Raw genomic sequence first — 72,089 nt, 5'->3', positions numbered from 1 at the left:
TTACAGCTTTTGGACGGTTACTTTGATTTCTTGGCATTCAATGGTGTTGGTGACTCACCTGGATTAGGTGTCATCCAAGTGGTGACGTGGCTCTGGAAAGCTTCCCATCGGTGTCGCTGCACTGGGGAGATGGATACAAAGGAACCTGTAAATGCTAAACCTACACAGGAGAGGGGAGGCTTCAAAGACATTTGGCAGCCATGTCTGATTATGGACTTTGGAGTTAGCGCAAGCCTTGCATAATGGCTGGGGCAGAGCAGCTTGAGGCCGTTCAAAGGAATGCTCCCACTAGAAGCCGAGAATGCAAAGACGAGTAGTTGCTGAGGGCAGATAGTAACAGAAGGGGCTACTTAGAGGGGGATTTCTGGACAGGGAAGGAAGCAGAAGATCCAATGACTGATACAGAAGTGCCCAATCCTGCAAGGTTCAGAATCTCCACTGCAAGATGCTGAATGCCCTCAACTGCCAGAGAACTCAGTCAGAGCTGAGGGCACAGAGGTGTCTGGCTCCCCTTGAAATCAGCAGGAATCAGGGCCTAAACAGTCTTGTGGATCTGGGCTCCAGCATCTTGCAGGATCAGACACAGTATGTTAGGGTCAGAAGCATCAGGTTAGAAAAGGTAGAAATAAGAGAAGGCAATGGAAGTGAACAGGGAAAGCCTGGCTAGAGAGAGCCTCAGAGAGAATTAACTGTGTGGGGATTAGCTAAATCAAGGGGAGAAGATCTTTGAGAAGCTTATTGTAAACACTAAACATGGAATCAATGTGGTAGATGGTATTTTATCAGTAGCATTAAGCTGAAGAGTTGAAGCACAGTTAGATCATACCACAGCTCATTAGTGGTCAGATTTGACTCCCACAGACAGTTGTAGTATTGAACTCCCATTGACTTAAGTGGTGCTGGATCGAGTCCCAGAACAAGTTCTAACAGCATTGTTGGCTCAATACTTTTTCTTTTAACCTGGTCAGGATAGGTGCTCACTTTGCCCTTATCCTAACTGTGAGGCTCCATCAAAGAGCATCGTGCCTGGGAGCAAACAGATCTATGCTGAAGACATGCAAGGAAGAAGCATCCCACAACATTGCATTAGTCTGAACGGACGCTGCTGCTGAGAAGCGGGTGATGGTCAGATAGTAGATATAGTTTGAGACCAGCAAGAACACATGGAATGTTCCCTCTTATCTTTATTAAATAAGATCTGATCATATTTACCAATCTCTAAGTCCAGCCTGGTCCAGGTCTCTGTACTTCCTGATCAGTTTTTACCTGTAGGTGATGATTTAGTACATCCATCCAAAACCACCTCCTCCCACCATCGTTACAAAACAACTGCTTTAAATTCTGACCTAATGTTGATAAATCAAAATGTATTTATATAGGGTAAATATATGTGTCAGTTGATGACCACGAGGCTGCCTTTACGACAAGGCTGTGATGATATCTTAGTGAACTTCCAGAGACCCCCGTATATTCAAAGACGTCTATTTTCTCTTCAACTATGGGATCATGACATATGGCTACATAGAATATATGAATTTTTAGTGAGAATTAATTTTGTCAGTGGAAACTCGGCTTGATAGGATTTATACTGTACACTAAGGGCCAGATTATTAAAAAGTCAGACATTTAGGCCCATGTGCAAGAGTGAGTGTGCACATGTATCTCATTGGTATGCAGATGCAAATACCAGTTAGGTACTTGACTGCATTCACATTTTTACATTAGTCTTCTACCTTTTGAAAATCTCTCTCTGAGTTTGACCTTATATAGTTAATATATGTCCACAGTCTGACTTGGTCACTGATTTAACAAAAGACGACAGTCAGGGAAGGTATGCAGCTTTTCTCATATGGTATCAAATAATTCTTCTGTAATGGGCTATATATAAAATGTATTATCCCAACAAACTTAGATTGCATGGATTCAGTCCTCTCACAGATGTAATAGATTGTGGAGTTAAAGGCTCTATTCTTTCATAGGGTTGATCAGGTCAGGAGATGCCCATATTTAGAAAATCACCTTGGACATCTACGTTGGATTCCTCGCTTTGCTGTTATTTTTTTCCAGGAGTTGATTCAACACTGATTCTTCACAGAGCAATGTCTCAGCGCCATCACTAGTAAGAAACAGATACTGTTTCCTGACCTGGGAATAGGGAGCATTTTACAGCTGAACCTCTATTGTCACTTCAAATTACACCCCATCTGTGGAATCTCCAAGTAACCAATCCTTGCCCAATTTTGATTATACCAAGCTCTCAATATCTCCACATTCTAGGTGATCCCTGCGCTCGGTAATCATGTATTTGCTCTGATAAAGCAACATCTGTTTTCTCTTCCTTTGTCTGATTCCTATTGTAAATGAAATCTCTATAGTTTTTCTCAATTAAAAATATGACAAAGAAGAGCAAAGTTGAAAAGCAGCAGTTAAAACTGACTAGTGGCAACTTCAATTTATTGGCTATTAACTATATTACAGTAATTACCAAGAGGCCACCACCCATTGTGCTAGGTACCGTACAAACACTTAGTGAAACCCCCTGCACTCTTATTTTAAAGAGCCTTCAATCTAAATAGATCAGAGTAGGAGGGAATACACAGTCACAGAGGGCTGAAATGACTTACCTAAACTCATACAGCAGGTCACTGGTAGAACCAGGAAAGAAGCCTACCTTGCCTGACTCCTGCTTCAGTGCTCTGTTCCTGGACCACCTTAAATTCCAGGCTCACACAAGTTTTCTCCATTACACAACCTAAAGTTTGATTTGATTTCAGCTGAATGTTCTTTTATATCTGAACCAGTTTACCCATCCCTTGCTGGAGATGGCATGATCCAGAGGATGAGGTGGAAGTCTGGAACTATGCTTCCCAAGCATGTTCTCTTGGAAATCCAGAGCCACTGTGTGGTCTTGGTCAAGTTGCTTTCTCTACCTGCCTGTTTCTTTGCCCATCTGTAAAATGGGGATAGCACTACTGATCTGCCTTACAGCAGTATTGTGAGGATGCATTCGATAATGTTTGTACACAGGAGAGTGCTGTAGAAATGCTAAATATTATGGAGCTGTGTGCAGCTGCTGGGCTCATACTTGGTCACTGCATAAATTCCAAAGGAATGATGTGGTGTTGTGAAGAAATAGGAGGATTTCCAGCTACTTCCTCCATAGGAGCAGAGGCGTGTTTCACAGCCAAGTTTTAACTTGAGTGGCTGCCTTTTAAAATCCCACTCATTTGTTTGAGGAAGGGGCAAGCAGCCCTGTGCTCAGCTTAGCAAGCTCCAGCCCTCTCTACATGCATCCCCACTGCCGGCTGGAAGATGACTAACTCTTCTTATGGAGCTGCAGAGGGCCCAAAGATGAGCCCTGTTTGGGAAATAGAGCAACACTTTTTGATGTAACATAAGCAATTATGGCCTGGCCATGGAAAAATCCACTTGGAAATGCCTCCTAGTGACTCCTGCAGAGTTTTTGTCCATGCCCCTGTCCCAGCACAGGGGACTTTGGCTCATTGGGCAGCAAGGTGTGGGGAGGAGGTGGTCTGGAGTTCCCCTACAGCGTATTTTTGCTGATTCCCCCCACACAATAGATCTAATGTGTTAGGACAGAAATACTGTTCTGTTTGAGGGTAACAACGCAAACGTCCCCACACAACCTGAACGCAGTGGGATTTGACACACACACACACCCCACACCCCCGTGCAGCATAGAGCCAGGCTCCATATAGACTCTCTGCATAGGAGCGTGGAGAGTCAGGAGCAGGGCAGTGATTTGGCCCACAAGAAGGTGTCCCCATGCGGCTCCACTGGCTCAAAATCCAATGCAGGGGGAGAAGCGCTGTGCAGCCAGTACTCCTGCCTATTAGCTACAATAGTAGCTCAGCGGCATGTCTGTCTAAGGTTCTTATATGGCCCTTATTACCATAGTAACTAAGCACCTCACAAACAATTAATAGATTACAAAGCTGGATCAGACCGCTCTAATCACCCTACTCTGGCCTCCTGTACAACATAGGCCATAGGACTTCCCTGAATTAATCCTTGTTTGAACTAGAGTATATCTTTAAAAAAAACAAACCCATCTTGTTTTAAAAATTTCCAGTGATGGAGCATCCACCACAAGCCTTGCTAAATGGTTCCCATGGTTATTTACCCTCCTTGGTCACCTTATTTCTAGTCTGAATTTGTCTAGCTTCAACTTCCAGCCATTGGCTTTTGTTATCCCTTTATCAGCTAGATTGTAAAGTCGTTTACTATCAAACTTCTGTTCCCCATGTCAGTACTTGCAGAGTGTGCTCGGGTCTCCCTTAACCTTCTCTTTAATCAGGTCTGTAGACTGAGCTCCTTGCGACTTTCACTCTATAGCATTTTTTTTTTCATTCTCATAGCTCTTCTCTGACCCCGCTCCAATTTATCAACAACCTTCTTGTAGAGTGGACACCAGAACGAGGCCTAGTAGTCCAGCAGAGGTTGCACCGGTTCCAAATACAGAGATAATGTAACTTCTCTACTCCCGATAGAGAATCCCCTATTTACACATCCAAGGCTGTCATTAGTTCTTGTGGATACAGCATTGCACTGGGAGCTCATGTTCAGTTGATTACATATACTATATCCTTTTCAGAGTCACTGCTTCCCAGGATAGAGTCCCCCACCCTCTAAATATGACCTATATCCTGTATTCCTAGGTGTATGACTTTAGATTTGGTCATTATTAAACACATTGTTTGCCATCAGTTTACAAAGCGATTCAATCAATCTGTAGCAGTGACCTATCTTCTTCATTATTCACCACTCCCCTGCATTATTGTACTATTTGCAAAGTTTATCAGTGATGATTTTATGTTTTCTTACGTGTCACTGATAAAAATGTTAAGTAACGTAGAGGAAGGACCTGATCCCTGCAGGACCCCACTGGAAACACGCCTGCTGGATAATACTTCCCCATTTATAATTACATTTTGAGACCTAGCCAGAGTTAACCAGTTTTTGATCCATTTAATATATGCCATGCTGATTTTTGTAACATTCTAGTTTCTTAATCAAAATGCCTTACAAAAGCCTACTCAAATGCCTTACAAAAGCTTAATTCTTACATCAACCCTGTTACCTTTATCATTCAAACTTATAACCTCTTCCAAAAAAATATCAAGTCAGTTAGAGACAAGATCTATTTTCCATAAACCCTCCATATTAGCTTTTCCATTATTTTGCCCAGGATTTATATCAGGCCAATAAGCCTATAATTACCTGTGTCATCCTGTTTACACTTTTTAAATACTGCCACAGCATTAGCTGTCTTCCAGTCTGTTGGACCTTCCTCAATGTTCCAAGACTCACTGAAAAACAGTATTATTCCAGAGAGTTTCTTGGCCAGATCTTTTGCATCTCTTGGATACAAGTTAGATGAACTTGGTGATTTTAACATGTCTGTCTTGAGTAGCTGCTGTTTAACATCTTCCTTAGTTACTCTTGGAATGGAAAGTATTTCATCATCATGTTATCTAAGTATGTCATCTGGCTTTTCCCAAATACAGAACAGAAATATTTATTGAACACTTCTGCCTTTTCTGCACTATTATTGACAATTCTACAGAGCTGGTCAGAATTCAGTTTTATTAAAACAGCTTTTTTTGTGAAATCATTTTGATTTTAATTATTTTAATTTCCCCACAGAAAACCTGTTTTAGAAATGAAAAAAAAGTTTTGGAAAATGTTCATTTTGGAAAATTTTGAAATTTGGGTTTGAAAGCAGCTATGAAAAAAGTTAAAACATATAGAACAAATGGAAGGAAGGGGAAGTTGATAGTAAGGAACACAGTCAGAAGCTAGGAATTGCAGAAAGAAAGATAAGATGCTTCAATCAGCAATGAATAGTAGCTGCCCTTAATGACTAAGGCTACCTTTTAGTCATGGGTATTTTTAGTAAAAGTCATGAACAGGTCACAGGCAGTAAATAAAAATTCATAGCCTGTGACCTGTCCATGACTTGTACTATACCCTTGGCTAAATCTTGGGGGGGGATGGCCTGGGGGTGCTGCTGGTGCTGCGGGGGGCAGCAGTACACGGCTTGGAACCCCTGCTGGTGCTGGGGGGCAGTTGGCAGGCTCCCTACCTGGCTCCGCACCTCCCTGGAAGTGGCGATGTCCCCCCTCCCTCAGCTCCTAGGCAGAGCCATGGCCAGGCAGCTCTGTTTACTGCCTCCGCCCCGAGTGCTGGCTCCACAATTCCTACTGGCCGGTAACCAAATGCTGTAGGGGCAGTGCTTGCAAGTGGAGGTGCACGCAGAGCTGCCTGGCCATGTTTCCGCCTAGGAGCTGAGAGATGTCAACACTTCTGGGGAGCCCGCCTGAGCCCCAGCCCTGAGCCCCCTCCCACATCCAAACTCCTGCTGCTGTAGGAGACGGGCACGCAGTGGCGCGAGATTGCCCCAGCAGCAGTCGGTGCAACTGGCTCATGAGCCAACGAGTTACTCAGGTGTCCCCTGGGCCAGCTGCACTGGCTGCTGCAGAAGTCACAGGGGTCTCAGAAAGTCACAGAATCCATGACTTCCATGACAGACTCGCAGCCTTATTAATGACTGCAAAAATAAAATGAATAGACTATTTCAGTTATTATATTGTGTCATTATGACATGGCAGTAATAGTGTCTCAGGCTGACATATGCACTCACAATGAATTCAAGATGCAACAACAAAACAAAATACTAACTACAGGAAACTTTTGCAAGAGGAAAAATACACTTCCCCACACAGGTGGAGAAGGTGCAATGGAATCATTAGTCTATTTAGAAAATACAAATAGTCAAAACATAGGCCATTTACACATTAAAGTTATGTATTTTATTGGCCTGAATCTTGTAATTCAAATGTTCCCTGTACAGTCAATTAATCTTCTATTTTAAAAAATCTGTTTAATTGATTATGTTTGAAAATCCCCCATTGTTTCAATTATAAAAGGGTTAGATTTCAACTGAACCTGGTGAATTCCAGTTCAGCAATCCATAAATATAGCACTTAAGGGCTTGGCTTTGCAAGGTGTTCAGTGTCATCCACTCCTGTTAAACTCAGCTCTTCATCTGTGTGAGTGTTCACGGACTATATTTGCATTCTTATTATCTTACATCTAGTGCCACCAGCCAGAGCTGATTTCCATGATTGGGTTTTTGTTCTTTACTTTCGAAATGTTAATCTTGCACAATGCAAAGAGGTACAGAATACTGTCGTGTTACTATAAACGTACACCAGAGGATGCTCTTGGGTCACCATGAAGAGAAAAACTGCCTCTTCTTGCTTCTTAAATGTGCCGTTTTAACAGGAAACCAGAGATTTACAGTTGAGAGATTAGAATAATCTGTTTTAATGGACAAATATATAATATGAGAATAGGGAAGGATACTGATAAACCACATTTTTTTTCTTTTTGCAGCTGTATAATGCTATTAAATATGTTGATTTTTTAAAGATTCAGGGTTTAGATAATTCCTGGAGTTTCATGTTTTTAAAATAAATATTTATAATGGGGAAAAGAGAGGGGCTTTAATCAAATCATAATGCCGAGAAGACATTTGGTGAAAAGGTTTGGTAAAGGCTTGTAAGGGACATTCCCAGGGCCCCAGTGTGATGTACAGTTTGAAGAATATTTAAGTCAATAATGAGAACAAGTCGTACCTTGCAGAAAAAGAGATTTGGGACACATTTCTGAATTCCTTTTACATCCAAAATTCCCAGTGAATTGAGTGTGTTTCACCTGGGGTTTTACCGCAGTATAAGGGCGCTAAGTGCCTATTTCTCAGGCTTCTCTGAAAAGATCACATCTAGTTCAATGAGAATTTTCAAGCCCCAGCCTGCAAGCTGCTCTGTGTGGGTGGATGCAACCAAGTCCCTTTGAAATCACTGGTGTTCCAGGTGGGCACAAGGTGCCCATATAGAATAGCTTGCAGGATCCGGGAGCTTGGTCTCTGTCAAGCATGTGCTTAAATGCTTTGCTGAAGTTTAAATACACAAATAATCACATTGATTAAATGTCATGTGCATAAAGTTAAGCGTATGCATGTGTTTGCAGGATTGATGCCTTTGGGTGTGTCTGTTTGCACTGCAAGCAGAGGTCTGGCTGCAGCAGGTGTAGACATACCCAAGCTAGATTTAGACTAGCTAGAGCAGGTACTATAACAGTGGAGCTGTGACAGCATGGACTGTGCAAGCCTGACTGGGACCCTGGGTACCTACTCGGAAGGCTAGCCTATGCGGCCACAGCTTCACTGCTATTGGTACTTATGCTAACGAGATCAAAGCTAGCTCAAGCATGCCTGCAAATGGTGCAATCATATCTCCAGTTGCAGTGTAGGGATACCCTTAATTTGCAGACATCTGACCCAAATCTCAGGGTAGATAAAGTGGTTTTTTAGTTGTGTATTTGTACATACATAATAAATAATAGCACTAATATAGCACTTTTCATCTGAACTATTTTTGGTGGTTGGTTTGAAAGGTACATTCATTTAAAATGCATTTTTCAGCAAGGCACTCTTCCATAGCTCTGTGAAAGCTGTTGCAGCACATTGTAACCAGTCCAGTAAAATGGACTTAAGTGCATCATAAGTGTCAGGAGACACCAGAAGATCAAAAAATAAATTTGCTGTAAACTAGGGGTTATACTCAAAATTATTCCAACTAAATATTTATATAAGTATTTGCTAATGAACTATTTTAAAATACAGTTAAAGTATCCATTGGCAGGGGGAACCCCCTTCCTCAATCAGGTTAACTGAATCTGTGCCACGGTTGTTATTATGGACCCCATGCTCCAGCTCCTGATCACATAGGTGGTCTTTAATGGGTCTATTCACATGGCTAAGGTTTCTCAGGAGCATGCTCCTGGCTATGCGATTTTTGACTTTGGCAAATCCCTATACAATACCTCTTGTTTCATACAAGAGGCTTTCTTTTAATAGTTCTCTATACCTATAAACCCATCTAAAAGTAAAGGTATGTTTTGAGAGACACCCAAAGCAACATGCAGGGATAAATATACTAGATAATTTAAAAAGCAGCAATGGTATATTCGGCACAGGGCTCCAGTCTTGTCACTTTTTCTGTTCAACGTGTGTTTGAGGCTGCTGAGGATGAAATCAAGGCAATATGGAATTCACTCCATTCAGGATGAAGTAAGGTACTGAGTTTTACACCCTCCAATTAAGATATGACTAAATCTTCTCTCACACCAGCAGAAAATCAGTGTCAATCCAGTGGCCTCAATGAGCAATTCAATGTAAATTATTTTTGGTCAGACACTATTCAAATGTGGCCCAAGTGGGAGAGGAAAAGAAAAGAAGCAGAGTCAGGCACAGTTTTTGCATTCAGGAGTAAAATTATTTAAAATACTTTGAAGGGAGGTATTGTTTGCATGTTGCTATAGTATGCAGGCAAAAACAAGGGTCCACTAAATAGTACAGAAGAGTCGACATAATGGATTGGACCACTGGTCCATATTGTCCATTATCTTGGCTCCAGTAGTAGCCAGTACCAGCTGTTTCAGAGGAAGGTGCAAGGAACCTTACAACAGACAGCTACGGTATAACCTGCACACAAGGTAACTTTGCTTCCTAGCCCCTATTAATAAGTGGTTGGTTGGGGGCTGAAAAAAGAGGGTTTATAGCCATTCCAAAAATAAATATTATATTATATATTTTTCCTCTTGTAACTCTGGATGCTCTTGTTCTGCTTGTCTCAGGGATACCATGTAGCAATGACATCTCATGGGCTAACTATGTGAAAAGACCTTTCCTTTCATCAATTTTAATTTTAATTTTTTTTTTTTTGCCTTTAATACCATTGAATGCCCCCTTGTTCTTGCATCACGTGAAAGTAACGTTCAAGGCAGGGAACTGGAACTGACCCAAGACCAACAATTCATTGCACAGAGGCCACTGAACTGCTGACAGCTTATAACAACTGTTGCTCACTATCTACCAAAGGTGCAAAACACACACACACAAAGCATTCCTTGGGAAATTGTGCTGCGGAGAACAACTCTACTCCAGGAAAACACTTGAGAAGATATTCACTTCATTCGACTGTCCTTAAATCCGCCGGACGGGTGCTTCAGCCTGTGTGCAGCTTGGGGACAGAACCACGCCTGGCAGGCTCTGGCAGTAGGGGAATCCCAACTTCCTGAAGTTCCATCCAGTTTTTTTGTCTCCCTACTGAGTGGCAGCTCAGCCAGCCCTCCCAGCTGCATAGCTTTTCGAAGGGAAATTCCAAACCTGATTTCAAATTCTCTGACTAACAGTTTAGATCAGTACACGTTTGTCTAATTCCCAGCAGCTTCTCAGAACAGTCATTGTCTATCAGGGAAGATTGTCTCCTCAGCTCTACTTCCCCATTTGAGGAATATGCAGCTGCTGGTGCCTCTGCAGGTTTCAGTGAGTAAGCCAAGCAAAGCCAGAGGCAGAAGGAAAAGTGCATCTATTCTGCTTCACTTCCTTATGAGTGTCTCGTTGAGGAGCCTGACTAGATCTGTGGGAGAGTGCAGTTTGCCTCCCTCTGTCCAGGCAAGGTGGCCTGACATCCTCTCTTCCTGACAGGAATGGATAAGAATTAGGTCCAGAAACAGGCAGCACCCTGCCCCTCCACGAGGGAGTGAAGGCAGAAGGGTGGACGATGACACCTGAGTCCTTAGAGCTCACACGAACAGCCATACCTCTAACTACAGAGCTGAGCTGCCTCCTTCCCCACAGGTCACGGATGGAGGGCACTGGAAGTCTCCAGCAGCCACTGTGGCTCACTGTGCCCTAACCATTGGGCTACCATTCCCAGCCGTTTCTATGGGTCACCATGCTCTAGTGTCCAGATTATTGTTCCCAGTTTCTGCTGCAGCTTGCCATGCCTTGCCCCTGCCTCCACCTCTGCCCCCAGCAGCTGTGTCTGGAGTGGTGAGAGGGAGAGCAGCCACACCACAAGAACAACAGTAAGGGACCCTTTGGCCCACCATATATTCCCCTCATACCTCCATTTTATAAGGTGAGCAGATTCCTCAGACATCTGACGAAGTGGGTATTCACCCATGAAAGCTTATGCTCCAATACATTTGTTAGTCTATAAGGTGCCACAGGACTCTGTTGTTTTTTTACAGATCCAGACTAGCACGGCTACCCCTCTGATACCAAATTCCTCAGGGTGCACTAGTCCAAATGTAACCTGTATCACTACCAGTGTATATGTGGCTATTTCACCTGATGATCAGGGGCTCAGCAGTTTTAACTGGGGGAGATTTTTACATGAACGAGTAGCCTCTTCACTACACAGTCCCTTCACAAGCAGCCACGTCCAGGCAAGCACTGCCTTAGCCACCTCCTTTGGACATGAAAGCTACCAGGTCCCAAAGGAACAAAATAAATATTAACAATTTTGTTCCAATGGGACCTGGTAGCTTTCATGCCCAAAGGAGGGGACTAAGGCATTCACAGTCCTGCGCTGAGGATTAATACGATTAGGTAGAAGGTCTCATCTTGGAACATTAACAGAGGATGAAGATGGCCCTAATGGAAAACAAGTGGTGTCACTGAAACAAAAATCCAATTCTTATTGGGGCCTCTTGGGAATTCTGATCTCCCATAGGCATGCTTCAGAGTTCACTGGAGACCCATTTAATAATTCCTGTTATCTCCTCTGCACTTCACCCTTCCTGTCCACTGCAGAGCTCTAGGGCCAATTGTATATGCTCTGCTCATGAACGTGGATTTAGGTGTTTTTATTTTTAAGGAATCCTTACAGTTCAGGGAATGGGCACCAGAAAGAGAAAGCCCAACTTCCACCAGCTGGAATACCTTTCATTGGGTTCATTGAGATCCTGGAGCACTCTTCCTTTCCTAGGGAACAGGTTTGTTCTCGTCATGACAGTCAACATATCTGATGGGGTTTTCAATAACAAACTAGGAATTACATGATCAACCCTACTCTGGAGAGAAATTTTCTTGGCCTAGGTGGAGCAAAGTTCTCTATCTCTATGCACTGCCCATCTGGGGAAGATGAATGCCAAGACTTACATGGCAGAAGTTGGATTAGAAGACTAGAATCTGCAACCAAAAGTATCCTCACATGCTCTAAGTCAGTTTGATGGGCTGGTGTTTGACCTCTCTGCATCCGGGAAAAGCAAAGAGAGAGTCTTGTGGCCTCATTGTATATCAGGGCCTGGGCTGCGAGGTGCTGAATGCCCACTCACAAAGCTGGGCAAGGTTACTGCTATGTTTTCCCATCTCTTCTACTGCTCCCCAGGACAATATGAAAATAAGAAGGAGAGGGCAGCAGCGATATGATTTATGCCTTCCTTGCGGAGGAAGCTGTGGCTCTTGGGTCAGATTAATCTAGCATTGGACCTTCTGATGTCTCTCTCATAGCAGAGGTCTGCTAGTGCAAAAGCAATCCTCTGGATAGGACCAACCAAATTCAAAATGAGGACTTTGATAAAGTCATGGTCATATAACGAGTCAATAAATAGAAGATATTCTGCTCAGTGGTGTGAAGTTCATAGTTTAACGTCCATGATGAACAAGTGAAATAGCTCCGAGTTCCACCAGCAGGGATTTAATTTAGGAAAGCAAAAGAGAAGTATGCTGGCTGTGGAAGTTTTCTTGACTGGCCAGAACTTCAGGGGAAGGAAATTTTCAGGTAAGCACGATACATTTTCTTATTTCCCTCCTCATCTCACACGATAGTTTGACCTATTCCACCTGAGACTAAATTTGAACTAGCACCCTTGAAACAAGAGCTTCTGCATTCCGTTACTGAATACCTAAACTAACCAGTTCCCTTCCACGCTTGTTTTATTGTCGCAGTCAAAAGTCATCCATTAGCACAACTCTCACTTGCAGAGGACTATTAATAAACAGGACTCATGAGGTACTGTATGAAGATAATATAACTAAATAGCAAACTGTGTTTTAAAACTTAAAAACCTATGGTGAAATGGGTTCATCGGAAGTATTTTATAGGTGTGACTGCACAAAATGATGGGGAAACAAAGGGATATCAAAATGCTACAAGAAGTTGTCTACAATGATATTAATGTTTATAATTAGCACCGTAGGTGTCCATGGTGCATTGCAGAGAGAATAAAATCATCGTCTCTGCCTTAGAAAATTTATAGTGGATGCCATTTACACACGCACACACAAAATTACACTGCTCAACTTTCATCACTGAGAGCTATTACTGACAAGTAGGAAGTGAATATTTGATAAGCCTAATAAAAGTGTATTTGAAAAATTAAGAGAAGCATTAACAAGCATACTCTGTGCTATAACAAGGTACAGTATGTTCTATGATAGATTAGATGCTGGTCCACATTTATTTGGGGATATTATCTAAAGGATGCACCGTATGTAAGAAAAAGAGGCTCTGACCTGCTACCAGTAAAGTCAATAAATATCAACATCAGATACATTATTTCATAATAATTTCTTCACTAATCCATTATTTAAACACTCTCTGGCTGAAAGAAAAAAATGTACAATTTTTTTAAAGTTTAAGGCAAAGGTGAAATCAAACAGGTTACTACAGTGGAAACACTGTCGCTTGTAGCTCTGTTATAATATCGCAATAACACTACTCAAGTTGCATTTGAGATAGCACTTCCAGTGTGAAGGGGTTTGTTTTGGAGAGGGTGGTAATAAAGGGAAAAAGACATTTGTTTGACTTCTTAAAATATAACTGAACATGCAAATAAAAGCATTTTATAAGCCATAACATTTGTCTTGTGTTCTTTTTTTGCTATAAAAGTTTAAAAATTCTTTATTTGTGGTTAAGGCTAAAACGTGGTTTTGAGTATAGTCTCTCTTTTTCCAAATTTTCACCCCAAAAGAATTTGTTTGAGAAAAGTTCTACACCTTGTGTCTGCTCAGAGTTGAGCTTGTTTGTTCAAGCAAAATCTCTTCAGCTGTTCTTGAATTCTGCATGTACAAAAACACACTTGCCCTGTATGTTCAGATCAGCAATTTTATACATTCATAACTCAGCAGTTAAAAATTTGTTCAAACTTGTCTTGATTGAAATCTCAGTGAGATCTACAAAACAAGAAAAGTCTGGAGATTGTACTATATGTAAAGCTGTATACAAAATTCAAGTTGCAATGAGGAGTAGTGATTTAGTTTAAAAGGGGCAGGCAGGCAGCAGAGAGTGCTAGCAAAAAATCTAGCAGAATGGCCAGAGCAATCTTGGAGAACAAAGGAACTGGGAGACTGAACTATAAATTGCGTCATAGTTTGCCTTTAGCTTTTTGAGTTGACAGATTATTTCCCCTTTGCTAAGGTAATGATGGAAATGTTTATATTTGAGAGGCTATACAAAGAAACTTTAATTATTGCAGCAGGTATGGATGCACCTATGTCTCGTAGACACTGTCAAAAAAAACCCGCAAATATTTGGCTTGTATATATTTGGTTTGCTTTGGGGATTTTTATGCTACTCTCTTCAATTACTAATTGTTGAATAGGTATAATTGTTTTGTAGCCTAACATTACAGTTGTCAAAAACTTGGCTAGAATCAGTTTCCTCTTTTTGGAGACTTGAATGTTAAGCCTGTGCTGCTGCTTTATTTCAGTGACCATTTTTCTCTTGTTTCCTCTGGTTTTATTCCAACCAATCCCACTCTTCTCCCTCTAAAAAGTGAGGTATGCTAAAGAGACCCAGATGCTAATGTTTTTCTCTGTATTCCTATTGGCTTGATCCTGTTGTAATTTTTAAAAACAAAGGAAGTTTTTGTTTAGCATAGTTATACATAGTTCCACCCAAAACACAGTTCCACCCATGAAACAGAAAATCCTAGAGGCGTTTGGAGAGTCCCTTATGCACAATTTGTTTTTAAGAGGAAAAAAACTTTTAAAAACCTGAAATTTGCTTGATGGAGTGAAATTTGGGGCAGAATCACTTTTGGCAACTACACTCTAGCCAAGACTATTGAGTTTAGCCAGCTCTAACCATTTCCAGGTCATCTTGTCAGCTTACCCCCACTCTCCCATTTTAAAGAATTAAGCAAAATGAGTTGTGTTATACTTCTCCCAGTCCCTTGCGAATGGCTGGATGCTGAAGCCAGACAAATTCAGACTTGAAATAAGGCACAAACAGTGAGAGTAATTAACCATTGGAACAATTCACCAAGCGTCACGATGGATTTTCTGTCACTGACCATTTTTTAAGTCAAGATTGGATTTTTTTCTAAAAGATCTTCTCTAGGAATTATTGTGGAGAAGTTCTGTGATGTGAGAGATACAGGAGGTCAGACCACTAGCTGATAACAATGGTCCCTTCTGGCTTTGGAATCTATGATGGAAATTCTGTTGATTAGGAACTTGATAATACAGGCCTCTTTCCAACAAGGATCTCTATGTAGGCAGATTCCTGCACCCACAAGGAACTTCAATGACTTCAGTGGGACTACATGTGCCCAAATGTCTGACCACATGGAGATCCTTGAAAGACCAGGGCCATATTGCATACGTTAGATTTATGCTAAGAATATGAGAACAGACTAGCTATGAGTTTTCCACACTACCCGTCACCATAGAATCTAAGCATTTTCTCGGTAAATTAGGTCTGTAACAATGAGATGCTTTGCAGTGAATTCTTTGCCCCACTAAGTCAATAGCAAATCTCCTATTGATTTAACTGGGATTAAGAGTTCACCCCATATGCCTTCTGCTCTTCCCTCCCCTGGTAGCCAGTGACTCTGGTTAGGAGATTGTACATTTATGTATGTTTGCGGGGCGGGAGAGAGAGGAAATCATTTCCTCCTCAGACACTTCTACAGTAATTAGACAAATACTTCGTATTATCCCTCTTTCAACTCCACTCAATATTTACAGTATTACCTTCAATGCATTAGTGAAGTTGTTCACTCACATCAACTGCCTGCCAAAATGTCTGAGTTAATTATACTTGGTAATAGAATTCAAGCATTTTGAGTCATCAAAATCCTTGGCATTAATGTCCAACAGCAAATATACTCAGGAGCTAATATTGTGGGGTTTTTTGTTTGTTTGTTTGTTTTTAAAGTCAGCAATTCCTTTTGATTTAAAGTCGTGTAAATCGGGTGCCATTAAATCAAAGAGCTGGTACCAATGGCCAGAACTGGCCATTACATAAACCATTCTGGAAATGAACCTTAGTCCTGACATGCAGCACTTCCACTATCCTGGCGTTGGCAATATGGTGTGAGGAGAATGCCCACTGTTGGGTGGTGGGGTGTTAGCGGGACACACACACACACCAGAGATTGCAGCATTACCCAGATAGTCTTCTCTTGTTAGCTAACCAAGCTTTGAAAAAAGATGTCTCAATTATTCATAAGTTAAAATGCACACTTTTTACACCAGATGTTTCTCTGAATGTTTGACACTGCCCATTAACTCACCCTTTAATTTTAATTGCTTAACTAATGACTACATTCAAGGTTAAATGAGTTGAAATCTTTATACTAATTGACACAAGAAAAGAATGAAGACAGCATCTGACATGGGGCGAAGAAGCTGAACCCAGTGTAATCTTTGACAGAGAATCTGAATAAATGGCCAACTTCCACTCCTTGGGCCCAGCGGTGGGCACAACTCACATTTGCTTTTAAAAACAGAGAAGTGACAGAAAGATATGGGTTTGCAAAGCTGACTGCTGCTTGGGTTGGCAGAATACAAGATTGTTCACACTGTGCTACTTCCTTCCAACCCACAGAGTTCTTGAAGCGAATTGTTATAAACAATTGAGAAAGGATGCACTCCCTCAGGGAGGACAATGTTGTTCCAAACATTACACTTTGGAATGAGATATTTCAAATATGCTTCTAACCAAATTTCCCAGAAGCTAAGAAAGAAGTAAGACCAACCCAGTGCTCTATTAAGTTCTGTGATAAATATTTAATACCATTCTCTTGATAACAGAACTTGCTGGCTGGGAAAGGAGTCACTGTGGAGGGAATCCTTGAGTGACAACATGGTCTCGTTTGTTTGGAATGGCTGGGAGGATTCAGCTTTGGAGGACACCACTATCAGGAAATGCTAAGTGCTAGGACAGGAATGTTCCAGCAGCTGTAGTAAGGGAGAGTCGTAGGTTTGCCCAGCCTGACTTCCCACCCTTTTCTGATCCAGTCAGGGAGTTCCAGCTGGTCTCCCCCCCTCAGCCAAACAGCACTCTTACACTAAGCTCTGAAGCAGGGGTTCTCAAACTGGAGGCTGTGACCCGTCAAGGGGCCATGAGGTTATTACGTGGGGGTCACAAGCTGTCAGCCTCCATCCCCAAACCCCACTTCCCCTCCAGCTTTTATAACAACTGGAAGATAGCTAATGGAACGCCAATATTTAAAAAGGGCTCTAGAGGTGATCCCGGCAATTATAGACTGGTAAGTCTAACGGCAGTACCGGGCAAATTAGTTGAAACAATAGTAAAGAATAAAATTGTCAGACACATAGAAAAATATAAATTGTTGGGCAAAAGTCAACATGGTTTCTGTAAAGGGAAATCATGTCTTCCTAATCTATTAGAGTTCTTTGAAGGGGTTAACAAACATGGACAAGGGGGATCCAGTGGACATAGTGTACTTAGATTTCCAGAAAGCCTTTGACAAGGCCTCTCACCAAAGGCTCTTACATAAATTAAGTTGTCATGGGATAAGAGGGAAGATCCTTTCATGAATCAAGAACTGGTTAAAAGACAGGGAACAAAGGGTAGGAATAAATGGTAAATTTTCAGAATGGAGAGGGGTAACTAGTGGTGTTCCCCAAAAGTCAGTCCTAGGACCAATCCTATTCAACTTATTCAGAAACGATCTGGAGAAAGGGGTAAACAGTGAGGTGGCAAAGTTTGCAGATGATACTAAACTGCTGTCAAGCTTGGAGGAGAGAGAATGGTTTGCTAAAAGGTTTGAGCAATTTAAACAGGAGGTATTTACAATAGAAGAGAGAAAGCATTTGTCTAAAGTGATGCTAGAATCTCAGGAGTTTGACCGCTTCTTGGCCACCAAGTTTGCCACAGTGAAACGATAGAATGGTGAAGGAGCAGAGAGCATGATGAGTTTTTTTCATGAGTTGCTAAAGATGTGTGTGTACACTGGGGTGACAGACCTCATTCTTGGAATGCCTCATCGAGGAAGGCTTAATCTCCTCACCGGGCTGCTTCAGTTTCCACCTGAGCTGATGTTCCGTAAAATGCATGGCTTAAGTGAGTTTCCAGAGAATTCGCCAACAATTGGGGATGTCCTGTCCCACCTGACATCCTCTGTAGATCTAGACTTTGGTTCACACCACCCTCTGCATGTCACCACGTTGCCTAATCCATCACATCTAGAAGCAATTAATCCGGTGGCTGTTAGCAAGGCACACGGAAGACAGCAGTCTCTTCTTGATGGAGATTACTCGCTAGACAGTGCCGCACAACCTGGAGGCAAAGTCATCTGCCTACATGTTCCTGGTGATGCTGCTTTCTCTGGTCAAGGTATTGTTCCTGAAACATCGACACTGTCTAATCTCCCACATTTCAGAGTTGGTAGAAATATCCATTTGATTGTCAATAATCAGTTAAAACCAAAGTAGACTGTGAAGAACTTCAAAAAGATCTCACAAAACGAAGTGATTGGGCAACAAAATGGCAAATGAAATTTAGCATGAATAAATGTAAAGTAATGCACATTGAAAAAAATAACCCCAACTATACATACAATATGCTGGGGGCTAATTTAGCTACGACTAATTAGGAAAGAGATCTTGGAGTCATCGTGGATAGTTCTCTGAAGATGTCCACGCAGTGTGCAGTGGCGATCAAAAATGCAAATAGGATGTTAGGAATCATTAAAAAAGGGTTAGAGAATAAGACAGAGGATATCTCATTGCTGTTGTATAAATTCATGGTACGCCCACATCTTGAATATTGCGTACAGATGTGGTCTCCTCATCTCAAAAAAGATATACTGGCATTAGCAAAGGTTCAGAGAAGGCCAAGTAAAATGATTAGGGGTTTGGAATGGGTCCCATATGAGGAGAGATTAAAGAGGCTAAGACTTTTCAGCTTGGAAAAGAGGAGACTAAAGGGGGCGGGGGGAAATATATAGAGGTACACCTCTACCTGGATATAACACTGTCCTTGGGAGCCAAAAAAATCTTACTGCGCTATTGGTGACAGTGCATTATATCGAACTTACTTTGATCCACCTGAGCGCGCAGCCTCCCCCCCTCCCCCGAGCACTGCTTTACCGCGTTATATTGGGTCACGTTATATCGAGGTAGAGGTGTATATAAAATCATGAGTGGTGTGGAGAAAGTGAATAAGTTATATACTTGTTCCCAGACCACTGTGACAGACATGGAGCCCTAAGAATATACTAACGAAGCTAGGCCTTAACTACTAAATCACATTCTACAGGTTGAAATTTGTTTTTTGCTGAAGACCTGGGTTCAATTCCCTGCTCTGACACAGACTTCCTTGTGTGCTACCCTAGGCTAATCAGCAGGTAAGTATGCCCAGTGGTCTGTGATGGGATGTTAGATGGGGTGGTATCTGAGTTACTACAGAGAATTCTTTGCTGGGTGCTGGCTGGTGAGTCTTGCCCACATGTTCAGGGTTTAGCTGATCACCATATTTGGGGTCAGGAAGGAATTTTCCTCCACGGCAGATTGGCAGAGGCCCTGGAGGTTTTTTGCCTTTCTCTGCAGCACGGGTCACTTGCTGGAGGAGTCTCTGCAGCTTGAGGTCTTCAAACCACGATTTGAGGACTTCAATAACTCAGACATAGGTTAGGGGTTTGTTACAGGAGTGGATGAATGAGATTCTGTGGCCTGCATTGTGCAGGAGGTCAGACTAGATGATCCTAATGGTCCATTCTGACCTTAAAAAGTCTATGAGTCTATAATTTAAGAACTGGGGCCACCAAATGAAATTAATGGGCAGCAGGTTTAAAACAAATAAAAGAAAGTTCTTCTTCACAGCACACTGTCAACCTGTGGAACTCCTTGCCCGAGGTTGTGAAGGCTGGGACTATACCAGGATTTAAAAGAGAACTAGATAAATTCATGAAGGTTGAGTCCGTTAATAGCTATTAGCCAGGATAGGTAAAGAATGGTGTTCCTAGTCTCTGTTTGTCAGAGGCCAGAGATGGATGGCAGGAGAGAGATCACTTGAACATTACCTGTTAGGTTCACTCCCTCTGGGACCCTAGCATTGGTCACTGTCAGTAGACAGGATACTGGGCTGGATAGACCTTTGGTCTGACCCAGTATGGCCAGTCTTGTGTTATAAAAAAATTGTGTTTTTAATTTATAAGGGGGGGATCGCACTCAGAGGCTTGCTGTGTGAAAGGGGTCACCAATACAAAAGTTTGAGAACCACTCGTCTAAAGCAAGAGTTCAAATGGCACCACCCATTCTGCCTCTAGAAGCTGAAGCCCGTCAGGCATTATGAAGACAGTGTTAATACTGCTGGAGGAAGAGTGCCCCCCTCTCCCATCCCTAAAGACACAGCCATTAGCAACAGTAGTTCTGACCTCTGCCGCCCAGGCCACCCACCTCAGGGCTGATCTTCACTAGAAAAATGAAGTCATGTTAGAACATGACCTCGAGGACACCCGAGATTTTACAAAGCCTTGTTTCCATCAGCACACTCAGGGCCTATTTGAGTTCAGCGTAGGGCTCATTAATATGACACAAGAGCATGTTCCACCAGGGTCTGATTTTTCTTGCAAAGACTAATCTTTAATGGGAAGTGGCCTAAATACTGCGATCCTGACCTGAGGGAGTGAGAGTGAGTGCACACAGACAGGAAAAAGTTACAAAGCCAGTGGGAATGCAACAGAAAGGAAGGGAGTGGTTCTGTTTGTATGTTATGGAAACAAGCAGCAAGATGTCACACCTACTCTGCAACAGGGCAATAGGAACATGACTTACAGAACCAGGGAAGGTATAGCCTTGTTTTAGCATCAATTTATGTTCTAGGACATACACACCAGGAACCAACTATCAGGGAGGGATCAGAGAAGAGAGAAATTTTATGTCACTCTTGAGAAGAGAAGAAAGTGCTCGAGTGCCACCCACCCCACATTTGCTACAGCACCTGCAACATTATAGAATGGTTTCACATGCCTCATCTTGTGCGTAGTAGGCTACAGGTCAATTTGCATAACTCTCCTGGTCATTGCTCCTCCTTCCATGTGTCCAGGCAAATGTGTACAGTTGCCACCCTTTGAAAGTTCTCAGAAATAAGCAGCTGGTACTGTTTACATTCTCTGTCATTTTAAAGTCACATTGGGCCAGAGTCTAACCTCCAATTATGTTGCTGTAAATCAGGGCTAACTCCATTAACTTCATTGCACTTAGCATCCCATCCAGCATCTTTACAGGATTGGGCCCTGACATTGGATTGCCACAAGAGTTTTGGTAATATTGATAAGATTCCCTTGGTTTGTGGCTCTCAATCATTTAGATTTCATTCATAACCACAGTTTTTGCAAAGTCAGTTATGATACCTTATTGCAGTAAAATTTAGTCTGAAATAATGTAATAACATAGTCCCACATCAGAAAGGCATTCCCTCTCTTCCTTATAAAAGTGCTCATGTTCCACTTTGAACTATGTTAAGTAAATAGAGGTGGCCAAAGAAATTTTTGACTTGTAATTTTTCCATGGAGAGCATCCTTTTTCAGACCAATTATTGTATTGATCTGAAACAAGGATCCTTACATGACGAAAGCAACAAAACCTTGTGGGTCTTTTGCAGACAGGATTAGGGACTGGTAAAATGTGACTTTCATTGGTTTGAGTCTGGCCCAGGTTCAGCAGTGACAGACATGGTCACCTGCCAGCCATTTGGTAGCATATATTACAATGAGTGGGTGATCTCAGACTAGCTCCTACCCGACAATTTGTATCATGTTTGACAGTCACAGACAAAAGGCCACAGATTTAACAACAGGGAGCCTTAAATACACTCCTACCCACAGAGGTGGTTTCTGCAGAACAAAGTCGCAGGACCTTTCCAGTGTCATGACACATGCTGTGCCAGTTCTGTGAATAAATGCAGGATTTCAGAGCTTTTAATCTTATGCTTTTCAATCACACTAAACTCACTTATGATTTTTTTCCCCCCCACCTATCATGCGTCACCTTGAGCTGTATTTAGTTTGGTGAGGTTCAGCACATTCTGATTCTTGGCAGGGGACGGGAAGGTTACATACAAGTATTCCCTTTAGCCTGTAATTTCAAGGTCCAGTTGAGGGCAAGCTACCAGCTAACCCATACCCTTTCATGAATATCAGATTTCTGGGTACAGAACTGAGGATTTCATTCTTTGTTCTTGAATTCATTCTTTCCATCCCAGGGTCCAATGGAATGTGATCTGTCCAGATGCCAACACCTCTTAGGAAACTGTAATATAGCAGCTATGCAGTTTAAGTGGCTTATTCAGGAGGAGAAAGAGAGAGAGAGAGAGAGAGAGAGAGAGTGTAGATATCCCAAGGGCCAGATCCTCTGCTGAAGATTGACATAGCTCCAGTGAAATCCATGAGCTACACTAATTTACACCAACTAAAGATCTGGCCCTAAATAGGCATGTTTTCAGAGGGGCAGCTGATGCTTCTGTTCTGCATCGTACTCCACATGTGCCAATGTTTTTCTTACAGCTAAGTTTCAGTACTTGGTTGAAGGTAGGGGTGCCTCAAAGGTTACTATAAACAGTCTCAGGCAAATCATCAGCTAGAATAAATGTCCTTTGCTCTACCTAAGTAAACTGGCACTCCAATGATTGACACCAGCTGAGAATCTGGTCCTTTTTTTTTTTAATTATTAAATTAAGAGGGATTTGCTGAAATATTCCCTTTGGAACTAGCCAAAAGAAATGCCTTGTAGAGAGCAATCCCATGGGGTATGTTATAAGATCTCATTTAACAACTTAGAATTTAGAGGTTTGTCAGAAAGAAAAAGCATCTAGGAGAACAAGGCAGCCCAAAGAGCCAATTGACAGATTAACATAGGACAAAGCTAAAAGGAAACTCCAGCTGCTGCCAACACAACTGTCTGTAGAGCATGCCAAAGAGCCAGATGCTGCCACTGGAAGAATATCCCTCAGAGCTTGGCGACGGGGCCTTATTAGGCCCATCCAAAGCTCAAAAGGTGAGAAGAAGTGAATGTTGGAATAGCTGTTTGCACTGAAAGGAGACTAACAAAGCTAAAATGCTCAGAAAAGTCTCAACACCTGTCAAGACTATCTTATTGCTAACAGGATGTTAGGAACCATTAGGAAAAAGAGAGAAAATAAGAAAAATATCACAGTGCCCCAAATATAAATCCATAGTATGCCCATAACTTAAATACTGAGTGCCGTTCTGGTCGGTCCAGTTCCAAAAAGCCATATTAGAAATGGAAAAGGTGCAGAGAAGCACAACAAAAATAATTAGGTAAATAGAACAGCTTCCATATTAGGAGAGAGATTAAAAAGACTGGGACTCTTCATCTTAGAAAAGAGATCACCAAAGGGGGAATATGATGCAGGTCTATAACAACATCATGAATGGTGAGGAGAAAGTAAGTGTTATTTACCCCTTCACATAACACAAGAACCAGGGCACCCAAGGAATTTAATAGGCACCAGATTTAAAACAAACAAAAGGAAGTATTTCTTCACACAACACACAGTCAACTTGTGGAACTCCTTGCCAGAGGATGTTATGATGACCAAAACTAAAACAGGGTTCAAAAAAGAATTAGATAAGGTCATAGAGGATATGTCCATCAATGACTATTAGCCAAGAGAGTCAGGGAGGCAATCCTGAGTGTCCCTAAACCTCTGACTGCCAGAAGCTAGAACTGGACGACAGGGGATAGATCACTTGATGATTGCCATGCTCTCTTCATTCCCTCCGATGCACGTGGCACCTGCCAGTGTCAGATGACAGGATACTGAGCTAGATAGGCCTCAGGTATGACCCAGTATGGCTGTACTTATGGGCAACCATAAAAGCATTTGTATGCTATTTCACTTTAACATGCTGTCACAGAGCTGATGCACCCCATCACCCTTTGGAGGCAAGGGAGAGGTGCATTACAGCCCCGCAGTTGAGGCTGTAGGGCTGCTCCCAGTCTTGGGCCTGCATGGCCCTGTGGCCTAAGTCAGTAGCCCAGCCTTTGCTATCAGGCAGTATGGCCTAGTGGCCCAAGTCAATAGCCCAGCCCTTACTACCAGGGCAGTGTGACTTAGCAGCCAGAGTAAATAGTGACAGTGAACTGGGCCACCACCCTGGGGTGGGCGGTGGCCAGGATAAGGGGACCCAGGCCTGCCCGTTCGACCGAGTCCCAACCCAGGGCCCTGTCAGTGGCAGGGTTGCCCACCACCAGCTTGGCAGGGATCCTATCGAAACACACTAAGCCTGTCTACGGTTCTACAACCGCTTCGCAAAGTTTCCCTGGGTCACTTCCTACCTAATTCTCTGCAGCTTGCCATCTCTGGGTCTTCATAGTCTCTCCCTTTTCTGTGGCATCCTGAGCCTGTATGTTGAGATCTGTCTCTGGCTGACTGGGTTCTGAGTCCTGGAGTGCAGGCGGTCCTCCCCCAGGAGTCAACAGTGCACCTCCATCCTCACGGGCAGTCAGCCAAGACTGAGCTGCTCTTCTGCATTTTTATCCGGTTTCCAGCTGGAGCATGCCCAGCAGAGCCGAGGGGGCATGGCCTCTTCAGCCCAGAGAGAAAGATTAACCCCTGTTGCAATAGTGCAGGGCTGCTACTCCCTGTCACACATGCTATAAGTAAGACAATCATTTCAATGTTATTTGTATTACAGTAGTTCCTAAAGGCCCTGACTCATATCAGGGCACCATTGTACTAGGCACTGTAGATACACATAGTAAGGAGATATTCCCTGCTCTAATGGGGACTCAAAGTCTAAATAGATGACACAGACAATGGAAGCATTATCGCCGTTTAACTGATGGGGTACTGAGAGTATAAGTGACTTGCCCAAGGTCACCCAGAAAATTTGTGGCAGAGCCAAGCACTGGGCCCATCTCCAAAGTCCCAGTTGCTTAACCATGACACACTTCCTCTTGAGCAGCTATTGATGAAACAGCTTTACTAACCAGGGTCAGAGCTAAAGTCATCAAAACGTCCGTCAAAATGAAATTGATGAATAACAGGAGAAAAATATCTTGGGACAGTGTTTTCTGATCAGCTCTAAATCATAGCTTAAAGAAGAGGCTCATTTCATTTTTGGATCACATATATTTAGGTTCTGCATAAAGGCTGTATGAAAAGAATATGCTGCATATGTGGTACAATGGTTAGCAAAAGCAGCATGGTCAATGCCATATATGTTATTTTCAGAGCCTTTCACTTAAAACTGAGTACTGTACAGCGTTTCCCTTTCTCAAAGGATTCCTCCTATTACACGCTCATCTTGACCAGGGTACACAGAACCCTGGAACAGTAGCTTTGAAGTTATTACTTTACACATTATTCTGATGTATCACATCTACAATGTATTCATTAAGCTCACTTTAGTGGGCATGAGTTTAGGGATACCTGATGTTTTGGGGATAGGATGGATTGACAAGGAGGGGATTAGAGAGCAATGAACACTGCAACTTACAAAGAAAAAGTTTAGAAGTCAAATCTGCTTCTAATTGTGTGAGCACATTCACAGAAATTCCTATATAAAGAAATGAACCACATCAGACTCTGGCTAATTTGGGCAAACCCTTCGTCTATTATGCCTACATTTTGCAGTGTAAATTGTGCTCTCAATAAAAAGCATAATAAAGGGGCCAGCTAAGAGGAGGAGTTAAGAATATCAGTAGAAAAATGAGAGGTCGTACTTCGTGGTATTAAAAACCAAACTGCATATTGTCACGATTTAGGCATAACTACTTACCTCTTTTGAGGTAGAGGTTTTATTAGTCACCTGCTACAACATTGACTTTGCAGTCAAATTAGTTCACCCCTTTCTCAGTGAGCACACTCTATATGTCTCTTAAATGGAAATCAAAGTTACAAATATGAAATGCTTCACTGCTCCATTGTGACAGCTGTTCTCATGGATACCTGACTTTTCACCACCTCTTCATGCATTGGGTGTTATTGTTCAATGCTACCCATTTTCATTGAAAAGTTTGCAGACATTAAGGGCCTAATTCTATGGTCCTTACTCAGGCAAAACTCTCACTAATTCCAGTGGAAGTTTCACCTTGGTAAGGAATGTAGGATGGAACCTTTCACTTGAGTTCTGGTGAAGCAGACACAAAAATCAAATGTACATTTCTTCTTGAACAATTCTATACCACTCTAGTGAGGCTTTACCTGACTATTTACTTAAGAGGATGGCACATCTCTTAGGATTTAAACGTAACACACTGCAAATGCAATAGTTGGCTATCTCAACGCATTTAACCAAAGCTGAAATCCATCCTAGAGTCAGAATTTCTCTTAAGGTATCTACCTTGCTTTCAGAACAACATCAGAATGTGATATTGTTGCAAAAGCTAAGCAAGTCTGTGCCACGTCAGTACTTGGATTAAAATATTCCAAGGAAAACTCAAGTGCCGCAGGAAGCGACCTTGGTGATTTACCAAGTGTCAGGAGCATTGTGCTGTTAAAAAAGTCCCAAGTTGAGATGGCAAACAAGAGATCCTGATGCTGTGAAAATTAAAGATCTTCTGACTTTTTCATAAGATAGCCCCAGTGTCTTGGCCAAATTCCAGTTTAGTAATTACATTTTGCACATCCACATTTTTCCTGTTTTCATTTGGATATAGGATTCTTCACTTCTTGTTTCATAGTGTTGCTGTGCATCATTAAAGATCTAGTAGTCATACATATAGAATACAGCACATTTTGGAGATCCTTCACGATAAAAGAAATTTTAAAAATAAATCTTTCAACTTTCTTTACTCTAAAAAAAAAAAAAAAAAGTCACACGGATTTCAAAGTCACCCTTTTATTTGAAGGTAAATAATGAAATGTAAGAAAGTGCAGATATGCCATGGAAGGCACAGAAAAAATGCCACAAGGAAATCATTGTGCTGATACTGAACACGGGGCAGAACTGGAATAAGTTTCAGCATAGTTTGACATTTGCAAACATTGCAAAGCAAAAAGTGTTGTCTGATCTTGTCAAATCTAGTTTTACAAGCCAAGAAGTAAGGAACAGGTGTTTTTTGTGGTTTCAAAATCTCAGGTAACTTTTTAAATCTAATTCTTAGAGATAATTGTTTCTAATTTTATTAATAATTATGGGTGAAATTCACTCTGGCACAACAGTCTTGCATGAGTTTCTCTGCACTTCTGAAGTTCAGTTGGCTAAAGCCACTGGAGAAGTGACATTTTATCCACCTAAAGTACTTCCATGGGCTTCCCCTTTCCCCCACACCATAGCATTTCAAAGACTCACAATCTAATATATTTTCTTCACAATATGAGGAAGGCCACTATTAGCCCCTTTTAAAGTGGGGATAAGAAGTGATTCCCCCCTACCCCCCAAAATCAAACAGGAAGTCTCAGGGTATTGAACTTGGGTCTCTGGTTATCACCCTAAACATTGGGCCACACTTCATCTCAAGTAGCTATTCTTGTGCTACACACTGAAGAGGCATCTGCACAAGTACTCCATCAACCGACACAGAGGGAAACAGGATGGATCCTGGCATTGATTGGCACCACCTCACTGATTCCATGGCCTTAACACCCTTTGTTAGTGTCAGTTCAGTTCAAGTAGCATTGTGGCCATGTGCTAGCCTGGGATTGGATTTATATTTCCTCCAGTTTCCCTTGCACGTCATCTGCATAAAGACTCCCGTTGCCTTTATGCAGGGGAAGTTAATTCATCACTAAAGAATTAACTAAGGCATTTTCAAAAGCAGAACAGGTGGGTATTCGGCACTAGGTTGGCTGCCGATCTTTAGGCTGAATGCAATTGGGTGAAAGTGATCATGAAACGGTAGATTTCATGATTTTAGGGAAAGGAAGGAGTGAGAGCAGCAGAATGGAGATAATGGACTTCAAAAAAGCAGACTAATAAATGCAGAGAACTGATCAGTACAGTCCCTAGGGGTGGGGAGAAGCAGTTCAGGAATGCCAGCAGTGTCTCAAAAAGACAGTATTAAAAGGCACAATAGCATGATGTTAAGAACCCAGGAAGCTATAGACCAGTCAGCCTAACTTTGCTACTTGGAAATATACTGGAACAAATTATTAAGAAATCAGTTTGTAAGCAGGATGTAAGGATGATAAGTAATAGCCAAATAAGATTTGTCAAGAACAAATGTCATCATACCAACCTAATTTCCTTCTTTGACAGGCTTACTGCTCTAATGGGTGGGGGAGAAGCATCAGATGTGATATCTTGATTTTAGTAATGCTTTTGACATAGTCCCAAATGACGTTTTCTTAAGCAAACTAGGGAAATGTGGTCTCCTTGAAATTACTGTAAGGTGGGTGCATAACAGTTTGAAAGACCATACTCAAAGAGTAGTAAATGGTTCGGTCAAACTCGAAGAACATATCTACTGGAGTCCCATGTTGGTCTAGTAATATTCAATATTTTCATTAATGACTTGGATGATGGAGTGATGATTATGCTTATAAAATCTGCAGATGACACTAAGATGGCAGGGATTGCAATCATTTTGACAGACAAGATTAGACTCCAAAATGGCCTTGACAAATTGGAGGTTTGGTCTGAAATCAACAAGATGAAATTCAATAAAGATAAATGCAAAGTACTACACTTAGGAAGGAAAAATCAGATGCGCAATTACAAAATGGGGAATAGATGGCTAGGCATTGACACTGCTGAAACGGATCTAGTGCTTATAGCGGATCACAATTTGAATACGAGTCAACAATGGGATGCAGTTGGGTAAAAGGCTATCATCATTCTGGGGTGTTGTAACATAGACCCCTTGGCAAAAGGTCCCCTGGTCTTTGCAAAAAGCTCTTAACACAGACCTGACAAACTCACTACACCATACACCACTTACAGGATATTTATCCATAAAGACTAAAGTGTACGGTATATACAGAAAGTTCATAACTTGTCAAGATTCATAATCATTGCAAGATGTATGTATAGGTAATATTTAAGGAGTGATGTATTTATGTTGAAAGCCTGCTTCATGGACTTGGAGTAGAAGTTAAGTCACCAGGAGAAAATGTGTTTCGGTGACTGCCCATTCAGGCACGGAGGAGTTGTCACCCCTTCTCTATTTGGCTGGTGATGTAGTGCAAAGCTCAATTTGTTTAGCCTTATGCAATACTAAGACTTTGACTAGGAAACCAGAGGCAACGATAATCAAAATCACTTAAAGATAATTAAACAACTTTACAAGAAGACAGGGCTTGGCCCTTCCTGTACATAGAAACAAAAAGCTGCTCTCAGCATAACACAGAGGAGGGAAACACACTGTATACCCATTCACTGAGGAAAACCCTGCTTTCACAAGTGTTTGGACCTTGGTTCTTGAGAAACCAGTCAACTCTGCAACAGAGTGAACTTTGGGGAGGGTGGGGGAAATTTATTTTATTAGGTAGGAAAGGTAGCTATTGAGAAGCATAGACCCAGGTTTGCATTTTGTGATTTTGTTTTGCTTTGTAACCAGTTTTTCCACCACACTCTCATTTCTAGTTAAATCTTTATTCTCAATTATTTAAGCCTTCTTTGTTTTATTATAAGTGCTGCATGGTTTACAGGGGTGGGCGGGTTAAGGTAAAACTGGGATATACCGCACCGTTGGGTGTCAAGGCTGTGGAATTTTGTGAATAACCAATGTGAGGGGCTAGAGTTCACAGGGGATCCAAAGGGACACGGTGATTGGGAGGCACCTATTGTTATTCTGTAACGCAGATATGGGGCTGCGAGGGCTTGAGTGGCTGAAAGGCGGGTGTTTATCCTGACCTATCACAAGAAAGACTCCCTCTCTCCCTAGAGGCAGGGAGTAATGAGGTGACTCTCAGTCCCAGGTGCCCCAAGAATTGGCACAGGAGCAGGGCTTAAATTCTCAGAGTATTTCACAGAGCCATCCATTCCCTCCCCCCCACCCCCACTATAAAAACTCCATGGAAGTTGAAAATGTTTACCAGAGCTCTGCTCCAGCCAGCTCTGGCTGCATTTAAGCCCTGCACAGGCGGATATTACCAGGAGCATTATAAGGAAGACACGGGAGGTAATTGTCATGCTCTACTCTGCAAAGGTGAGGGCTCAGCTGCAGTGCTGTGGCCAGGTCTGGGCGCCACACACTAGGAAATATGTGCACAAACTGCAAAGAGTTTAGAGGAGAGCAACAAAAAAGGGAGAAAGTGTAGAAAACCTGACCAACAAAGAAAGATTAAAAATTCTAGACAAGTTTAGTCCTGAGAAAAGATGACTGAGGAGTGGACCAGATAACAGTCTGCAAATATTCTTAAGGGCTGTTATAAAGACAGGGCCAGTGCAACCATTTAGGGCACTAGGATTTGGGGGGTGCCATTTTCTTCGGCAGCTACTGCGGTGGCCGGATCTTCGGCCGTCCGGTCACCACCAGCATTTAGGCAGAGGGAGCTGGGGCAGGGAAGCGCGGGGATGGCTGCCTGCAGCAAGTAAGGGGGAGGGGCAGCATGCAGGGGAACTGCTCACCCCTGCCCCACCTCCTGACCGCTTCACTTCTCCCACCTCCCAGGCTTGCAGTGCCTAAGCTGATTGGCACCTCAAGCCTGGGAGGTGGGAGAAGTAAAGCAGCGATGGCGTGCTTGGGGTGGAGACGGAGCAGGGGTGAGCTGAGGTGGAGGGGAGGTGCCTCAGGGTGGAGGGTGGGGAGCTGCTGCAAGGGGGCGCCTCAGGGCGGAGCTGCTGCAGGGGAGGGGCAGGGGCACCGGAGGGGGAGAGAGAGGGCGCAAGGTGGAAGTTTCGCCGAGGGCACGAAACATCCTTGCACCAGCCATGTATAAAGAGGATGGTAATTAGTTGTTCTCCATTTCTACTGGCAGCAGGACAAGTCTTAAGGGCCTTAGTCTGCAGCAAGGAAGATTTAAATTAGAGATTAGGGGGAAAAAAATACTTTGTAACTATAAGGGGAGTTAAACTCTGGCATAGGCTTCCAAGGGAGGTTCCACAACCCGCTCATTAGAGGTTTTAAAGAACAGGTTGGACAAATACCTACCAGGGTTCGTCCAGCCCTGCATTAACATGATTCTATAATAAAAACATTTGTATGGTTTTAAATTGGGTTTGTTTGTTTTTCCCCCCCGTAGAGTGGCTTCTTCTCCCTGGAGCACTGAAAATAGAACTGGACCCAATATTTCTACCTGTTAGTTTCATTCATTACCCCACAACATGACTTTATAAACTGATATAAATCCACTTTTATAGCCTAACTGTCACACTGACAATAGAAGTTCCTTGCTTATCTAAATCTGAGGAACCACCAGAGAGTTATGATATGCATATAAAAATTTTAAACTGCATCCTGAAAAGGTTTGATTACAAAATGAATCCAGTAAACTGAGACTGAGAGTGGATTTAGGGAAATGATTCAAGAAAATGATTAGACAGTAGACAGCAATGTTGGATCCCTGCATATAGGGATTTCCTCTTTAGAGATAAAAGAGTTTACCTCTAATTTAGAGAAAACTCAATGTCCTGTTGCTGATCCCTTCTATTTAAAACAGCTTCTGATATATGAGTAAATAAAAGATGTGACGGATTTCTGAACAGCTTGTTCAACTTCCACATATTGTGAAAAATTCACCAGAGGCTCCAAGCTTTAAAAGGTCTTTAAAATATCTTGCCTCATAGTTACCTTTTACACGGACACAGTACACAACAGCAGTCAAACCCAAGCACTAATTCAGGAGTATTATCCATTGGTTAGTTGATAAATCCCCCAGTAATGGATATACAGGCTTAGGAGTGAAGGGGGAACATTATTTACCTAATAATCATCCTCTTTTTTCTGGAGCAATCAACAAACTGGCTTCTCACTCTGGAGTATCTGTAACAAGGACTGTAGTTCAAGCCATCTAACTCAGCAATTTTACATAGGATATTCTTGCAAGAGAAAACACTAGCATTCACCATAACTATGGGATCCTTTTCTCTGTCTGTAATGATCTGAAACGAAATTTTAGAAGTTCATATGTGTAAAAAGGATTGTTGAGGTAGAGATGGGTTATATCCAAATGGTCCTGTTTTCTGTGTTTTGGAAAACAATTTGTTTACACGTGCACCTCTTCACTCCTAGTTTAATACTTTTGAGAGACAATTGGATGGAGGGAAAACTGAGGTCTTCTATTTATTCACACAATAGCATGGGCGGACTGTCCTTCCAAACGTTTTTCATTCTAACCTTGAGTTGCAGAGACATACAAATATCAGAGGTTGGGGTCACCTAGTTCATTTCTTGGCCTTTCTAGTAAAGCTATAAAGATGCCAATGAGGACTTTTCTGTGACAGGGACACTAGTCCACTAGAACATGGCCTGGAGATTCATTTCTTATACTGTATAGGCCAAGACTAGTTATATATTTGGACCAAGTAGATAATTTGTAATCATTAGCCTGGCAGTGAAAGGGTGTGTGTCCATTATCAATCCCCTATGGATTTGGCTTGGTTTGCTTTTCAACTCAGAAGAGAGACACAGCAACTAAATATTTTCAATCAAGCCAGTCACGCCCCTTGCATTAATTAGGTCACATGCCAGGAGCCAGGGAAGTCACATGGTGGAACGTTATATTCTCAGATCACATTAGTGAACTCTGTAAATGTAACAGATATGCAGGGTTTACTTGGGACACGCCACCTTCTGAACAGTTACTGAACCTGCTGGGAAAGCATTAAGCAGGTGGCTCATAACGCCATCTACATGGAAGGGAGATGATCAGGATGTGGGCTGAGCAGTCCTGAGGTAGGAGCAGCTTGGGGATAAGGCTTCAGCTAAACTTTATTAATAAAGCTAGGGCCACGTTTGTGTCTCCACACAGTATATTGAGCATTTTAGAGCAAGCTGTGAAAGGCAAAAGCACTTGATCACAGGCATTTTATCAAAGAACCAGACAGGGGAGACTGTGTACAGGAGCTTTTAAAAAGGAATAATTTTTCACGTGTAATTAACTTGTGGAACTCATGGGCACAGGAAGGGATTGAGGCCAAGATATTAGTAAGGTAAATATCCACTTCCTTTATCAACATGACATCAAGACTATCCAGTTACCATAATTATTAACAACAGTTACGGAAGTGACCTTGGGTTTCAGGTCTTAAGCCAAATCTCTCACTACTATAGATCAGTATGAGACCTAGTGTAAAGGTCAGATAATTCCAGTCTGCCTGCTATAAGATTCTTGCACCACACTATGAAGCATCAGATCCTGGCCATTGTCAAAGACAGGATACTGGAATAGATGGGACTGTGGGTCTGATCCAGTCCAGCAATTCCTAGGACGTTTGTTAGCTGCCAACAGTGTGGTTGATGCTATGCAAAACACAGGCTGTGTCCCATAAAGAACACTCAGCCAGTTAGAAAGAACACAAAATAAACTGGACTAGCCAGAGGCCGCTGAATATAAACGGATGGGTTAACAGGGAAGTAACTAAAAATGCAAGTTCCAAGGACACTGTCTCAGACAGTTTAAATACAACTTGGCACACAAGAGAGACTATTAAAAACAAAAAATCAATCAGAAAGAGGTAGCTGTTCAAGTCGGTGGGAAGGGACAAGAGGAAGAGGCCTGGGTGTCAATTCAAGTCGGTGGCTGGATGCTGGTTTTTCAGAGCAGACCCTCTGCCTATGGAAACTGTCGTCACCGCTGGCCTGCACAAAATGTTTTGGCTGGCAGCCTGCAGCAGCACAGACTTTTCTCCCCATTTGTGCCAGACTTCTCTTACTGGGGTAGTGTAGGACTGTCACTTTGATGCATATAAAGGCCAAAAGGATATTAATGGATTTTTTTGTTAAAGCCAGGTTGGCAAGTACTTTTATTTTCTGTGACAAATCACTCTGAAAGGGCACAAGAGCCAGCTGTGCACAGAAGTGTGCAGCTGTACTACTAAAGAGAACAACAAACAGGAAAAGGTAACAATAAGCAAATTGTTTGTTCTCTCTTCCTATTAAAGAGGGTTAGCAAATATTTTTCGTTTGGATGAAAGGCCCTAGTCAGAAGCCAATCAGAACTTTACAACCTAAGACAGGTAGGTTACTAGTACGTACAGTGCTTTGCATTTTCGGCAGTGTTTCACCACCCCCATTCTACATTAATAAAAATGAGCAAGAAACCAGAGTCTCTCCATCATTATGAAAGATGCAGCTCTGCACCAACTTGCTTCATCTTCTGCACGTGCAGCCAGGGCCTCCCCGGAATAAACAAGAAGCGATTCAAGACAAATTGTTCTTTAAGCTGGCTAGCAATGGTGCTGTTAACAATCCTTATACTTCAAGCGCAAAACGTTTTAATAGGCCAACTGCACTGTTGACTCCATTTTACTTGATACTAGCTTTGTCCTACATACTCTACTTCCTCTGGGTCACACCTGCCACAGCTTCCCTTAGATAACAGCTGCTGATTCATATTATGTTCAGGAATACTTAGAGCAGAACAAAAAATACCACAAGACTCTTTGGAAAGAAGTGGCAACTGCAGGCCAAGATAGCAATATCTAAGCCGCATGACCAGTAAGCAGAATAGCATTACTGAGATAGCCATTCCTACACATTCAGTAGAAAAAGTTCAATTACCCAGCAGACAACTCCTGCCTCAGATCAGTATTTACTGACTTTCGACCTATCAAGCCCAATGTTGAGAATGATTGAATCAGGCCAGGAATTTGGTTTATTTTCATACAAGTTGCAAGATGTTGCTCGTGTGCGCTTCCAATGTCAAAAGGACAGTACTTCATCACACCACAAGGCCTGGATGCTTAGTCTGTATTAAAAGAAATTAAGTTTTGTTTTGACTAAAAGCTTGGCCAACCATAGATGCCACCTCTCACAATCGAGAATCCAAAACGTGAATGGAGAACCCACATGATTAAAACCCCCTATAGCACTTTGCTTCCAAACAACCGAGGATTAGCAAAATGCTAGTAGCTATATTTGCGCTGCTATATCCTCTCCTGTGCCACATCGGTCAAAAGAGCACAAAACCATTTCTTTGTGGTTGCAGTGGTCTCTGGCCTGCATTGTGACATGTGGTGGTATGAACTTCACAGCTGGACATACAACACTGTGTGTCTGGTACCAAGGTGTTTTGCTTTTCTGTGTAGTTTTAGTTTGACGTAATACGTGGGCCAACCCTGTAAGGTTTAAGGATCTCCTACGAGCTACTAAGCGGAAGGCAGTTGACACCTGAAAAAAACGTAGCACCTTCCAGGACTGAATCGATAGCTAAGCAGCAAGTGCATCTTTCAAAAGATATCAAAACCCAGCAGCCACTCTGATACACGTCCCTCTCCTCCTTTCTATTTTGTTTAGAATCTGTTGAGTCTTCTCATAGTGGAAAAGCGTGACATTTGCTATTTATTTCAGGCAGCATAGCTCCATCTTAAAATTTAATAAGTTATCAAGCAATAGGCACCAAGATCTGGAGTGCTAGGATACCTTAACATTTTTAATCGGCATAAATAAAATGGGCATAGTATGCCCAAGCCAAATTAAAAAAAAACAAAGTGCTGCTTTCTTTTGTTTGAAAATATTTGTTTGACACATATTTGCAGATCAGCCACTTTATAGGGTCAGCTGTAAGTTTAATAAAAACACTTCTATGTCTACCATCCCTCAAAGGAAGGCATTTTTATACAGCAGAGCAATAAAATAGGATACGTTCAGTTTGCATCTAGAAAACAACCATCTGTATCTGCAAGTGCATTCAGAAGGCTAGGGACGGAAGAAAACAATGGATACTGGTGCCAGACAGACAGCTGTAAGAATCCCACCAACAGACACTCACTCACCTCTAGCAGCGGCTACACATCCAATAAAATTATACAAAACTTGCCAACACTTCATCACATCACAGCTGGGTGCCGTAGGAATGATAGTTCTCTCCAACAGCATTCTATCCTCCCTACAGAGCGAGACAGGAGGTACTGAAGCGCTGCAAGGCAGGAAATGTGCTTGAATAGAATATGAGACTTTGCAATAAAGATATTACAGCAAAAGAAAGGGCAAAACATGCTCCCTGCCTCCCTGAAATATTATGGATTTCCTTCCTTGCAGCTCTGCAATACCAGTTCTTTCAAACTTTCTGTCCCTGGTTGGGTACTCCAGAATATAGCAAAACACAGCTTATTTCATCTACTCAGAGGCAGCCAGCATGTCCAATTTGTGTTTTCTTTTTTTAAAGGGCCCAATTCCAACTCCCACTGAAGGGAGCCTTTACATTTACTTCAGTGGGAATAGACTCAGACCTCAAAGCCCCAACCTGTGAATACTTACACACACAAGTAACTACTCACGTAAGTATTCCAATTGATTTCAGTGAGACTACTCCCACCTGGATAAAGTTAAGGAGACACCTCATTCAAGTCAATTGGACCATATGAGTAGTGTTATCTAAATCCTTAAGCATTTGCATGATTGGTTCTATTGGGGATGTGGGTACCTAACAGCTCTAAACACACAGCATATACTGCAAAGTTGCTCAAAAATGGGGCAGATCCAAAATCTCATTCAAGTCAGTGGAAAGGCTCACACGGATATCAGTAGGCTTTGAATTAAGTTCAGTATGATTAGGACAACAAAACAGAAGAACAGAGTGTGAATATTTAGTTTTCCTCAATGACTGGGTAACAGATTAAACATTGGGTCCCTGTCAGACAAGAATATAGCAATTCCCTCAAGTATCTAAAACTCCAAGTGGCCCTGAAAATGTAGTTTGTCATTCAAAGAAACAGTGAAACCATGATCACGTATAGATTTTTAAAAGTTCAGTTAAAGAGCGAAAGGGCTCAATGTACAACTCTAGCACATTTTATTTTGTGTAAATTTATAAAGACAACAATCCTAATCACGATTGTCACATTTTACAGCACATACCAATACAGTTGCAAACAAAACTCCACACAAAAATACTAAGCGCTAACAATAGTTTTTCCTTAAGTCACTCTTTACGCGATTGTCGTAACTAGACTAAACAGTATAGTACTAACACTGAAGGAAAAAAATAGTTCACTATAAAACAGTGATAGAACATTTTTATAAAATATATTCCATTCCAATAGCTTTTCTACATACTGTATACTATAAAACTCTCCCACAAAAATTAGTGTCTTTAAATATACATATTTAATCTGAACTGCAACAAGATTAAAAACAATTAAAAATATTGATGATTTTTTTTTTTACATTAACTTCACAGTTTTTGTTTGTAGTAGAAGACAAATCCAGTGTTTAAAATTTAGAGCAATACTATTCTCTATAGAGAAGGTAACTCCCCCAGTGAAATATTTTATGAAAACAAACATAAGTGTGCAATGTTTTTAGTACTTCTCTAATGAACCATTTTTGAAGACATGCTCAAAGCTATTGCAACTTAAAAAAAAACAAAACACACCCAAGATGGAGTGCACCAAAAAAAAGTCACTTTAAAATAAAAATAAGTGCAAACATCTTTACTTTAGAAATTCAAGCTATTAAGGTTGGGGAGAAAAATATTAAGCTATGAGAAAAGAACAGTGCATTAATAACGCACTAAAAACCCCACGGCTTGTTATATCTTTTACTCCTACCCCATTTTCAATGCAGTACACAGCATGCTCATAGCATTAGTTTAGTGAGTTATTTCTAGACTAAAGTCAGATGCAAAATTTTGACTTTCCCCTGCACCCATACAAATGATATTTGATCTTTTAAAAAAAATATATATATATATATAAGAACAGGAACTGAAGAATGAAATGCAACAGCAGTATCACAAAACATGAAAAATTAAAAAAACTATTGCTAGTTTAGATAATACCACTACTGTATTAGTTGTTCACTTTACAGCATGTACAGAAGTTTGTGTAAGATTTAAGGTGAAGCATAGATTAACTTATCTTGAAATAGTTTAACAGTAATAATTCCACTTCAAAAAAATTCTAATAAATACTATATCAAGTATCATCAGGAGAAAAAAATAACTTAATTTTAGTAGATTTTTGTTCAGTGCTATTTCCAATCACAGCAAAAAAAACAAAAAAGTGATTAAGTAGAATAAGACCACAATACCAAAGCCATGTCTGTTTACACATACAGTGCTCTCCCACATGTTCCTATGTAACAGGTTCAGCAAAAATATTTTACAGTAATGCAAAGAAATTAGTCTGAACAAACTAACAGTAGAAGTAAAATTTCACATTACATGTACATTCATAGTTTAAGAGATGAATACAGAGGAGGTCACAACAAATGAAGTCCTGATTATTATTATTATTATTTTTTTTAAGTACTTTCACAATAGCTCAATATCACAATTACACTGTTGAAATCACATAGGTAGTAGTGCTTACTTAATATATGTAAAGGGAAATGCTGGACAATTCCTTCTTTTGGGATGAAATCCAATATTCTGAAATACAGTATTTAGAAGAATGCACTTCAGTGCTTCAAATTCATTTAAAAATAAATGACTGAACTTCAAGAAACCATTCCAGGAGTGTCAGTAAACTTGACAAAGTAACTTTTTTTTTTTTTTTTTTTATAATTATCAGTCCTGAAAAATGAAATTCAAAAGCACAGATGTCATAAGGATTCAGTTCTGTATGTGCGTGTACCTTGAACCGATGCTTTAACTGGAGAGGCATAATCTGATATTTACTGACATGCACCAAAGGGTGTTCTCTCAGGCAGATAACTGAATTACTGTGTTTGGAATTCAATAACTGGTTATAATTACAGATGGGCTAAATTTAAGAAAACAATGGGGAAGTTAATATTTTGTTAGGCTGGTGCGAAACTATCAGGGCCAAGTCCCTCTGCTGGCTTGCATTTGTGCTACCCAAGAAATCAGTAGAATTCCACAGAACTTGGCCCAGGGCAGTTGCCAACTTTAACAATATATAAACCATTAAAAAAAAATCCATACTACAGATCTTTAATATAGGTCATTTAAAAAAAAAAAAGTGTAATTTTACTAAAATGTACCAAAAGATGCTACAGGTATCCTGAACAAATCAGAAATCCCAGTTAAATAAAGAAAAAAAGATTGACTATCACATATTATACTGACCAATTTCCTCTTAAGAATACTGGTCATCAGTTCCTAACTAGCTGCTCAGCCATTTCTTTTCCTTCACCGGCCTCTGCAGTTGTTGTATACTTTTATCCATTCCCAGACGTCTGAGCAAGGTTATGATACATATTACAGACCCAATCTTGCACCCTCTATGAGTTTACTCACTGCAGCAATGTTTCCCCAGCAGTAGCAGGACTGGTCCCTGTGTTTGTCAGGACAGGGATCGAAATGTGTTCATATATCACATGAGTTTACATGTTTACTCTAGTGTGTATCCTTCAACAACTAAGGAGTGAATATAGTGCAGACAGAAACACATTTCTACCCAGTTTTTAATATTCAAAAGCAGCTCAGTGCTATTCAACAAACAGTCCTTGGAAGAGGGATGGGGAGAAAGGAATTTAAAAAACTTTCCTTCTGAGTATGCCAAGTCTGCATGCAAGGCTTTTCATTCAGATTTTAGGATTGATTGCAAAACTACTGATTCAGTAGTAAGAATCAAAAGCCAAACTGTACCAGACATGCAAGTACAATTCAAGGAATTCTCAAACCTCTTTAAAAAACTGGACCAATTTAAGCCTACTTCTTGAGAAGGCTATAGGTCTCGTCTTGAGATACATGGAGTTAAGTGAGCAGATTCCCTCAGATGCATCAAATAAGCTATAGTTCAGCTCTTGTGTTGTCATGAAATACGGAGATAGCATTTAGGGGGCTTAAGTAAATCTTGGAGTATTTCTCCAATTCTGTTATCAATCTTTTTTGAAATGAGGCGGCGAGAACACAAGTAATTCCAGCATGAAAAATAGAAGCCAAATCATTGAGGAAGTACTCAAATCATTTTCACTCTACTAACTTGGAAATAGTGTAACATGGGTGTGCAACAGACAACTGGGCGGGGGGGGGAGGCGAACAGGGAGAAAAAGGCGGCTGTGGCAAAAAGGCCACTGAAGTGTATACTTAAGCATCTTTCAACATCGTTAACTGATGCGAATATCAGTAAAAAAAAGAAAATCAGATGCTGCCTTAAAAACCCCACACATTACATTAGCAACAACAACAACTTGTCTCAAACCACCAAGGACTTTACGAGGCCACAATGAAATTTACGGATGTGTCTGTATAAGTCACCGGATTGTGTAAATCGTCTTTCACACCATTTGCAGCCATGGGGTTTCTCTCTGGTATGCACTACTGCATGACGGCTGAGATTGTGGGAATACTGGAAGCTCTTTCCACACTGGGCACAGGTATAAGGCTTTTCACCCGAGTGAGTCCTTTCATGTCTCTTTAAGGTGTACATGCAAGAAAAAGTCTTCCCACAAAGCGTACAGGTGGGCACTGAACCATCAGGTGACAACCTGGTCCTTGAGCCGTCTTTATCTCTGAAGTGAGAGCTCAGGTGCAGCTGCAGGATGTGCGGGCTTGGAAAAACTTTGCTACAAAGGGGGCAAATGCAGATATGCCCAGGAGGCACAAGCACACCGGAGGAGGAGATATCTGATGAATCCATGTCATCTTCACTCTCATCTCGGTCTTGATCTATATCATCTTCTCTTGCATGAGAATTTCCATTTCCTGTGAACATGTGTCCTAACCCTGTCACTAGGCTTTTGGCTGAATTCCCAAAATGCTGACTCTCTGGACTCCTTGCTTCACTGTCCTCCTGATCTGACAGCAAGTCTTGTTCCTCCTTAACAAGTGGCTCAGTACCCTGCTGCTGGCTGTCGGAAGCCAGCTGTCCAAAGACGTAGGAGGGGTGTAAGGAATCTCTCCCAGACACAGGCTTGAAAGACAAATCCAGAGCACAGTCCACATCACTTGAAGCTGGGATATGGTTAACAGACCTTTGGGACAAAGATCCTGCAGAACTATTGACAGTAGCCTTTGTTTTTCCAGCTGCTGTGGTACACGATTCTGCCTCTGCAGACACAGAGCTGACACTTATAAGATCAGAGGACCAGCCAGGGTGACCACTTACCCTATCTTTATTCGTTGATCTATCATATTCTGTGACAGTGAATTTTTGTTTGTGTCCCAGTTCAAACTCATGTACCAGGGGCACTCCCGTGTCTAAAAAATGCTCCTCTTTTTCCAAATTAGCCACATCATCATTCATCTTTTCTTCCAAACACAATTCTTTATCTTTCAACTTGCCCTTGCAGACTTTCACAATGTCATACATGTGAAGGTAGCTCGCTGCAGCGAGCACATCTTCAACTGGAAGACTGTTAAACTCCAGCTTTCCTTCGTACATGAATTCAAGCAGTAGACTGAAGGCTGGGGCGGTGACAATGTCACTGTTCAGATGCACAATATCCCTTTTGTCTAACTGATCCCTGTAGAAAAGATGGAAGTACATGCTGCAAGAAGCAAGAACAGCTCTGTGGGCTCTGAACTGAGCTTCTCCAACTAAAACAGTACAGTCACACAGGAAGCCCTGGTGACGCTGCTGACTCAGACACTGCAGCAACTGGCGGCTATGGTCTGGAAACTCCATTCTTCCTTCATAACCTGTTCAAAACAGGAAAAACTTGAATGCTACTATAAACTAAAGCCTCCTAGCAGCTGTAACAAACAGATTGGCTTTTGGGTAATACAAGCCAAAGAAACAGCCTTGGAGATAACGTTTACTGTTCATTGTCTGTAATAGTTTTATTTAAAACAAAGAAAGCCAACATGCTTCTCATCCTTCAACACCTGCTGCAAACAGGAAAAACTTGATTGCAAGTAAACAGAAGCTTCTAAAGCAGCAGCACCTCCAACCTTTGTCTCTTTCACTAACAAAATGGGGGGTGGGAGGGGGAGAGACAGCCCAGCAGTTTATGCAGTCCTGGAAATGTCTAACTCCGGGTATAAATTTTATTCTTTTTAATGAAACAAACAAATCAATCCACTCCCACACTTAACTTTATGCGCAATCATTTTACATTAAATAATAGATCACTCATTCATTGCGTGGACTAGTAAAGGAGCTTGAACACTTCACGGATTTGGGGGGAGGGTGGGGCGGCAGGAGAAAAGTCCTAGGAATCAAGCCCGCACACACAAAAAGTTTACTGCCCTCAAAGTTATTAAAAGCAAAACAACAATTCGAGAGAAATGCGGTGAGGCGACAAGTCCAACTACCTGCGGCAACAGCTCCAAGCAGGGAGATCCAACAAGGCGGCTCACCTTACCCGGCTGCCGCGCAGGGACTGAGGGGTGCATGGGGAAAAAAGCCCCTCCTGGAGGCGCCCAAGTTTGCGGTGGGAGAGGGCACCCCGGGCGAAGGCGGCGATGGTGCTGCTCGACAGTAGCGGAAGAATAGCAGGCGGCTGAGTGCGTGTGCGAGAGGAGAGTATGCGAGTGAGGGAGGGAGTGCTCGGTTTGCTAATTACACTGCAAGCTGGAGAGTCAGCTGCTCTGACTTCACTGCGATGGAAATGCTACCTCCAGCTGTGCTCCTTTTAATGCCATATGTTACTCCAAATCTAGCTACCAGCCAACCACAGCTTGCTGCCTTTTAAAGTTCCAGCAACCCCATTTATAGCCATCTATTAAATCCCATAAACTTAAACCGAGTCCTCCCCTAGCTCTGCCTCTCCCCCCCCCCGCCCCCAAAGAATAATACTGGGAAAGTTGCTTAATAACATCCCACCGCTGCTGCTGCAGCCGCGCCGGGGAAGACGGAGCCCATTTGACCTTTGCTGGAGAGAAGTTCCCAGCTCCAGCGCAGCTCGCAACTTTACCGGGAGGGGAGGCTCCGAGAGGCGATCGGGCTCGCTTAGCTGGGTGGCTCATTGCGGCTTCCCCAACCCCATAACTTTATGGGACTATTCGCTGGACTTTACTTTGTGGGCAGGCCCTGGGGGGGGGGGGCTGTTGGGGAGGGTCAAATGCACTGCAGAGGACAGAGGCAGCCCCCACAAGAGGCTGGGGGGGAGGGCAGGAGGGTGCCCCTAGGCAGACGGGGATGCAGCCCAGCCGGGGAAGGGGGGCAGGGAAGGCACCGCTGCTGGCTACTTACCAGCCTGCCTTGCTGGCGGCTCAGCGTCCGGCCCCCGGGCCGCAGCCGCACGTGCGGGGTCGCCCCCTCCGGCCGCCCCAGATGTGGCTGGCGGCGCCGGGGACCGTGCAGCCGGAGGCGGACAGGAGCCCCGGGCTCTGTTGCTGCCAGCCTAGCAGCGCTCTTGTGTTGTGAAGCAGGTTGTTAGCCAGCCGCTCTCGCGATACTTTCCCTCTGAGCGAGCGGGGTGTGTGTGTGTGTGTGTCTCCCCCTGCCTGGCTAGTGCACACAATAGCCCCAGCCGCGGTCGCGGCTCCGGCCCCTGAAGCTGCCAGCCCCCAGGCGGCGGCAGCGGCTCTAGCGCTGCGCCCTCCCCGGCCTGCCCGCATTCTGCTCGGGACAGCAGCTGCCCCGCCGCTTCGGGCATGTGCCGCGAGATCGTCCGCTCGCTGTCCCGCGCTGCTGCAGCGGCTGGGCTTGCGGGGGGAGGAGAAGGTGCTGCGGGGCGCTCCCCGGCCTGGCACGCAACGCCAGCTCCTGGCCGGGCTGTGCTGGAGAGGGGGCGGGAGAAATCATCTCTGGCAGGGAAATGTGCGCTCATCATGGCTGGAAAGTATCTTCTCCCCCGCACCCCGAGAGCAGGACGCCAACCAGAGCTTGGTTAACTGCAACACAACGTGCTGCAAGCCCAGGAGGTAGCGACCCCAAAGTCACTTTCCCCCGGAGCGGTTTCCGAAGAAACGATCGATTTCCCGTAGCAGGGAGCAGTGGTATTCCGTTCCGTCGCCCCAAGGACTGGTCATCTTTTCTCTGCGAAACTACCCCTATTTTCCAGCGGCAAAGCAGGGACTTCGCCCGAGTCTTTATATTACACAAGAAAGGTTGACACGCTCCTGATTTTTAAGCAGACTGTTTTGCCATTACAGTCGTTCGCACCGAGAGCAAGCAGTGAGCCCCAACTTTCAATTCTTGGGCTGGGAACTTTTTCTTTGCCTAGTGGGTTAGCTATAAATATGAAACGAAACTCGGGTTTGTATGTGTACGTTCCTGTCGTATCCTATCTAGATGATCGCAGGGATGCTTTTTGGCACAGTTAAATCGTGCCTGCTGGTAAAGAACTAACAGCCCAAATCTGTAATCCGTGACATGTGGTTAGGATTGGATCAGGTGACTGTCATAAAATAGGGCTAATTTAGTCATACATTACATGTAGATTTAGAATAATTATGATGCGAACTTGAGATCATCCCCCTGCGGTGTATTTTGACCTAGACAGCTTCGATTGCAAGTAAATAAAGAGTCATTTAAGAGGCTTTCCCAAAGTTTTCTCTGTGTCTGAGAGCAGGAAGATTACGGAGCACGCCTTCCATGCAAGCTGTAGGGTTAAAGAAGCAATCCCTTCAAGAGATTAGAAATTTATATTTTAAAAAATCTGTGTGAGCAGCAAGTTTTTATTGCGTATTATCACTTTCCCGGGGCGGTGCTAATTGCTCATTGCCTCATTCCTGCTTTCAGTACGGGATTGACTGAAACATGACACTTGGAAAGGTGGCATGCTTGCCTGGATTTCTCTTTCGTTGTGTGTCAGCTGATAAATACCAGATGCCTACGGATTTTCAAGATGACCTTTTAGATAGTTAATTTGAATTTTAAATTTTAATTAGCTGTAATCCCATCAAAGTAAACTTCTTTGTACTAAAAAGTGTAGAATTCGCTGGTCATTTTATCAGTTTTCTGTGCAGTGTGTGTCAGGTACCACCAGCTAGTCCCACCAAAGGAACCTAGGCTGAAATCCTGGCATCATCCAAATCAATGGCAAATTCTCAGTTACTTCAGGGAAGCCAGGATGTCATCCCTATGGCCTGATCCTACACCACTGAAAGTTGGGCCCCTAGGAAATGAATGACAATACAAGTGACTTTCATTGTTCTGCATTTGTGTGGATTGTGAACATATGTAAACATTTGAGGCATGTCAGAGTAAAGATGGTCTCATAATTAAAGCCCTGGACTGGGACCCAGTTTTTAAAATGTTGAGTTTAAAAAACTAAATTCGCATGAGGTAATATCTTTTATTGGACCAACTTCTGTTGGGGAGAGAGACGAGCTTTCAAGTTTACACAGAGCTCTTCTTCCGCTCTGTGTAAGCTCAAAAGCTCATCTCTCTCACCAACAGATGTTGGTCCAATAAAAGCTATGACCTCACCCACCAATATGGCTACAACAACTCTGCATACATATTTTGCATGAAATTGTTTGTGAAAAATTAATCCTGTTTTTCAATCTGTCAAATTCAAGATACCTGGGTTCACTTCCTAGCTCTGCCACAGAATTTTTGTGTGACCTTGGACAGGTACAACTTTCTAGTGTAGACAAGACCTAAGTGGTGACCTTGGCAAGGGCAACAGGGACAAATGCCCCTTGCGCCACATTCTGAGACATCCTGCACTTCTAAAGATCTGAATGTAAATATATGACTGTCTAAGCAACCTGCTTTCACCTTCCTTTGGGGGGAGGGATAGCTCAATGGTTTGAGCATTAGTCTGCTAACCCCAGGCTTGTGAGCTCAATCTTTGAGGGGGCCATTTAGGAAACAGGTAAAAATCTGTCTGGGGATTGGTCCTGCTTTGAGCAGGGGCTTGGACTAGATGACCTCCTGAGGTCCCTTCCAACCCTGGTCTTCTATGATCTAGGTCATTTATCTATCCATGCCTCAGTTTCCAATCTGTAAAATGGGGATAGGTTTTGTCTCCTACCCATTGCCTGTCCTGTCTAGATTGTAAAATGCCCCTGAGCAGGGAATATCATTTACTGTGTGTACATTACAATATCTAGAGCAATGGGGCTCCTAGGTACTATCATAAAACATTATTAATTATTATAATTAATGTTTGTTACTGTCAGTTTAATCCAGATTTCTATTATTTTATTTCCAGGCTCTTTGTTCATAGAAGTTAGGAACTGTATCACCTTTGACTCACTGTTGCTCTCAGAGATCAAACCTCACCATGGCTGGTAAATTTTAGACATTTCTATGGCATTGATTTCCAAAATATCTGAGTTCCTCATAAAATTTATGATTGTATCCTCATAGTGTCCTTCTCAGATAGAGGTTGTATTACCTCCATCTTACAAATAGGGAAACAAATAGGCACAGAGTGGTATAGGCTCTGATTCCTCAAAACCCTTAAGCAGCATATGCTTAAATCTATCCCTATGCAGCAAAGCCCTTAAGTGATTTGCCCATGATCACACTGGAACAGAATAGGGAATATAACCTAGATCTTCTCAGTGTCCTGGAACAGTCCCTTTAACTATGGTAGCCTACATTACCTCACTGTAACAGCCAACAGTCCAGTCAACACAAGGAAATTATTCCTGTTTACCTCACAAATTGCATGTGAAGGCTTTTCTTTGTTGATGTCAGGACTGACACAGTCTCCGTATGTTCGTGCATTTGAAATATTATGCAGTCTTTTGTATGTATTTGAATTACGCTGCTTTGGGTAGGGACTTTTTCTTGTGTGGGGAGTAAAGCATGGTGCAAATCCATAACACTCTGTCAGTCATACTAGTGAACTGATATCTCAGCATCTTCATCCTGAGTTTGTCATGTCACTAATACCATCTTTTAAAAATTTCATACCCCTTAGTGCCTCTGGCTTCTTTCTTTCTTTCTTTCTTTTTTTGAACAAAAACATTTTACTGAAATGAATGAGACTTTCTGTTTTTCCAGTCTAGGTTCTGATCCCACAAACTACACTTTGGCAGTATTGCTACAAGGGGAATTTTGTCACTTCTCTTCTTTAAAAACAAGGGAAAAGAAAGAGAAAGAAAAAGAGAATCAAGCAGAAAAGGTTAGATTTAATTTCTGTTGGCTTCCTATCAGCTAGGAATAACTGTCTACAAATAACAGCACTTTATTTTTAGTAAAGTGATTATAATTTCACAGTAATTTTAGATTAGTTACTATCTTTGAAATGTAACTAAAATATGGCAGCAGTCAGTTTTTCTCCAGGAATAACATTTATCTATATTTAGTCACATCTAAACTTTTTATTTTTAAAAAAAATGGGAATAGCTACATCTTACAAGAATAGCTCTCTCTGTATCCAAAACCTTTATACTGATATAACTGTGTCCACACTAGGGAATTGTACCACTTTAACTATACCAATATAGTTTAAACAGTACAACTTTCTAGCGTAGACAAGACCTAGTGATGACCTTGGCAAGGGTAACAGGGACAAATGCCCCTTGCACCACATTCTGAGACGTCCTGCACTTCTGAAGACCCTCATGTAAATATGTGACTGTCCAAGAAACCTGCTTTCACCTCACTTGCAGGTCTCTGAGTCCCTCCCAGCCTGCAGTATGAAAAGTCCCATACTAATAAACTGAGTAGGAGGCTCCATTTTAAATTCTTCCATGAGAGGAAGGAGCCAAGCAGGAGGTTGTGTCCCATCTGAACCACCGCTTCCACCATTGCAAAGCTATTAGACCAGGGGTTCTTCAGCTGGGATGTGTAAACAAGTTGTGACCATGCTGCTCTTTCCATATCATTGAATACAAGTTCATCCCAGCTGGACCTCAGCTAGAAAAAGGAGAGAGAGAGGGCCCAATACAGAAAAAAATTGAGAACATCTGTATTAGACTATTCAAGAGTGCAGTCTATGGTGTCATATGCTGTCACTGGCCCCTGTTTTGCTGTCAGTGCTCATGAAAAACTCCCATTGACTTCAATGATCATTTTGCCTGGGCCATAGATTGGGAGTAGAACTCTGCACTGATGTCAACTGGTCTTTCATGTGCAGATCAAGGGTAATATGTGGCCCTAATAGTTTATGCGATTTGGGCCTGATGCAAAGTCCATTGAAATCAGTGGAGGGACTGATCACTAAAATGGGCTTGGGATCAGGCCCATAAAGCTTGATGATTCATTTTCATTTTTCTCCCTTTGATCCAACAAGTATATATATTACCTCATGGTATCTCTTCCCTCTCCATGTGCAAGCTTGGCAGTGGTAGCAACAGGGTTTTTTATGTGATTTGATAATAGTCTCTCACTTTCTCTCATCTCATTGTGTAGAAGGCTTCCCTGTGTTTTCTCTCTGTTATTTAAGTGCTATGTGATCTTGCTTTTATGTTTTGGTTAGTCGATACCAATTCAGAGGGAGAATCAATTTTAGAAATAGTATTGTAGTCATAGGGCCTTACCTTAGACTTTAGTTCCCCTTGAGTCTCTGACACATCGGGAAGTCCAGACCTTCCATTTCCTACTTGTGGTACTACTTCACAGGTGATGCCTGTGCATTCAATATCCTCTGTCACTCTCTTCTGCCAGTTCTTCCTGGGCCTTCCTCACTTTCTCTTTCTACCCTTATGTACTCACTTCAGTGCCTGGTTAGCATGCCTTCCATCTTCCATATGGTTTACATGTCCCAGTCACCTGAACCTTCTTTCTTTGATGATATGTTCTAACATGTCTTGCTCTCTCAGATCCCTTTCTCTTGCATTTGTTGTTTTGTCTTTCTGTGAAATGTGTAATATCTTTCTCAACCATCTGTGATGGGCAGCTTCCAGTCTCTTTTAGTTAGTCACTATCATCAGCCAAATCTCTGTTCCACACAGTGGCGTGCTCAGTACCGTCCCATGGTATAATCTCAATTTTAGTTTGGTGTGGAGACCATAGTTTGACCAGGTATCGTTCATCCTTCCAAAAGCAATGTTTGCTTTTCCTAATCTCGTATGAATAACTTTAGCACAGCCACCTTCAAATGTCATCATACTCTCCAGATGGCAGAACTCTTCTACCTGGTTGATTTCTTTTCCATCCACGAACACCTTTGCATCTGTTGTCCTGTTTCCTACCTTCATAATCTTGGTTTTCTCTGTATTTATTTTCAATCCAATTGTTACTGCCCCCTGTTCTACCTGTGATGTAGGGCAGTCATTTTGTTCCATGTCATACTTAGGGAAAGCAGTGTCATCAGCCAAGTCAAGGTTGTGTAACTCATTTCTGCTAACCCAATTTACTCCGTCCATGATACCTTTTGGTGCCTCTTTATCACCCAATCTATTGCTCATGCAAAGAGGATTGGTGATAAGACAGAGGATATACTCATAAGAACTGAAGGGATATCAAATACGTTGGTCATAACTGGTTTTATGTATTTAAGTTTTTATGCTTCTGTTTCTGAAGCCCATTTATGCCATCCGGTTCACAGCACACATTAGAAAGGCTACCAGTTACAGCTCATCCTCTCAATACAAGTGGAAGTTATACCAAACAGAATGCGGAGCCAGTTGGTATAAATTGGAGTGGCCCCATTGAAGTCAGTGGAGCTACTCCAATTTACATCAGTTGAGCATCTGGCTTGCTACCTTATGATTTTAGGGAAATATGATATGGTGCAGACAGCTTGCTCACTACTTGGTCCTGCTATGGAAAAAGTGGGTGTTGCTTTCTGAAAAGGAGGCATGGTCAAGTGCAGCAAACAAGGGAGCTGCTTGAGGCAGCTTTAACATGCATCTTTGCAGCTCCTTACATGATCACAGTAAATATTGCAGCCATTGTGGTCTCCTCCAAGGATTCTGGATGCCCAGCCAATGCACCAGCGATTGTTGATTCAAAAGACTTATTTGTTTTATGGATGTCCCCTTGATATCTCTCTGACACCTAAAACTTGTGTGCCATGCTCTGTTTGATGTGCATGTAAGTGTAATTAAGTGTCAGGCTCTATATCCATAGTATATTCATCCCTGAATGGGATCCCTATGTTGCTGAGTATATGTGTGCGTGTGTAAAAAATGTATTAATCCATTTTATTTCAACAATGGGTATTAGGAAGAACACACCAATCTGGAACTGACGTGCATGCACAGGTACAGCAAAATGGATATTGTTTGGGGAGCACCATTCTACATGGGAGCGTCTGCACGTGTTCTCATTGAAGCCAGCCAAGCATTTCTGCTCTTACACCTCTGTTTTACCTCCAGTGTTAAGGGGTGATTATCACTCCTGAGATTTGGGATGCATTCCCATTAGACATGCATCTTTCACACTTGTATTGCCTGTCTGCCTAGTTTTGCTGATAACAGTTGGCTGTCATGACCTCTGTGCTATGCTTGCTAGACACTTTTCATTTCGAGTTGTTATTGTTGTAGGCTGTGATCTCGGTAAAGGTCCTTGTGCAGCCTTTCGCCATAGATTCCCTCTTCCTCATATGAAACATTTACGCTCATTGAAACCCCATCCACTGGTTTCTGCTGATGTTGCAAATTTGCATGAATATGGTAGGATACAATTTACGCTTTTCTGTTTTGTATAGTCTTTAAATATTTCCCACACACACACCCACATTAACCCTTTTTTACTCCCAAAGTGATGTTTGGAGCCTTCCTTTGTATTATATGCTTATATTCAGAATGTCTTAGTCTTTTTAAATAAAAAAAATCAGTAGCAGTAAAGGAGAATTTTCATTTTTTTTTAACATTTTGTTTGTTAAATTTTCCCAGAAAAAAGCAGTCTGGTAGCCTACAAAATAACAGGTGAATGCAAGTTAGTATTGACTATACTTAACGGTGAATAGCAATAGATCAACTTGGTGTCAACTGGGGACTGGGTACCAGGAGTTATGTCTTAACAAAGTTGTTTAAATCAGAAGCCATTACAGTGACTGATAAGCCAAGTAATTCAGTTAGAGGCCAGATTGCCAGGGAATAAGAAAATATCCTGTTAAAGGAAAAGAACTTAACCAACATTGTTCTGTTTAAAATTGCATCATACATTATTTTAACAATTCATCACGAGGCTTTATTTTAGCAATACCAGGAAGAACACACTGTAATGTATACGTAAGTGTTTATCTGCAGCAATGGTATTTTGCTATATCAGAATGGGGAGATCTTCTAATTAAAAGCAATAAAATAAACTAGCATAAAGGCTTGATACCAATCACATTGAGGTGAAGACTTCTTTCTCTAGCAACAGTTTCTCAGCAGATGTTGTCACAGTTTCAGCGTAACTGCATCTGTATATCCCCACCACCACCTCTGATCAATGCCAGGAGGTCCCAGTCAGGTCTCAGGTCTCCAGCCATCACCTGTGTCTGGACAGGGACCCTTGTCCCACTCCTTTCTCACCAGGGGTTTGAAGGCTGCACAGCCCCTGCCTTGCACTGTGATATCCCCAGCAAGCCAGTCTGCCTAAAGGCCAGAATCCATGTGTTGCTTTCTTTCTGAGGGCTGTGAATAGTGTATTGCCAGTAGTTACCACATAGCTCTTTCTAAGCAAGCACCTTTATTCTTAAGGTAAAGGCATTACAGAACATATAACAACAATTCACGTTCCTAGACCATGCTACAAGCCTACCAGAGGTCACCCACCAGTCTTATGAGGCCCTAGTGGGCCAAGATCTTTCCAATGCTTCTGCTATTGAAAGCAGGTCCTGTCTGTTTGTTTTATCAGAAAGAAGTTTAAGCTCAGCATTTTTATGCCAAAGCCATTTCTTTGTCTGCTGGTCTCTGGGAAACCCTGCTTGAACCAGTATATGCAAACCTCCCCCAGGGATGGTACCTCTCTGGAGGTGTTTACAACCTAAGTGATTCACTTTAATCCCCTCACTGCCTTTGGTTCCTGGAGAAGCTGTGGTACCACCCATCTGGAGTTGCATACAATCCTTGGCCTACAGTGATACATAAAGTTAATAGTATATATGGTCCCCAAAGATATTGCATGGGATTGCAATATCTATCACACTTATATCCTAGGATAAATCAGCTTACCTCTGTTACCCAGAGTTTTGCAAGGTAGAGAATTGATGCATCTATCTCATTGTCCGTAAAAGGTCTCTTAAGTAGGATCAGTTCCTCTTTTGTGAACCATGTAGTCAGCCTAGATAGAAAATAGATAGAAAATGTGTTGTGATCTGTATTAGAGAAATCCTGTCTCTCTCATAGCAATGGTTCTGTCTTTGCCCATGCTCTCTGATAAGTGGAAAATAAGGGTTCTTCTCTTATCTTCTTCTGATCTTTGCTTTTTGCACTGGGATCCTGAATGCCCCTTGATTATTTATTTGTATTTATCCCTAGGCACCCCAGTGCAAGTTACAAGTACAAAAATTAACTTAAAAAGCCCATTTCTCTGCATCCCCCATGCTGAAACCCCAAAGCAGACAGTAATCAGCTCCAACTATAACTACAGGATGAAGACCATCATTGACAACTTCTCTCTTCTGACACAATGGAACTCTTAACAATAAGCGTTAAGCTCATCTATGCGGGAGACAGAACCTTGACTGTGGAGTGAACCATCCCAAACCTCACCACTTCCTGCTCCAATGCAAGGCACATTTCTTTGACCCTCCTCTAATATGAACAAGGATATCACTCTACCCCTTGCTAATCTATCCAAAACTGCTGCAGAAGTCAACTTTACCTTTGCTTTCCCCTTTCCTAATCCTTTACTGGAACTTGAATTGAATTCATGCTCCTTGCTCTCACCTTCCAGACCTCCACAACTTAATTCCCCCATGAAGGATTTTTTGTTTCCTTTTACTCTTCCTCAGCACTCAGCCCAACCACCCATTTGTGTGCTCATTTCCCTCTTTCCTCATGTCTACTCTCCCTCTTTTTCATGCTGCCTCTAAAGTGAAGTGGTAACATCCAGAAAGATTGAAATAGATGGAGAGAATGGAGGACAAAGGCATTGTGAGTCTCACGTTAAATGAGAGGTCATGACATTTGGAGTTATATAGTCAATATATGGGGACACCAGGAGAACACCTCAAAAAACCAAACCATTAGCACAATTAATGACTGATCCTCGGGTGAGCAGGCAAAGGGCTATTGTAATTAGTGGCATAGAAGAGAATCGGAATGCAATATAGCATTTGGTTTATTGGTGTGCCCAATATGAGGCACACAGTCTGGGCCCATTGACACCCAGGGCAAAACTCACACTGACTGTGATGAGGCCAGATTTTCATTTTGTTTTATTATAAGTCCTGGTGTAATCAGTGCAGTCAACTGAAGTCAATGGAGGTGTGTCCGTGTGCCCCAGGGCTAAATTTGGCCCACTGAGGCAATAGAAAAGTCCCAGAGAAGAGTAACAAGATGATAAAAAGGTGAGTCTGGGTTAAGTTCTATACCAGGGGTTGACAACCTTTCAGAAGTGGTGTGCTGAGTCTTAATTTATTCACTCTAAGTTAAGGTTTCGCGTGTCAGTAATACGTTTTAACATTTTTAGAAGGTCTCTTTCTATGTCTATAATATATAACTAAACTATTGTTTTATGTAAAGTAAATAAGGTATTTAAAATGTTTAAGAAACTTCATTTAAAATTAAATTAAAATGCAGAGCCCCCCGGACCAGTGGCCAGGACCTAGGCAGCGTGAGTGCCACTGAAAATCAACTCATGTGCCACCTTCGGCACATGTGCCATAGGTTGCCTACCCCTGTTCTACACAGAAACTAAAAAAATAAATAAATGGAATGGTAGTTACCAGAAAAACAAAACGAATAAAGGCCAGATCCCAGAAACCCTCACTCACTCAGCCATTGATTTAAATAGGACTGCTCCTGTAAGGATTACTTCCATGAGTAATGGCTGGCAGGACTGGGCCAAGAGAGAGGTTAGAGTTGACGTTTTCACAAGGAGTCTTCAATATGTCACAAGCGATAAGGGGCAATTGTGAGAAGATAATTTTTGTCCAGTTCCAAATCTAACTGTGGGTGGGGTAGAGTAGCAGAGGGATAACAGGGAAGTGACTCAGTGAAACTGGCAGGTTGAGTGGCTAGCAGCTAGTTCTGAACTTCGCTGAAGGCAGACCCTCTGCCTATGAAAACTATGTCCCGTGCAAACTTGCACAAGTTGTCTTGGCTATCGGCCTAGAACAACACTGAGCTGTTTTTCCCCTGTTCGTGCCAGTCTCGGATGTTTGGGACAAGGTGGGGTTTTCACTTTCATACATAGAAGGAACAAAGAATTATTTTTTTGTGAGTTATTAAAATGCTGGGTTGACAAATAGTTTTGTGTTGGCAACAAGTCTTCACGCAAAGGGCACAGGAGGTAGCTGTGAGTGAGCGATGCACCTGTAATTGAAACAAACAGATGAAACCAATCAGGAGTCTTGCCCCCTGCCACCCCCTTTCGCTTTTAGAACAGAGCTGGCTAATAGCTTTTTGTGATGATCCTCCCCAAAAGGGAACATAGTAGTGTACGGCTGTTGCCGAAAGAAATGGAAGCAGAATGAGTAACAAGTGCATAATAGGAGGGGTTTCTATGCCTAACGTCCGATGGTCAAATTTACTTTCTATTAGAAATGACACTAAGGGGGGAGTTCATGTGAGTAGTCTCACTGAAGCTTATGGGATGACTTGTGTGAGTAACTGCTCACCAGCGTGAGAAAAGCATGCACAAGCTGAGCATAAGCTCCCACGGAACTCAGGCGAAAGACTCCTGCAGACGTCAGTGGTCTTAGAATTGGGCCCTGAGGGCTTATTTGTGGCTTTGCAAGAGGCAGTGAGTAGCTGTGCTGCCCCAGGAGCAAATCGGGATCCAGAGTGTGACTCCAAGAGTCACTGGGACTACTCCCATGCTTAAAGTTAGGCATGTGCTTAAGCACCTCTTTGACTCAGGGCCTAAATGGTTAATTTTCAAGTGGCTTCTTGGAGCAGATGTTCCCATGTGTGTGCCCTCTTTGCTTCTCCTGACACATTTTCTACACAAACAGCAGATTGCATCGCTGCTGTCCTTTTGATCGGGGCCGGGGGAGGAAAATCCCCCATAAAAATGATATCCATTGTCTTTTTAGGCAGCTTGGCAATGGTTCATTAGCAGTTTCTCATGCATCCATGTTGCCACTTTATTCAGTATCATTTATTAACATTAGAAAGTAAACTCATAACAGGAAATGATCTATTTTCCCCCTGCCAACCATATTTTTCTTCTGGACAAATTAAAAGAAATATATAGTGCTCATAAACTTTCTTCAGTTTCTTGATTAAAGTGAGGACTCCACATAAGATTTTAGTTCTCTAACATCAGTCTATAACAATAAGAAATGAGCACATTACATTACATTTGTTTATATTATGTCTTTGATCAAAAGTGCTGAGGAAGCATCCCAGAAAGATACAGCCACAAAACAAGCAACAATCAACAGTAAAAACAAGCCCACAACTCATAGTTCTTAGTGAGGGCAAAATATTGAGTTTTAAAATTATGGACGAGGATCAGAGAAACAAACGAGAGAGGGAGAGTTCCAAAAAGCTGAACCTAAAACAGGTCAAAACACTTTGTGACTGTGACTGAAGATGACAATATCAAGGTAATAGAGAAGTGCTTAATCCAGCCCATTATAGCAAGATAAACTAGCACATGGGAGATTAAACATTATGTTTTGGTCTCATATCCTTACAGTTTTAAGGTTGCTAGTGGTTGCAAAGTTCTCTACTCTTGTGACCTCTCTGTCCAGCTATAGCAGATTTCAAAGTCTGGCAGGTCAGTTTCCTGTAGGAGGTGAAATCAGGGACACAGACTTGGGGTATTTTATGAGTATAAATTGTATATTTACACTATGTACACCAGTCCTTGAACAGAGATGGTCACAAACTGCATGCAGAGATCTCAGCCCAGCCAACAATGCCCAGTTCTCAGGAACCACCTTTGCAGCAAGAATTGATTCTAGTTGGAGAGATTAAGGCAAGGAACTCTTGCTGTTTGCAATGGCTTCCACCTGAATAAATCTGCTTCACAAAAGTAACAATACAGCATTTGTTCCACCATAGTACACTGCTGAAATGCTAAGGAAAAAATCTTTTAAGATTATTTGTCACAGCACCACCTGGTGACTCCCTCCCATACCAATAGTTGGCACTCTAGTAGTTGGGACCCGAACCTCCAAGCCTCTGCTCACATAACTCCCTTTGGAATCCATAGGATTTCTTTGCACCGAAGGCTTGCAGGAGCGGGCCTTTCATTAATGTATGTGACTTTATAGTTGTTTTTGCACGTGCACCTATAGAACACTCCAAGCACTTCTTTATATACAGGAAATGTTAATAAAATAAACTCCTAGGCATTCCAAGATAGGTCATTGATGGAGTGTCACCCTCTTTTATAAGAAAAAATCATTTTAAATGTTTCTACAGACTTCAAAATTCTGCATAATATAGAACTGATATGGTCTCATATCAATAGAGCTCCTGCCTATACACTCACTAGAAGGCTGTTAAACAGTCTCTCATATGGTGCCTTTCCCCTCCTCCCCCTGCACATTTTAAATAAAAATCAAACCGTACTGAAACAGAAAAGGACAAGCAGCATACAGTCACTTGCAGGTCAACCCCGGGGAGCTCTGTTATTGGAGTCAATCTATCCATTGAGCTAATTTTTTTAAAGTAAATATGTTCTGATTGTTCAAAAAAAATGGAAACATTTTTTTAAAAAGCGAAAAGACCACTCATGTTGCAGATATTTAAAAATACTTGAGTGACTTAGGTGAAAGAGTGTGCTGGTCTGTGGTCTCAGTCCAATGGGTAGGACTCCTCATCACAACCTCCTCTCCAAGCCGTGACACAATTTTGGCAGGCTTGTTACCAGCTAAGCGGCCAAGAACTGTGTTGACTATGGGGTATAACCTGACCTCTGACCAGACCAATCTTTCTTGGTTAGTCATGAAGTTCACTGGCAGGCGGTTGTGGAGAAGCTCACATTGCCACTGTCCATGTTGCACCTATCCTTTGGAGAAAGAGGACTTCATTCTCCAGTGCTATCAACCTTGTAGCACAGATGCACTACAATCAATCTCTCTCAGGGTGTGTCTACACTAGGGAGACCACACTGGCATTGCTGTGTCACTGTAGCTCTGCCAGCATAACCCCGTAGTACAGAGCAGCGTTTCTCAAATGTGGCCATTGTGTCCACATGCAGCCACCAAGAGTCTTTTTTTGCAGCCACAACCTCCTAGGCTGTGATGGGGGGGAGGGCACAGTAGAGCCTCTTCCCCCTCCCCCCTCCCTGTTGCTCCTGGATGCACTGCCTTGGTGTTGGTTGCTAGGGCCAGCAGCAGGGTTTGGGTTCTGCCCCTCTCTGGAGCCACCTGGGGCACAACAGTGTAGGAGCAGGCAGCCAATGAGTTCCCCACCTTCCCAGGGGTGGTGGGCTCAGGATTTGGGCTTCATCCCTGGGGTGACGGGGAAGCAAGCTCTGGCTGTGGGGCTTTGAGCTCCAGCCCTGGGCTCTGGCTGCACAGTGGCAGCCCCCAGGCTCCTGCCACATGGCTTCAGGCTCCATCCCTGGACCCTATCCTCTGGCCATGGGGCTTTAGGCTCTGACTGCAGGGCTTCAGGCTCCAGCCCCCAACTGCCCCCCACCTCCATCGCCTCCCCTAACCCTCCATCCAGGGCTTAATTTGTCCCCAGGGCTTATTAAATCTGCTGTGAAAAGTGCTACTTGTATGTTTGTTAATATCACTTTTCACAACAGACTTACTAGCTAGCAATAAATAAATTACAATGATTTGGGCACGTATATGTGCATATTTATTTGATTTTCCTAATCCTAAGTAGGTATTTTAGGGGAGAAAGTATGAGAGCAGCCACTAGCAAGAGTTGGTGGCTGCATTCTGAGGCCACCAAAAAATTTATCCTGAGAACCCCTGGTTTAGAGGCAGCTTACACTGACAGAAGTGGTTTTTCCCTCGGTATAGGAACACCACCCCAAACAGCAGTAGCTGCACTGATGGGCGCATTCTTCTGTTGCCATACCTGTGCCTACTCTAGGGATTGGGCATTTTTTTCACACTCCTGACCTACGCAGCTATAGCGACCTAAATTTTAAGTGAAGACCAAGCCTTATTCACACACCAAACAATTTGTTAACTGCTTTTGTTGTCTGGCCTCACTGAAATTTTGCATGGATGTGGCCTTAACTGTTCAAGTTGCTTCTATGTGCTATCTAGGGGGGAAACTGTCCGTTGTCCTCTCCTGTTGGTTTAAGGGGGTTTTATCCATCTCTTTGTCTAGGTAGTTATACTGGACTTATCACCATGGCATTACTGCACCAGAGGATTAATAAACTGATATCTGGAGAGTTTTGAATGCCACTTGAGATGCTTCAGAAATGACATAAAAATCTTCATGGAGCAATATTACTTAGTGAAGAGTAGTGAAAATGAAGAGTAATGAGAAAAAAAGAAAAGCATGTCGTTGAATAATTTCATTTCCATAAGTCATTTCACTCTGTCTTATGGAACAAGGAGTGTTATGAATATAAAAAGGAAGAATTTCCTATTTAAAGGAACCTCAGCAAATCAAAACTTAGATCAAAGTAGTTTCTAGTACTGCAACTACTCCTACCCCTTTGTCAAGTTTTCTAGTTTTACAATCACATTTTTCCTATTTTCAAAAATGTATTTTCTCTCCTTTTCTGCACTGTGAGAAATGCACAGAAACAGCAAGAAAAGTGATTGATGTGACAGAAGAAATAGTGAGATGGACTATATAGAAAATGCTGTCAATGACACAAAGTAAACCCTGGGGAAAAATATAGCAAGAATGGCTTTTTTCCCCCTCTAATTTTTCAGTTTCAGTAATCTCGGATTCCCTGTAATAATGATGACTAGCAATGTTTTAGACAGAAGAGTGATTTTTTAAACTGGTGCTTTAACCAACAACTCAGGTATTAGCATGCAATGAAATAGTGATTTTGCGCTCTGAATGGCAGTGGTAGTATGAGGATGTGTCACGTTTAGGGCTCTATCCTACCTGCACTGAAGTCAGCACGAATTATATGTATATGTGTGTATTTCAAAGGACTACAAAGGTTTTTGCATGATTACATGCGAACTAAATGTTCTATTGCTTCCGCATCAATTCTCCAAGCATCAGATACTCCAGACAGCTACGTGCTTTTTCCTTTTCTCACTAGTAGACAAATTTTGCCTTATTGATGACTGTAAACATGCACCCTGCAGCACCTCCTGCTGGTCATCTCAGGGAATTAGCTCTTTTCCAGTCTGGGTGCCCTCTGTAGGCCGGTGTCCTACTTGTTGCTGGCCCTGTGTGCCTCCCAGACCCCAGTGCCCCTTTACCCTGGGGCTGCCCCCTGGCAATACCCCACCAGTCTCTATGGGTCTCTCCTCTCCAGGACCCCCCCAACCCTCTAATCCCCTCCTTGCCTCAGTGTGGGCTACTGCCAGTAATCATATAGCCCCTGCTCACTGGGGCAGACTGCAGTGTAAAAGCCACTTAAGACAGGCAAGGGGGTTCAGACCTGCTGCCTTCCTCTGCCTCCCAGTACCTCTACAGGTTTTGGACCAGGCCCTGCAGCCTGAGGAGTTGCCAGCCTGGAGCTTCCCTGCCCTTTTCCCAGCCCTGCTTCACTCCCAGTACCCTTTCTGCAAACAGCCAGGCCCTGCTCTCCCCCAGCCTAGAGAGAGACTTCTTTTGGGCTGCTGGCTCACAGCCTTTTTATACAGGCCAGCTGTGGCCTGACTGGGGTGTGGGCCAGCTGTGGCCCCTTCCCCAATCAGCCCAGATTAGCAGTTCTCAGCCACAAACTTCTTCCAGGGCTGACTTTAACCCTTTTTCCGCTGGAGGGGGGGAAGCCACCCCATTACAATAACCATGAAAATCTTGGTTTCTCTATCAAAGAAAAAAAACACAGTTCTTTCTCCAGAAAGTTATTTGGTCTCATTTCAGTCTCTATCAAATTATTCAGATTAGCTCTTATCAAAACATTAAAGTATAATTAATTGTCACATTTATGTATAAAATACACGTGTAATAATCAATACACAGATATATATTAATGTAATGTCATAAAATAATTAGAAACTGTGGTGAAATAGACATGGTATTGCAATATCTGCAAATCTGGTGCATGCAAAGGAAATACTGGGCCACTATATGTCAGTGGGAATTAAGGACTCTCAGCACATCACAGGATGGGATCCTTAAAGAGAAGCTTGCAATAACATGCAGTATGAAAAATAATGTAGGTCTGTTTCTGTTTGGTACATCAGTTATCTTATGACAACATTTGTCCAGTGGAAAAAAATAATGCTTATATTAATTATAATGAGATTGTCTCAGAATTTTTTGTGACTAGTAATCAAATTAGGGGTTGGAAGGATTTTCGCTACACCAATATTAATCCATTCTCCTATTTAAAGATGGCCTTTCTCAGAGCTCATTCAAGTTTATGTTCTAGCCACATGTCCCCTAGATAAATAAACAGATGCTCTATGTAAAGAGTTATCTCATATTCTGAATGAGTGAGGAACATATGTCATCATTAAGGGAAGCTTCAGTGCCAATACTGGCAATAAGGTAGAGGAAAGAAAACAAGGAGAAACTTGGAATAGGGCAACATAATTCTATGGAAATAGTGAAAGTAGATGATTAATTATATTAATTATAACTGGCCAGAAAATGTTTTCATCAAAAATTTCCATAGAAAAGAAGTAGTTCTCATTTTCAGCAGAAAAATTCATTTTTTTATTAAAAAATAAATAATTTTTCCTGTTTTTCGGTAGTTTTTGGCTGAAAAACAAACAACAACATTTGCCCAAAAAATACCATAACGAACAAAAAAAAGTGTTTTGAGCTAAAAAGCAACACCCCGTTTTGTGGTGTTTCATTTTGCAACAAAATGGATTTTTTTGAGGACAACAGGCACTTTCTGTATAAATGTTCATTTTCTCAAAAACCCAAATTTCTGTTTAAAAAAAGTTTTGATGGAAAATTTTCCACCAGCCCTAATATTACCACTTTCTTTTATTTGGTAATCAAAGGAGTTTCATGAGGAAATCTGGGCACAGCAGAGCATAGGTCTTTAGAGGCAGAAGTGAAACTAGATTAGGTCTTCTTTGGGATGAAGATAGGGTGACCAGACAGCAAATGTGAAAAATCGGAATGGGGGTGGGGAGTAATAGGAATCTATATAAGAAAACGACCCCAAAATAAGGACTGCCCCTATAAAATTAGGACACCTGGTCACCCTAGATGAGGAGCATGCACAACAAAGAGCATGCACTTTGGCATCATCAGACAGTGCTTGTTTTGAATGCCTGTAAAGCCAGCTCCATCACCATAAATAATGAAATATCTCCTTTCATCATGAGTCAGCCAAGCATGTACATGATGTCTTTTATGTTAATATCATTATATTTAGTTCTTATATAGATTTTATATCAATCACTATCAAAGACCACTTTACAAAGGGGATCAGTATCATCACCCCCATTTTACAGGTGGGGGTGCACAGATTTCCAGTGCCACAGTGCTGGTCATTGGCAGGAACAAGAATAGAACCCAAGTCTTTTCACTTCCACTTCAGTGCCCTGTCCACTAGAGCACGCTGCCTGTAACATAAGATAGCTTTGTATGAGTGTCCACAAAGCTCCAAGTTTCATGAAATTCAAAAATATAGAGAGTTAAAAGAGAAATATTGTAAAGAAATCTAGAAGAATGTCAACTTCAATGCTTTAAACCAAATCCGAGCTGAAGGAAGACACCACAGGCCAAGAAATCACAGAAGTTGTCCACAAAAAGTGGCTACAATGAAACTGCCAGACAAATTTGTGATCACAGTAAAGGGGAGAAGGAAGAAAGATTAGAAAATAGAGAGGTGAACATTTCAAAAGTGTAACAAAAGTGATATAATTAAGTAATTGACAGAGCAAAGATCATTAAGTGAGTTAGAAGAACATGGCTTCAGTGTGCCCTTTGACTTCCTATATGATGGATACCTTACAAGACATTTCTGAAGTTACAGTAAATTAAGTTAATGAGCAAAGCACTGGCAGGACATTTTGACCTTGCCATAGAAGCTCTATCAGATGGTGAACTCATAATACATAATTGTCTTGCTAAGTTGTCCAAAAGATAGTTGATGACTTGGAAGGGACCCACAAGATAAAAAAGAGAAAAAGCATTATAGGAAAAATGAAGAACTTCTTGACAGACCCAATATCCTATGTTGGATAAAGAGATTTCTGGATTGTAATCAAAACAGATGAAAAGTTATTTATCCACAGACCATAAATTAGTTCTGGAGAAGTCTGCTGAGTTTAACAAGCCACTGTTGATTGCACTGGTCGTGTTCATCAGTGATGATGGATACAGACTGGAGGTGAAATCTTGATTCCATTAAAGTCAATGGCAAGACTTGTGTTGACCCCAATGGGGTCAAAATTTCATGCCAGGCGTCCTGCTGCTATTAGATCTGTCAGCTGCCTTTGACCCTGCAAACAGATCCAGCTTGAAGTGTTAATTTGACTCAGGACCTTAACAAGTGAAGACCTTGGCCATTTGATCAATGAAATCAGACTAGATATGGTTGAAAAAAAACAGGAGGAGAAAATCAAATTTCTCCTGTTTCTGTCCTATTCCCCTCAACCCCCAATTCAAAAATTTGACTAGCTCTACAGTTTACTTAAAAATGAGGGGCAGGATTTACTGAAGTGTTATATTTTTTTCAGTTTATTAAATTTCAAAATGTGAAATTTTGTCAGCATTTCAAAATTCAAAACTTCTCAAGCAGCTGTAACAAGAACAGGGATACATGCTACCATAGTAGCCATCCCAGTGTTCTCTCTACATTTAATCCCAGCCCTGAGCCAAATCCTGCAGACCTTAGGCCTTGGTTACAACAGGGCTTTGATACTGGAACAGTTACACCACCGTGGCTATATTGGAGCCAACTCCTCATTCAGGCATGTGGAGGACTACTTCCTGTGTAGCATGGATACCAAGAGGGACACACAGCACACATGCTGACCAGTTGGTTAGAGATGCATTGTACCAATGTAAATTGTGACTGCACCAGCACAGTTTACACTCGTTTGATTGCAGGTAAAGCTGCCTTTTTTTCACCAGTGGAGTTGACACTAATGCAGCTACATTGGTGTAGACAAGGCATGTACTCAATGCTTTTTTTGCCTCTATCTTCACGAACAAGATCAGCTCCCAGACTGCTGCACTGGACAGCACAGTATGGGAAGTAGGTGACCAGCCCTCTGTGGAGAAAGAAGTGGTTCGGGACTATTTAGAAAAGCTGGATGAGCACAAGTCCATGGGGCCGGATGCACTACATCCAAGGGTGCTAAAGGAATTGGCGGATGTGATTGCAGAGCCATTGGCCATTATCTTTGAAAACTCATGGTGATCAGGGGGAAGTCCCAGATGACTGGAAAATAGCTAATATAGTGCCCATCTTTAAAAAAGGGAAGAAGGAGGATCTGGGAAACTACAGGCCAGTCAGCTTCATGTTAGTCCTTGGAAAAATCATGGAACAGTCAGCATGGATTCACCAAGTGCAAGTCATGCCTGATTAACCTAATTGCCTTCTATGAAGAGATAACTGGCTCTGTGGATGAGGGGAAAGCAGTGGATGTGTTATTCCTTGACTTTACCAAAGCTTTTGATACGATCTCCCACAGTATTTTTGCCAGATGTATGGGCTGGATGAATGGACTATAAGGTGGATAGAAAGCTGGCTAGATCATCGGGCTCAGTGGGTAGCGATCAATGGCTCCGTGTCTAGTTGGCAGCCGGTATCAAGTGGAGTGCTCCAAGGGTCAGTCCTGGAGCCAGTTTTGTTCAATATCTTCATTAATGATTTGGAGGATGGCATGGATTGCACCCTCAGCAAGTTTGCAGATGACACTAAACTGGGAGGAGTGGTAGATATGCTGGAAGTTGGGAAAGGATACAGAGGGACCTAGACAAATTAGAGGATTGGGCCAAAAGAAATCTGAGGTTTGACAAAGACAAGTGCTGAGTCCTCCACTTAGGACGGAAAAATCCCATGCACTGCTACGGACTAGGGACCAAGTGGCTAGGCAGCAGTTCTGCAGAAAAGGATCTAGGGGTTACAGTGAATGAGAAGCTGGATATGAGTCAACAGTGTGCCCTTGTTGCCAAGAAGGCTAATCGCATTTTGGGCTGTATAACTACGAGCTTTGCCAGCAGATTGAGGAAAGTGATCATTCCCCTTTATATGGCATTGGTGAGGCCTCATCTGGAGTACTGTGTCCAGTTTTGGGCCCCACACTACAAGAAGGATGTGGAAAAATTGAAAAGAGTTCAGCGGAGAGCAACAAAAATGATTAGGGGGCTGGAGCACATGACTTATGAGCAGTGGCATAGCCAGGTGGAGGGAACAGGGGGAGCAATAAAAAAAAAATGGTGCCACCTTTTACTCAACCGGCAACGCTCCGGGTCTTCAGCAGTGGGCCCTTCACTTGCTCCGGGTGTCTTCAGCGGCACTGAAGGTCCCACTGCCGAAATGCCACCGAAGACCCAGAGCAAGTGAAGGTCCCGCCGCCGAAGCGTCGCCAAAGACCCAGAGCGCCACCAGGTGAGTAGAGTAAAATAAAAGTGCCGCAACAGGAGGTGCCTTTTTTTTTTTTAAATTGCTCCCCCGGGGTGAGTAAAAAGGCACCAAGAAATTGACAAAGTGCCACTTGTGCTCAGTGGGGGAGCGGCTGTTCCCCCTGCAGCTACGCTACTGCTTGTGAGGAGACGCTGAGGGAACTGGGATTATTTAGTCTGCAGAAGAGAAGAATGAGGGGGGATTTGATAGCTGTTTTCAACTACCTGAAAGGAGGTTCCAAAGAAGATGGATCTAGACTGTTCTCAGTGGTAGCAGATGACAGAACAAGGAGTAATGGTCTCAAGTTGCAGTGGAGGGGGCTTAGGTTGGATATTAGGAAAAACCTTTTCACTAGGAGGGTGGTGAAGCACTGGAATGGGTTACCTAGGGAGGTGGTGGAATCCCCTTCCTTAGAGGTTTTTAAGGCCTGGCTTGACAAAGCCCTGGCTGGGATGATTTAGCTGGGGATTGGTCCTGCTTTGAGCAGGGGGTTGGACTAGGTGACCTCCTGAGGTCCCTTCCAACCCTGATGTTCTATGATTCTAAGGCAAACAAATAGTTATGCCTTACTAAGGACAGCAGGATTTAGCCCAAAGGGTTAGCAACCTGCAGGCTAGTAGATTTGTTAAAAATAATTTGGAAAAAAAAATGACAGGAGTGGCCAGTTGCTTATGGTCTGATCCAGTATCAAATACCCACTGCTTCCTGTGATACAAAATCCCAGGAAAGCCATAGTTTCAGGCTCTGATCCAGAGGAAACACCAACCTGGAAACACCACATGACTCAAGAGAGTAGCTCTGCAGCAGAAAGTTGTAGAAAAAGGTTGTAGAGAAGGCTAGTGTATTTCAATGAGCTTTGTAACTGTCCTGCCAGAGTTACTACAGCTCTGTAGCTGAGTAACACCCATCCTGCTGTATGATCCCAAAACAGACCAGTTCCTGCCTGAGGGTAAAGGATATTTTAAAAAGACCCACAATTTTTTCAGTGGGAAAAATAAGAATCTCCTTGTATCCTCTCACTGTTGCTCTTTGTTGGTCTGTTCCCAGTTCCCCATTGCTCTTATAGGAAATCCTTAAAGCTAGAGGCTCATCATTGATTTTGGGTGGGGGGTCTTAATGGTCATTCAGGTAGAATTTTCAGTTGCATGGGACCTTTCTTCTCCCACACTGATCTTTAGAGAGGAGAGATCAGCAAAGGAGATGTCTTCAGGTCCAGTGGGCCATTTAAATTATTTTTCCTGACTGACTGATTGGCACACATTATGACCTAGGTGGATACCCAGTATGTCCCATGACATCATTCCCACAAGCCTGATTGCCAGAGGGATGGAATCTGTGACTCTGTCCTTGGGAAGATGGCAGTTTCCAGTTTCCATGGCTGCCTCTTAGACGAGGGACTAGCTACCGTGGCTTCTCACCCTCATGCTCCTGGAGGTCTGCTGAGGTCTTTCTCCTGTGAGGGTGAGGTGCAACCCCAGGGGTGGGGACATGGGCTGAGGGCTGCTCTAGTGCACCTCGACCCCCTGCCCAGAACAAGTGCAGGGTCTGGGGCTCCCCACAGCAGCCTGGGCTCCCCCCTGGGTGGCTCTTACCACAGCTTGGCTTCAGCTGCTGGCCTGACCAGGAGGTGGGGACCCCAGGGAAAGAGGAAGAGCAGGGGGTGGGGCCACTGTTCAGGTGCTGGTGCCCCCCCGATCCCCCTGTTCTACACAGCTTCAGGCACCCCCAGTTGGCCTGTGCATTAATCCACCACTGCAGCTGAATACAGTCCTGCTTCATTTATGAGACACTTTGTGGGAAACTTCTGGCAAAGCATCTGACTGACGTGTCTCCAGCTATAGAAAACTGAGAAACCAAGTCAACACAAGGACAACAGAATGCATGGTTACACATCTCAGGCCTGATTCTCATCTGGAGTGTCAATGGGGCTACACTTCAAAGCACAGTACACTAAGCCTCACTCTGGAACTGTCACTGTGCTATAACTTAGTCCATGCAAGACTTTACTGTATGGCAAGCTGGTGCTCAGTAGACCCACACCTTGGTTTGCTGCATAGTAACTTAGGGTGCCCAGATAGCAAATGGGAAAAATCAGGACAGGGGGTGGGGAGTAATAGACCATACAAGAAAAACACCCCAAAATCGGGATTGTCCCTATAAAATCAGGACATCTGGTCACCCTATAGTAACTTACTATATGGACAAGTCCTTAGACTTCTGTAAAGTACTTGCCTTGGTAATACATGTCATTTTGATTAAGAAATGAGAGCAATGCAAAACCAACATAACATACATCAAATGGATTGAAAACTGGCAATCTGATACGTTTCAGATAATAAATGGAAAGGAGGAATCATCATTGGGCGGGTGTTTTTCTAGTGAAGTACTGCAGGGATTGGTTCTTGGGCTTACACCATTTAACTTTTTTATCAGTAATCTGGAAGAAAATATAAAAGCACTGATAAAGGTTGCAGATGGCACAAAGATTGGAGGAGTGGTAATAATGAAGAGGACAGGACACTAATACAGAGTGATCTGGATTGCTTGGTAAACTGGGTGTAATCACACATTATTCGTTTTAATACAGCTAAATGTAAATTTGTGTGTCCAGCAATGAAAAATACAGACTAGGAAGGGGGTTATACACTAGGAAGGAGCAAGCCTGAAAAACAGGGCTAATGTGATCCTTGGATGCATAAACAGGGGACTCTGTAGTATGAGTAGAGAGGTTATATTACCTTTGTCTTTGGCTCTAGTGTGACTACAGCTGGAATATTGTGCCCAGTTCTGGTACCCAAAATTCAAGAAAGATGTTGATAAATTGGAGAGGATTCAGAGAAGAGTCACAAGAATGATTAAAGGATTGGAAAACCTGCTGTAAAGTGACAGACACAAGGAGCTCACTCTACTTAGCTTATCAAAGAGAAGGTTTACAGGTGACTTGATCACCGTTTATGAATACCTACATGCAGAATAAATATTTAAAACTGGGCTTTTCAGTCTAGCAGAGAAAGGGATAACACAATCCAATGGCTGGAAGTTGAAGCTGGACGAAGACTAGAAATAAGGTGCACATTTTTAACAGTGAGGATAATTAACTATTGGGACACCTGTTGTAGATTCTCCATACCTGGATATTTTAAAGTTAGGATTGGATATTTTTCTAAAAGATATCGTCTAATTCAAACAGGAATTAATGCAGGGAAATCCAATGGCCTGTGATTTGCGGGAGGTCAGACTAAATGATCATAGTGGTCCTTTCTGGCTTTAGTATCTATGAAAACATCTCTAGTCTCTGTTTGCCCTCACACTCTTTGTCTGTTGTGTCTAGTTTACTGGGACTGTCCTTTAATGTGTGTTTGTGCCATGCCTGATCTCAGTTAGAGGCTCTGTGTGCTACTAGAATACAAATAGTAAGGTGAGGGAGAATCAGGCCTGTAATATTGAAACACTGTTGAAAAGTGAAAGGAACTTTTGGAGAGCTGCACATTAGTCCTCTGAGCTAGTTAAAAGGGGGAGGGGGCTGTAAATTGAGGACACTCCAACAAGAAACCCACTAGATACTACACACAGCCTGAATGATGGCAGTGTCATCAACTGATCAGCTTGATATTACTGCTTTCTAGATCAACTGCTTGAAATAAATCTCCTTGCCTGTGATAGAGCATTATCCAAATGTTAAATAAGTGACAAAAAGAGCTTTCTGAAGTAATTAGGTCAAATAAAAGTTAAGAGCATTTCAATTAACAAGGAACTGGATCCATTTGGCTTTTTTATTTCACAACTGCATTTAACCATCCTACTCATCTATATGAATTTCTGGCAAGTTAAAATCCTAAAATTGCCTCTCAAAGAAGATGGTGACTAAACTGTGTCAAATTATGGGTCAATGTCACTGGTGCCCATTAGGTCTACAGTGTAAGAGAAACTGGACCAGATTGTCAACTGGTGTAAATTGGCTTGTATTCAGTGGAGTTACACTGATGCATAAGGATCTGGACCAGTATTATATTTTAATAAGGGTCATAGGATAATATGGCTGAAGTTCTGTATTTGCCAATTGGGTTTTAAAGTTCAATATTCAGGGCTCAATTCTGTAAGCCCGTGGACTAATAGTAAGACAAAGGGTTGAAGTGGCTCTGGTTTTCCATGTGGCCTGTACCATCCAAAGTTGCAGTAGGTATTTATGTAGCCACAACTGATGGTCTTAAAGCTAGTATAAATTGTGTGGATCTAAAAAATGGGGGGATATGAAAAACTGGAGTATGATGTTCTCTTACACAAATGATAATAGCGGCATCCATACTCAGTGAGGATCTGGTGCTATGGCTTGGATGTTATCTGGCTGATCCACGACAGTCAATCTCTATTAGCAAAGCTAACTTCATGAGGAGAAATTCCCCCCTGTTAAGAGAGTTGACAGAAGACTTATGCACCAGTTAAGTCCCACTTGCCAGTAAGTGATGGAGTGTCTGTGCTAGCCCTCTGCACAGGGATGAAATTCACCTCTCTGAAATATCAACACAAGTGTCTCACAGGGGTCCATTCTCATCTGATGAAGGATATGCCGCAAGCGATCTTCCTAGTCTTTGGATCAGAGTTCCTTCCTTAATGGCCTGGTCATGATGACACTGTGTTTTTAACCAGAACTCCCACTGACTTCATTAAGATAAAAAAAAAATCAGACTCTAAAGGACAGAATAAGTACTCAGTGTGTCTCTTAGTGGAATTATTTTTTGTGGGGAAGAGAATAGGAAGATGAGGAAGTTGGGCAGGGAAGGACTATCTTTGGGGGGAAAAAAGATGTATTTGGGAAGTATATTTTTATGCTGAGCAAACTGTATATATATTTCTCTCTCTCTCTCTTCCACTTTGGGTTCAGGCAACTGGGGAACTCCCAACTGAGTATTTAGTAGTGAACTGAATATTAAAAACAATATTCCTTTGTCATATTAATCATCTGTGCTTTAACCTGCCCTAGAAGAAGAGCCTTTCTGGAGCAACCAGCTTCACAGTCAGAGAAACACATGGTGAATGCAGTTATACCTCTGCATGGAAGAAACAGCATTGTACAACAGAGACATGAGCTTTGACAGCGTCAAACCATCTTTCAAGAATAAATTATATTTTCTGATTGGATACATGGTGAATTGAAATAGGGCCTGACTGCGAGGCTTCAAAATTTTGGGGGGTGGTGTTTAGATGACTAGATATACAGTTAGATATCTAGATATACAGGAATGAACTGACTCTTGACAAGACTCTAAAGCGAAGATAAGGAAAGTTGGATAATTATGTGTTTGGTTGGGGATGAAAATTTAAATCTGTAATAGGGATTGGTGAACAGGTTTGGCCAATATAAGATCCAGTTTGAATGTTGCTTAGCCCCTAAACTCAACTGAACCTGAAGCTTTTTCTTAAGATCATAGACTGCTTCGATTAATGTGCACTGCAGTGATGTTGGCTCACTGTTGCTGCTGCTATAACCTACTGGGGCTTCCTTGGCATTGTGTACCCAGTATTTACCAGGAACACAACATCACACACATTCTAGGGCTTCCCAGGCATCCTGTGTATCTTGTGGCATCACTACCATAGAATCCACAAACCATGTTGATTTCCAACCAAGCAGCAATGTATTTAGCATTATGGCTAGGTGACGAAGGGCCAGGAGCCTGCCTTCTGGAGATACTTTACAGGTGACAAGACTTCTTTGAAGAGCACTGCTGCCAGAGGAGGAGTGGGAAGTCTCCCCATGACAAAGATAGGTGGCAGGGAACAGGGAATTTCCCAAGAGAAGCATCTGAACTTCTGAGTGAGGTCTGTCTCAAACAAAGGAATGTGTGCTCTGCTTAATTTGCATTTAAGCAGTCGGAGTCATCAAACCAGAAGGGAAACAAAGGGCACTCAAACAAGTGAGGCAAAAATAGCAGGGAACATCATTTCCTGTAGACTCTTTGTCTCCTGAATCTCAGCTGGAAATGTTTTTCGGGGCGGGCACTGACGCTATAAAAAAGAGGGACAAATGCCCCAAGGCACCCCTCATCTCAGTCTCCCTGCTCATCGTTTTCATGGCACCCAAAGTGACAAAACAAAGAAAGTATTTGTTGGATACTGGGGAGGAGGGGTCCTGACCTAAGAAATTTGGTCAGTAAGACGGCTGAAAGCATGTGGTGAAAAAACTTTGCTTTGAATTTAACATAGTATGCTCAGTGGTTTGAGCATTGGCCTGCTAAACCCAGGGTTGTGAGTTCAGTCCTTAAAGAGGCCATTTAGGGATTTGGGGATTGGTCCTGCTTTGAGCAGGGGGTTGGACTAGATGATCTCCTGAGGTCCCTTCCAACCCTAATAATCTATAATTCTAAATTAGGCACCAGTTACAATTTATCTTTATTTTTCTTGTAACCGTTTCTGACTGTTATGCCTCATTACTTGTTCGCACTTAAAATCTCCCTCTTTGTAGTTAATAAACTTGTTTTATTGTTTTATATAATCCAGTCATTTAATATATATCATTTAAATTGAAGAGTCTGGGAAACGCCATATGCGTTGGCAAATTTTGTGCATCTGATTTCTATTAAAGCAATAACAGACTTTATATAAACTTGTACTGTCCAGGGAAGGGCAGGGAAGTATAGGACATACATTTCTGGGAGGAAATATAAGACTGTGAATGTGTTGGGGACGCCTTGGAGTATAACCCAGGCTGGTAAGAGCCAAGGTGTGTCTGGCTAGCTGCAGCCCACACATAGACATGGCTGGGAATGACTTTCGTGCTGGGGGCTGTTTGTGAGCAATCCAGGCAGGTGGGAAGCTACAGCAGCAAAGCTTTGTAAAGGGCACCCCAGCCTAGAGGGCAGGGGTGACACAGCTACTCATTAGTGTGGTGTAGACGGGCTTGGCCGAGGCTCGTCCCTCAGCAGGGCTGTGGGGTGTCCCACCACCTCATACTAGTTCGCTCTGGGCCCAAGCCCTGGGTCAGGGCTGGTCGATAAACAGTCAGGACTCATCAGCATCACTTGCTCCACATGTCTCCTGACGCTGTACCAAAACATCTTTTAAAAAAACAGTCCAAGACCTCCTCTACCCTGGGGCCACCTCCTCCTCTCTTTTGCCCTCAAGCTCTTTCTTTATAGCAGCCACCCAGCTCCTCCCCAGATGGGTCTCATCCTAAATTGGCCCTGCCCCATCACTGTATGAATTCTCCAGCTCCTCTAAGCCCTTTCAGGACCATTGTGGGATTTACACCCCCTTACAGATGAGAAGAAAAGAGCAGCAGAAACAGAGAGAAGAAGGGAAAAGAAATCAAAGCTCTGCCAGGATATTGTGTGTGGAAACTGAAGCGGATGTGCCCCTTTGACAGTGCATTCCAATGAGACATTCCACTGCAAAAGGCTAGGAACCAATGGAATAGAGTGGACTGAACTTTACTTTTTTTAACAACACCTTTAACTCCAGCTGTGGTCGTCATCTAGAGCTCCAACCAAAGTGAACTGCTAGTCAAGTAAGTGATGTAAAGTAGAGGGGTCAGATTTTGT

The 72,089-nt window shown here is 42.4% G+C and overlaps 1 protein-coding gene across 1 annotated transcript; it reads right to left on the bottom strand.

Annotated features, from left to right (window-relative positions):
* Positions 1-36,921: 36,921 nt before the first annotated feature.
* On the bottom strand, positions 36,922-43,807 carry ZBTB42 (zinc finger and BTB domain containing 42). Its single transcript, XM_032768813.2, is given in 5 exon segments — positions 36,922-41,693; positions 43,189-43,259; positions 43,261-43,532; positions 43,535-43,584; positions 43,587-43,807. Coding segments are annotated over 5 exon segments (1,995 nt in total). The 5' UTR covers positions 43,744-43,807; the 3' UTR covers positions 36,922-40,248.
* Positions 43,808-72,089: the final 28,282 nt, after the last annotated feature.

This window comes from Chelonoidis abingdonii, chromosome 4, assembly GCF_003597395.2.
Source record: "Chelonoidis abingdonii isolate Lonesome George chromosome 4, CheloAbing_2.0, whole genome shotgun sequence".
Lineage (NCBI taxonomy): Eukaryota > Metazoa > Chordata > Testudines > Testudinidae > Chelonoidis > Chelonoidis abingdonii.
This window is presented reverse-complemented; position numbering and strand designations above follow the sequence as displayed.